The sequence below is a fragment of the Pinus tabuliformis genome, chromosome 6 (genome assembly GCF_031772625.1).
Source record: "Pinus tabuliformis cultivar Carrire ecotype Pingquan chromosome 6, CPIR1, whole genome shotgun sequence".
NCBI lineage: Eukaryota > Viridiplantae > Streptophyta > Pinopsida > Pinales > Pinaceae > Pinus > Pinus tabuliformis.
The window spans coordinates 1,461,625,511-1,461,697,599 of NC_142292.1; positions in this window are offsets into that span (position 1 = coordinate 1,461,625,511).

Below are 72,089 nucleotides of genomic sequence, written 5' to 3' on the forward strand. Positions count from 1 at the left end.
CAAAAAATACAACCATTGAAGTTTTTGACAAACACTTTGCAAGCATGCAATCCACAAACTACAACCATTGAGGCCTTTTGATAAATACTTTGCAAGCATGCAATCTACAGTGATTGAGGCCTTTTAACAAACACTTTGCAAACATGAAATCTACGTCCATTGAGGCATTTTGTCAAACACTTGGAAGCCACAATCTCTTAAGGAAATTTGACATGAACATAAAATTTTCCATCAACCTATTTATCTCATAAAATTTATATATTAATTCTTCAAATGACAAAATAATAAAAAATGATTAAATCATCTTATTCTTTCACCCAATACTTGACAACAGGCACACAAAGTTGGCAACAACAATCTGCAAAATTCCCAGATTTATGGTCTAGGTTTTCAAAAGTATTTTTCTGGATTCAAATTGGGGGTTACAAGTCCTAATGGCACCGATACCCCCTGATGTTGTCCTAAATCTGTATGAAGCCACGCTTAGATGCATTTTTAAAAACTAGAAAATATATTGACTCCAGGAATTTCATTTATAGTTTTTGTCATACATATGGCATGTAAGCTTGAATCTACATATATGAAAAACAAATAATAACCTATAGTTAAATTTAATTACTTATGTATTGTCTAAATTCCTTTCAAAATCATTTCATCCACTATAAGTGATTTGAAGGGCTTTCAGATTCATCAAACATATCTTCATTCAATCATTTTGTAGAAATTCCCACTGTAGATCAACATATTATGCAATATACTAAAGCAAAATACAAGATCTACTTCTACAACAAACTTTGCGGAAGATTAATTGAATTGAGAAAGATCAATGAGAACACATATAACTGAGAATGAGAAATCAATCACACATAACACAGAAAAAATAACCTGGGGAAAGCCTCAGCCTAAAACCCCAATCTTTGTATTATCATACAAGTGGAAATATGTTCAAGTTACAAAAAGAATCAATTCACAAGCTATCCTGCTCTCTCTGTAATCAAACAATAGAGCTCACAGACTAAGTAGACACAAGATATCCATTTCCTCAGCCCTCCAAGCTCCTATTTCCTTGCACAGTTTTTATTGGGGCCCAATGATGTCACATGTGTGAATTGGCCTCATCACACTCACGAAACTGAAGAAGTAACTACACAATCTCCAAGGAATGAATTCCTTCTGCATGAAAGAGATATTCACAATGGAATATTCCTGCAACTGATAGTACACTGTCCCTCCATTTGATCTCAATTGGGTCTCTATCTAAACTGACATGCATGAGTTATTTATGAGAGAATATTCAGTTATCTGAAGTGCAGTAGTTACATGCATGCATGCATTAACTAACTGAACTCACAATTAATTCAACAAACTATTTGAATTAATATAACTTGACTTGACTCTGTTAACTGAGCCAACTAATTACAACTCAATATTACAACTCATCCTTATCTCTTTAACTAATGGATAAATTCCTCAATCAATGGAGAAACGGTTGCATGTCCCCATGTAGACTTCATGTTTGATTTTCTACAACTAATTAACTCAAGATGAATTAATTAATTATTTTACAAACAACTGCTAAGATCAAATTCGAATTTTACTTCTCTATTTTAGTTTAGGGACTAACTAAAATAGGAAGGTATCTTGAAATGCTATTTATAGCAGTACTAAATTTAGCACTTCTATATTTAGCATTTCTTGTTGCTATCTTCAACACTCCCTGTCAACAAGAAAGGGATTATTAGTAACCCCAATCCTATCTCTGTGGAACTTGAACTTGCATTTTGACAATGCCTTAGTCAAAATATCTGTATCATTTTCCTCGGTCAAAACATATAGCAACAACATGATCCTCTTGACCACACAGTCTCGAAGATAGTGATACCGAATATCAATGTGCTTGGACCTGTCATGAAAAAATGGATTCTTAGAGAGTTTGATACAACTCTGATTATCGCGGTAGATCACAGTTGGATCCATCCTCTGACCAAACAATCCCACTAAAATCTTCCACATCCAAATGGCCTCACATGCAGCCTAACTAGCAGCCATGCATTTAGCCTCTGCTGAGTTAAGTGCAACTGATCTATGTTTCCTACTGTACCAGGAAACTGCAGCTGAACCAAGGTTGAAGATTCCTCAAGAAGTGCTCTTCTGGTCTAATGGACTCCCTACCCAATCCGCATCTGTGAAGCCTTGAAGCTTCACTCCCTCTGTCTGTTTGTACCACAATCCAAACTGAGATGTGCCTCTGAGGTATCTCAACACATGCTTCGCTGCCTTCCAAAACAGCTTGGTAGGCTGAACCATAGCTTGACTCAGCTGGTTCACCACAAAGCATAAGTCGGGTCGTGTGTTCACCAGATACATAAGTGAACCCACCAACTGCTGATAAACAGTAGTAGCTACTACCTCACTTGAAGTAGCATCCTCCTTCCTCCAGTTCCCAACTAGAGGAGTCTGCATGGGCTTGCACTTCTCCATGTGAAAGTGCCTGAGTATCTCATTGGCATACTTGCCTTGAGACACAAATACTTCACCATCTTTCTGCCACACCTCCATGCCTAGAAAGTAGTGCATAAGACCCATGTCTTTCATTTCGAACTCTCTTGCAAGGTCCTCCTTGCAAGACTGTATCAGCTGATCATCACCTATCAAAATCAGATCATCGACATAAAGAACAATGATCAATGGTTTACCTTCTACCATGATGTGGTAAAGGTTCACATTTGCTTCACTCTTGGTGAAGCCCAACCCGGTGAAATAGCTATTGATCCTGGTGTACCAAGCACGGGGTGCTTGCTTCAGCCCATACAAAGCCCTCTTGAGTCGGCACACATGCGACTCATGATCGAAGGTCTCGAAACCCTCTCGTTGCTCAATGTACACCTCCTCCTCAATATTCCCATTGAGGAATGTTGTCTTCACATCCATTTGATGGATCTTCCAACCCATCTGAGATGATAGTGCCAACATTGATCTGATAGATGAGTACCTTGCTACGGGAGAAAAGGTCTCATCGTAGTTGATCCCCTTGACCTGTGAGAAACCCCGAGCAACAAACCTTGCCTTATGTTTCTCAACACTGCCATTAGCTACCTGCTTTACCTTGTAAAGTCATCTAGAACTCACCACTGACTTGCCCTGAGGTCTTGGGACAACATCCCACACATTGTTCCAAATGATAGAGGTGTACTCCTCTATCATTACATCAACTCGGACTGGTTGCTGCGCTGCCTCCTCGAATGAAGAAGGTTCAGACTCTACACACTCCCCAACCAAGGCCATGTACCTAGTGTACCGCTCGGGGGACCTCCTCTATCTGCGTTGAGAAGATGGCTGTCCCACATTCTCCCATGCATCTAGCATCAACCTGTCAGCTTCCCTTGAGCATTTCTACTCATCTCTGGAAGTCTCAGCATGAATGGATGTCTCCACTCCCGGATCCTCTGCATGTGGCTGCTCTGCATCAATCTGAGGCTCCTCCTCCTTAGGAACTGAAAGTTCCTCCTCTGCATCCAACTTGAGCTCCCTCTGAAGTGATAATCGCATGGCTTTCTGCTCATTGAACTTCAGATCCTTGCGTACCACTATCCTCTAACTGGTAGGCAGGTACACCCGATAGTTGTGGGGTGTATTCATGTACCCCATAAGTATTCCCAACTCAACTTTTAGATCCAGCTTATTCCAGGAATATTTTGTCACATGACAGTAAATTGATGATCCAAAGATTTGGAAGTGACTCACATCTGGTCGCTTCGCAGAAAAAGGCCTCCATAGGTGTCTTCATTCCCAGTATATGGTGCGGGCTTCTGTTCTGCAAGTATAATATTGTATTGCATGCCTCAGCCCACAAATGCAGTGGTAGGCTTTGGTCATGCATCATCTCTCAAGCTACTCCCACAATTGATCTGTTCTTCCTTTCAGCCACCCCATTCTGCTATGGGTTATGGGGTGCTGTCAATTCCCGTTTAATTCCTTCTGTAGCGCAGAAGTCTTTAAACTGTTTGGAGACATACTCTCCACCATTGTCGCTATGCAAGGATTTTATTTTATTTCCAGATTCTTTCTCTGCTAAGGCTTTAAACTCACAAAACCTCAAGAAGGTCTGATCCTTCTTTTGCATAAAGTAGAACTAGCATCTACAAGAAAAATCATCAATAAAAATAACATAGTACCTTTGTTTAGTGGTGGAGGCTGTAGAGAAAGGTCCACAAACATCTGAGTGAACTTGCTCCATGATTGCTCTAGCTCTACTGTCTCGATCCGGAAAGGAAGATTTTGCATACTTACCCAAGGTACAACCTTTCCATGTATTTTTATGCTCCATTTTTCCCTTGGGAAGTCTGGTAGAAATCTGCTGCACGATCTTCAGGGCTCCCTGGTGCAAGTGGCCCAGTCTTCTATGCCATAGCTCGCCAACATCTTGTCTCTGCACCATCTCAGCTTTGGAACTCAACGCAACATAGTCATCTACCTCCAGCTTGTAGAGATTCTTTACTCAAATCCCAATTCGCTTTGTCTCTCAAGTACCAATATGCCTCAGAAATACCTTTCCTTTACTAAAGACTACATCATAGCCTTTATATTCTAGCATAGCGACAAACACAAGATTCTTCTTCAGACCTGGTACGTACTTTACATCAGTCAGGGTGAGGGGAGCTCCATGCTCCCTTTGGAACACAATTGTACCTTCACCTGAAACACGGTACTTTCCATCATTGCCCATCTCGATCTACATCTGGAGATCCTTCTCCTCCAAGGTACTGAAAAGATTCTTGTCACCTGACATGTAGAATGAAGCTCCACTATCCAAGTACCACACACATCCCACCATGGATGAAACCATGCATGTGATAAGAGAGAAATCCAACTCAATCTGTGAGGCCAACGCCTCACCATCAAATCCCTTTGAGGATCCTTTCATGGATTTCTTCTGTGGACAATTTGTAGCATAATGGCCCACTTCATGACAATGAAAGCATTGCACTTTGGATTTGTCAAACTTCTTCCCACCATGGGAAAAATTGGATTTAGGATGGGATGCCTTCCCTTTCCCTTTCCTCACCTTACTCGCTAAGGCTGGATTTCCTCATCATCTTGCTTTGATGAGGATCCATCTCTGGTGCTTTTTCTTATCTCCTCCTACATCAGATCCGACTGGAAGTTCTTCTCTTCCATTAACCAAGTCTTGATGGCTATGGCAGCTCTTAGGAAGATCGAGGAGTGTAAGACTCACCATGTCATCATTGGTTGTCATGATCCCTACACTTCCAGGTGGTGAGCTTGTTCAAATATGTAGAGATCATGTCACCCTTTTCACACTTGATTTTCCGAAGCTTTTCGTTCAGCGCCAGCTTCCTCTGATCGTTGTTGTTCTAATATAGATCTTTCAATGTTTTCCACATTGAAAATGATGTCTCCTTCCCATGGAGACTCGAGACTATGTTGTCTCGAACTCCCTCCAGAAGGATTCTCCTTGCTCTAGCCACACATTTCTTCCATTCCACCAATTCAGTAGCATCAGTCGGCTTGGGGACTTCTTGATAAATGAAGTCCTTTAGATTGTTATCCTCTAATACTGGTTCCATATGATCCTTCTAGGCTATATAATTCGATCTTCCATCAAGGGCATACTCGAGTATTAAACCGTTGAACACCATTTCTGAAATTAAGATGTGATAAGAACTCAGTTTCTATATTCATGAACCTCAAACTTCTCCCTTCTCCCTTCTTGTATACTATTTTTCTCCTTTGATCATGTTTTCTCTGATACCATGTAGAAATTCCAATTGTAGATCAACAAATTATGCAATATACTTAAGAAAAATACAAGATCTACTTCTACAACAAACTTTGCGGAAGCTTAATCGAATTGAGCAAGATCAATGAGAACACATATGACTGAGAATAAGAAATCAATCACACATAACACAGAAGAAATAACCTGGGGAAAGCCTCAGCCTAAAACCCAATCTCTGTATTATCATACAAGTGGAAATATGTTCGAGTTACAAAAAGAATCATCTCACAAGCTATACTGCTCTCTCTGCAATCAAACAATATAGCTCACAGACTGAGTAGACACAAGATATGCATTTCCTCAGCCCTCGAAGCCTCCTATTTCCTTGTGCAGATTTTCTTGGGGTCCAATGATGTCACATGTGTGAATTGGCCTCATCACACTCACTAAATTGAAGAAGTAACTACGCAATCTCCAAGGAATGAATTCCTTCTGCATGCAAGAGATATTCACAATGGAATATTCCTGCAACTGATAGTACATTGTCCCTCCATTTAATCTCAACCGGGTCTCTGTCTGAACTGACATACATGAGTTATTTATTAGAAAATATTTAGTTATCTGAAGTGCAGCAGTTACATGCATGCATGCATTAACTAACCAAACTCACAATTAATTCAACAAAATGTTTGAATTAATCTAACTAGGCTTGACTCAGTTAACTGAGCCAACTAATTACAACTCAATATTACAACTCATCCTTATCTCTTTAACTGATAGATTAATTCCTCAATGGAGAAACCATTGCATGTTCCCACATAGACTGCATGTTTCATTTTCTACAACTAATTAACTCAATATGAATTAATTAGTTATTTTACAAACAGCTGCTAAGATCAAATTCAAATTTTACTTCTCTATTTTAGTTTTGGGACTAACTAAAATAGGAAGGTATCCCGAAATGCTATTTATAGCAGTACTAAATTTAGCACTTCTATATTTAGTATTTCTTGTTGCTATTTCCGAAACATTCCTACAAACCCATGGCAAGCATCTTGAACTATTGCAATACATAATGATTGAAAATTACCTCGGATTCTCTTTAAAACTTTTGTCTTCGATCTTATTTCTTTTTACATTTTCATTTCAACAACTAATCTAGTGAATCCTCCTGGTATGCATCCATTTCCTACTTTGGTAGGCTACAAGTTAACACTTATTCATGCATAATGATAAAAATAATAATAACATTTCTCATTCACAGATTTTGTCAAACACTTTGCAAAATATCTTGAAACCCTTTCTAAAACATGTCTCTAATTACATGAAACAAAACCATAACTCATGAACTCTTACCCAAGTCCTTTGGAATTTCTTTATTTCCATTACCTTCAACAATATTTGTCTTTCCTTTCTCAAATGCTACAATACCAATGTTAGTACAATAGACTACACCAATAATAATTCCATAACATCTTGAGATCTAAACATCCATTCATATAGACCACTCTTAGTCTTCATTTTCAACTATCTAATAAGATTCCAAATAACATAAGCTTAAACAAAAAATAGATTCTTACAATAATTTAAATTTCTACTTTTTATTTTATGCTAAAGCTATACTATAATTTTAGGACAATAAAAATTATACCTGAAGAGATATTCAACTCCAATCACTGAGAATATGATCCATCTTTGATCCCTTAACCAACTCATTTGAACCATCCGATTTTCCACCCAAACATATCTAGGGAGAACTTCTTCCCCTGGAACCCCCGACCTGTAAGAGCTCATAGATAGTACCAAAATATAGCAATAGAGATATATCCAAGGCATGCTGAGGAAGATACATTTCACTTCCTCCCAACATCACTCATGGTCAGCTCCACCAGGTAGAGCTATATATTAATTTAGTTTAGGAATTTCAAAATCATGTAGAAAACAATTAGCTACTCTCCAAGTCTCTCACTCTCATAATATTTTTCAAATCTCTCCAACTCTTGGTATTGCAATGCACCTGCCTCCCCCCTAAGTGAGAATACATGAGACATATATATGAGAGGAGCAACAAATTATTTTCATAAAGGAGGAGTAATATGCATGCCTTGTATTCGATCTAGAGGAGTGTAACTCATGCCATTAAGGAGAGATATGCATGCCTTAGTTAAGGAAAATGTAACTTATGCAATGAAGAGAGCGTAAGAGGAATCTTTTATGACATTTCTTTAATGAATTTAAGAGGAATATTCCATTGTTTTATGAGTGCATAATATAGAGTGTAATGTATTATTAAAAGAGAGAGATTTACATAGAGCCATGAGATTCATCAAAGAGAGAGGTGTGAAATGATTGAGGAGATGAAGGTGACTTGTAATTCCCTTTTAATAATAATATCATAGTCTCATAAAATATAATAAGAATATTAATAATATTGAGGATTATGTCGAGATTGAACTACTAGGATTCATTAATGATAAGTTAAGTGATTTTCCTTCAACTATACTTGATTTCCAATTTATGCAAGGTGATTTACTATTTTTGGAAAGTCATGCTTGAGATGCTAGACATGACTTTCTATTTTTAGAAAGTCACTCTAGGATTGTTAGAAAAGAGGTTTTATTAAGGAAATTCATCCCTGAGCTTCCCATGAGTGGTATTTTTCTTTCGGAGAATAGGGATTCCGCACCCCTATTGCATGCATCTCCGTGCCTTAGTAGATTGAGGACTCCGCACTCTAATCTACTCTAAATATCCAAGATTCCACACCTTGATCTTTTTAAATATTCAAGACTCTATGCCCTAAACATTTTATTATAGATACAAGACTCCACGTCTTTATCTTTCATGGATTTAGGACTCTACGCCCTAATTTCCATGGCTTCTCATCTACTCTGCTTTGAAACTCCACGCTTCACCTTAAGGTACTAATTGTGAGCTCATACACATCTGATGGTTTGTTGGTAAGGCCTTGTTCCAAGACCTGCACACATCACAATATCATAGATCAAAAGGAGTCAATGAATTTCATAATTAACTTATTCACATTTTACCAAAGATTGTGCATGACTTCCACAACCATTTTGGTTCTAGAGAAATGACTTCCGCAACCATTTAAAATTTGAACATCCTTGTTTAAAAGTAACCATGTTCCATATCACATCCTCTCAATGCAAGATTAATCATATAAAATCATAAAAATCATGTATCATGACTTCCACATTCATTTATAATTTGAGCATCCTTGTTTGCAAATAACTATGTCCCCTACCACATCTTGCTTATTACAAGATTAAACATATATAATCATATAAATCATGTATCATCCATAAATCATAATTAACCATATGTTCCACATAACTATGATCATCCATGCATCTATGTGTCTCAATCATGAATCAACATCCATGTCATACACCTATTGTCAAACTAAGATACCAAAAGAGAAAACATCGATAATATGCTCTTAACCAAAATCAATTCTTATACACACAACCATAGATATTATCCTAAGCACACAACAACTAGGTGACCCAAACTAGGTCTATAGCATATAAGAATGTACATAAGTTTCTCAAGCATAGTATTATGTCATTATATCAAAATCACCATCTCTAAGTGTCATCAAAGCTATCTCACCAAGAAGGGACACTAGATACTCCCCCTCTTGGGCTAAACCTGGCCCAAAGTTTTTCCTACAGTTATAAGATACTTAGTTATTTTTTATTCTCCTATCACTAAGGTGTTAACCTTATGTATATGTATTTGATATCTTCTCTTCATGCCAAACCATAGTTTAATGTTTTCTAAATTGAAAGAAACTCCATGAAAACCGAAACATACCATTCTTAATCAGGTATAAAATATATCCATGCCATATTAGGCATATTTCTATATAAAATGCCAGATATTTCTATATCAAAACCAACCATAAAATGTATATTACCATATCAAAATACTATTTTATGTAATTAATATGGAATCTAATTAATATATCTATAATAATTTGATATTCTACATGTTGTTGTTTTTCATAGTCTACATGAATCCTACATGTGTCATCTTCTTGGTTCTATAATACGTTGATCCTGCCAAGCCATAAATAGCTCACACATTGGTTGTAAAAGAAAACAATAATGGTCCATCCCGTATCACAATCAAATTTGCATACAAGAAGCATAAAATCATCCATATACAATTGCTAGTGAAACTATGCAACAAAACATGATGTCATATATAAAACCCACTCTTACATCTCACTTAATTTATGTATTCTCAATCCAAGTTTCCCCTTTTCATTCCATAAGACATTATTGCAATCAAAATCTTTAGGATTTACCAATAGTTTTTACCAAATGCTTAATCTTTAGGAAAAATCACAATTTTAGGTTTAATACACCATTTTTTTAAAACTAACAAGCTAAGGTTCCATATAGTCCTCATTGACCCACTTTTGTATTATAGGTCATTCCTTTAATTCCCATAATCTTCATTATTGTTCACTTCTCTTACTTGAGAATCAATTATGAATGATTCAGTTAGAAGATATTCATTCCAAAAATAATTAAATATATATTTTCGAAAGTGGCTTGTAATCAAGAACAACATTTGTAATTATACAAATACAATATCTATATTATTGAATCTATCTTTATAACTATAAGTCAACTTGTTTTCCCACTATAAAATCACTCGTGATTTCTATTCAATAATTATTCAATCCATTTGGTTTCACATCTTATTCCTTACTATTAATACATACACACAAACAAACAAACAAAAACAAGTTATGAAAACCATCCATTTCTCAAATTATGAAGAATCTTGTTGAGTTTAAATATGATTTAGACTATCATAAAGACATTTCTAGCTTAAGGATAAGTTTTTTTTTTTTTTGTTACCTCTCAAAAGATTATAACCTTTTGTGGGATTACTAACTACTCATACAACTATACGTCCAAGAACAAGAGTCCTAAATCCTTAAATCTCTTCCATTCCACATATAACACAATCATCTTAGGCTTCAAAATCATGCAAGAATTCCAATTCATCAAAATTTGATCTCACTTTCCTTCAAGTTATCCCTAAAAAAATATCACTTCTTGTAAAACAAGAACTAAACTAAGATTTTCATTAATCACATACCTTTTTCTTTAGGTTCAAATAAAACAAAGTTCTCACCACATAAAATGTTTATCTTCTAAACATGTTATTCTCTTAAAAATTTACAAGTTAATCAAATTCCAAGAAATAAGATCATCAAGTTCATAAGCAATATGAATTTTGACTCAATCACCTAACTAGCAATATATTAGAACAGTTCATGAATTCAATGCTCATAATTTCTCTAATTAATTTGCTTAAATAGAATTCAACCAATATTCGACTGACAAAATAATTAAAGAGACTATTATGGCTTTCTTATACCTCATTTGTCTTGAGCCAATAGAAAGGACATTTCATCAACCTATCATTAATATTTTTCTACATTTCAATCATTTCAAAATGATTTTAATTCTACCTAAATCCAACACATACAAAATAATTAAACTGCTAGAGGATAGATACCTAGTTCACACTTGACTCCATATATCAAAATCAATTATTCCAAACATCCTAAACCACCTAATGGTGTTCGGTATACTGAACTTAGTATCTTCATTTGTAATAAAAATAAAATGATGGATTTAAATCTCAAGAAAGTTCATGTTACGAATCTCTATCCATTTAACTTTAATTACACATAATCAATCCTCCTTAATCATTTCTATGAGATTTCACCAAAATATATTTGTTCATTCTAACCAGAAGATTTACTTAGCTCATAGATATATGTTAGTATGGATTCCACACCCATACCTTATCTCATTACTTATCTCATAGATATATGCTAGTATGGATTCCACACCTATACATTTTCTCATAGATATATGCTAGTATGGATTCCACACGCATACATAACTTAGAGAAAACATAACCTTCAAGTGTTCCTTCAAATGGCTTCCACAACCCTTCATGCACCAGTCATTTAAGCCTCTTTTTTATTACGAGGGTCATACCTCAGAACTCTTTTTGCAGCAGACCAATGTCCCTCACAAGACTTTTGCATAAACCTAGAGAGGATTCCAACAACAAACAAAAAGTCTAGTCTGGTAGTAGTTAGGTAGTTGAGACTTCTTACAGGTTGTCTATACTTTGTTGCATCCTCAAATTCTTTTCCTTCAATGGATGTGAGCTTTAAGTTTTGTTTCATTGGAGTAGTCAGAGGATTGCATTCAGTCATCCCAAACCTGTTCAACAGATCTCCAATGTACTTCTTTTGAGAAAGGAAAATGGACTTTGGATGTTGAGTTACTTCAATACCAAGATAGTAATGAACATAGCCCAAAATAGTCATTTCAAAACCTTTCCTCAATTCCTTCTTTATGGAAGCAATGTAGCTCTCATTATTCCTTGTAATCAAAAGATCATCTACATATACCACAAGATATACAATTTTTTTTCCAAGCTTCTTGACAAACAAAGTTGCATCATCAAGATCGTAATGTTTGAAATTGAGTTTCAAAAGATGCTCAGTTAGTTTTTCATACCAGGCTCGCGGTGCTTGTTTGAGGCCATACAAGGATTTCACAATTTTGCATACTTTATGTTCATGTCCTTTTACAGCAAATCCTTCAGGATGGAACATAAAAACATACTCTTTTAGATCTCCATTCAAGAAAGTAGTTTTTACATCCATTTGATGGACTTTCCAACTGTTCTGAGCTGCTAGGGCAAAGAGTGTCTAGATGGTAGCCCATTTTGTTGTGGGGGCAAAAGTCTCCTCATAATCAACCCCTTCCTTTTGTGCAGAACCTTTTACCACAAGCCTGGCTTTGTGCTTGTCAAGTGAGCCATTAGATTTATACTTATTTTTGTAGACCCACTTGCAACCAATTGGTTTGGTTCCCAATGGAGGATCAACCAGCTTCCAAGTTCCATTCTTTATTAAGGCATCATACTCTCTTTGCATTGCTTCTTTCCATTCATCATGAGAAGCAACTTCTTTGCAGGAAGTTGGTTCAAAGTCTGTAGACAAATTCAATTCAAAGTCATAAGAAACATCCATATCAATAGTTGAATCAGAGTCATCTACATCACCTCCATTTTGCCTGTTTGAATTTCTAGTTCCTACCTTTCCAACTTCATCAGGATGAACACTTTCAAGTGTCTTTGTCAACCACTTTGGGGGACCTTTCTCAGATGGTCCAGGCTACTCCATTGATTGAATTGGGAGTGAATCAAGATTGAGTCTCCCTATTTTGTCAATCACATCACTCAAAGTATCATTTGTTGTTGGAGTTTCATGCGGGGGAGAGAGTGCTTCAGAAGAAGATTCCACAGGTTGATCTAGTATAGGAATCCCCCCTTCAAGATGTGAAATCTGATTATCAAATGCTTGAAATGATTTTGCATTTGTGAATCTATCCAAGCGATCAAGTTTTCGCTCAACAACATTGTCAGTTTTGGATGATTCAAGATAGATTACATCTCTAGATACAACAAACTTTTTATTTACTTCATCATAGAGACGGTATGATTTGGAGGTGTTTGAATACCCTGTGAAGATACACTTACGACTTATTGCACCAAGTTTGTTTCTATGTACCTTTGGTATTAATGCATAACATGTGGAACCAAAGACCTTGAGATGCTTTATTGAAGGAATGTGCCCATACCACATTTCAGAAGGAGTCTTGTTTCTAATAGCATTAGATGGTAATCTATTCTTTAGATATATGACACATAGAACTACATCAGCCCAGAACATCAATTTTACATTTTTGAAAAACATCATGGAGCACGCCATATTTACGATTGTCCTATTCATTCCTTTAGCCACTTTGTTCTGTTGGGGATTATAAGGCACAGTTGTTTGATGTTTGATCTCATGTTGGCAAAGATAGTTTTCAAATTCATTTGAAGTGTATTCTTTTCCATTATCAGTGCAAATAGAGCCAATATGAGATTGTGCATCATTTTCAATCCATGTATGAAGGTTTTTGAATGTTAGAAAAACATTAAATTTGTTCTTCAATAAATAAATAAACCCAACACATTCTGGTGTAGTGATCAATAAATGTCATCATATATTTATTTCCATTTGTAGAAGGAACAAGCATTGGACCACATAATTCTGAATGAATGAGTTCAAGCTTTCTATGTGCTTTCGAATGTGAATCATGAAAAGACCATTTTCTCTACTTTCCTAGAATGCAAGCATCACATTGCTTAAGTTTCCTAGGAATTTTAGGCAAACCAATAACACCATTTTTCTCTAACAAGCGGAGGTTGTCAGAGTTCAAGCGTCCAAATCTACCATGCCATAATAAACTTAATGGAAATGTACCTCTTTCATAATGAGAATTGTAGGAGAGATTTTGTGCACGAGCAGAGGTACCCTGCAACTTGAGAAGCCTTTCTTCTTCTATCCTTGTAATGACAAGCGAGTGGTCTGATGCTTTTCTCACCTCAAGCTTGCCATCAAACATATGAATGGAGTGTCCTTACTGGCGGATGTGGACCAAGGACAACATGTTTCTCCTCAGTTGTGGGAGATATAGAACATGATGCAGAAGAAAGACTCGAAGACCAGGCAATTTAAGCATGATTTTGCCAAGCCGTGGTGGCTTGAGTTTTGATTTGTCTGCAAAGTATACTGCTCCATCAACATTGTCAGTAAATTCTTCAAAAAAATCTCTTCTAAAAGTCATGTGGCAAGTTGCTCCTGAATCAAGCAACCAATCATTTTTCCAAGAAGCAAGTGAAGCATTAAATAAGTCTTCATTTACTCCAATATTATAGTGTGCCACAACATAGTGAGCGGATTCAGGTGCTTTATCTTTATCTTTGTCATTAGTTTTACCTTTGGGTTGGTTTCTTTCATGCTCAATTCTGTCCCAAGGCAACTTGCATATGGATGCATCATGTGATCCATCTCTTTTGCAGTGTATGCAGTGCAAATCTGACTTTTCTCCTTGAGAGTGTCTTCCCCCCCTGCCTCTGAAATTTCTTCCTCTTCCTCTTCGACCACCTCTTCCTCTGGAAGACTCTTGAGCAAGATTATTTTCTCTATGTGCAAAGCACACAGCCTCTTCAGAAGACTGAGGAGCTGTCTTCTTCCCAAAAGCTTTCTCTCTTTCAGCAAATTTTTTCACAAGGGAGTCAAAGGTAATATCTTTGAGGTTTCCATTTGCTTGCAATGACTCAAGATAATTTGAGTAAGTGGGATAAAGTGCCTTGAAGAAAGCTATAAGAGGAAAATCCAGTTCAACATTAGTGACTTTAATATCATGCATAATAGATTTTACTTCTGATGTAAGAGCAAGAGGATCATCATTTTGTAATTCAAGGGTGAACAATTTAATCATGAGTTGAACAACTTCAAATGTAGAGTGTGAGTCATAGAGTTCCTTAAGCTTTTGTAAGGCTTCGAAAGAATTTGAAAATGGTGAAATATGGCGACTCACCTCTTCATTTATTGACGCTGCAATCAATGCATAAGTCTTGCTGTTCTAATTTTCCCAAATGGCGAATTCCTTGTTTGAGGTAGGTTGTTCTAGCTCTTTGTCTCCGTTTCCGACACACACTCCTTTCCATATCTCATTAAAAATGAGAGTGTGTTTGATTTTCCGCAACCATTCTGGATAGTTCTCTTTCCCGGTGAGAACCACTCCCATGATAGATATCAATGAATGCATTTAAAAATAAAAAAACCTACTGCAAATATATAAGAAATGCACTTCTGGTGGTTAAAAATTGCACTTTGATATATAAAAAATTGGGAGACAGTATTATATATGAAAACATCGCTTATATATTACTGTCCATACAACTCCAGACTCCCCGCCATACAACTCTCTTACCATACTCCATTGTAAATAGATACCATTGCTCATTATCGCTGGCCCATTGAGTTGATAGCGTTAATACCACGTCGTTGACCACCATATACCACGCTGTTCTGTATATATATACAACGCTGGAATATATAACATGCTTGGAAACTCATGTGATTTTCTATGAAGCTGGAGAATAGGCCGACATACATAGAGCCACTGTGATCCCACGCAGGGATCTTTGAGATTGTATTAGGCCGAATCGTCCAGGGGCTGCGTGAAAAAAAGGGTGGCTCGATAGTTCTGAGAATCATGAAGCCCTGGTACGCTTGATGGTTGTGGAGGGTGCCAAAATTAGTAGAATGATGGAGAGTCGTAGGGTGCTCAGTTTGGTTACTCGACAGTCAGGAAAAATGGCTTGGCTTGATGGCCCTCCGTTGCACAGTCGAATAATACATGAAATTTCACAGGGGATACAAGAGAGATGTTAGTCTGCAATTGATACAGAACATAGGTAGAATAGGCAATACAATAGGAATGGGAGTTACAAAGTTTAGTTTAGGAATTTCAAAATCATGTTGAAAACAATTAGCTACTCTCCAAGTTTCTCACTCTCATAATATTTTTCAAATCTCTCCAACTCTTGGTATTGCAATGCACCTGCCTCCCCCCTAAGTGAGAATACATGAGACATATATATGAGAGGAGCAACAAATTATTTTCATAAAGGAGGAGTAATATGCATGCCTTGTATTCGATCTAGAGGAGTGTAACTCATGCCATTAAGGAGAGATATGCATGCCTTAGTTAAGGAAAATGTAACTTATGCATTGAAGAGAGCGTAAGAGGAATATTTTATGACATTTCTTTAATGAATTTAAGAGGAATATTCCATTGTTTTATGAGTGCATAATATAGAGTGTAATGTATTATTAAAAGAGAGAGATTTACATAGAGCCATGAGATTCATCAAAGAGAGAGGTGTGAAATGATTGAGGAGATGAAGGTGACTTTTAATTCCCTTTTAATAATAATATCATAGTCTCATAAAATATAATAAGAATATTAATAATATTGAGGATTATGTCGAGATTGAACTATTAGGATTCATTAATGATAAGTTAAGTGATTTTCCTTCAACTATACTTGATTTCCAATTTATGCAAGGTGATTTACTATTTTTGGAAAGTCATGCTTGAGATGATAGACATGACTTTCTATTTTTAGAAAGTCACTCTAGGATTGTTAGAAACGAGGTTTTATTAAGGAAATTCATACATGAGCTTCCCATGAGTGGTATTTTTCTTTCGGAGAATAGGGATTCCGCACCCCTATTGCATGCATCTCCGTGCCTTAGCAAATTGAGGACTCCGCACTCTATTCTACTCTAAATATCCAAGATTCCACACCTTGATCTTTTTAAATATTCAAGACTCTATGCCCTAAACATTTTATTATAGATACAAGACTCCACGTCTTTATCTTTCATGGATTTAGGACTCTACGCCCTAATTTCCATGGCTTCTCATCTACTCTGCTTTGAAACTCCACGCTTCACCTTAAGGTACTAATTGTGAGCTCATACCCATCTGATGGTTTGTTGGTAAGGCCTTGTTCCAAGACCCGCACACATCACAATATCATAGATCAAAAGGAGTCAATGAATTTCATAATTAACTTATTCACATTTTACCAAATATTGTGCATGACTTCCACAACCATTTTGGTTCTAGAGAAATGACTTCCGCAACCATTTAAAATTTGAACATCCTTGTTTAAAAGTAACCATGTTCCATATCACATCCTCTCAATGCAAGATTAATCATATAAAATCATAAAAATCATGTATCATGACTTCCACATTCATTTATAATTTGAGCATCCTTTTTTGCAAACTATGTCCCCTACCACATCTTGCTTATTACAAGATAAAACATATATAATCATATAAATCATGTATCATCCATAAATCATAATTAACCATATGTTCCACATAACCACGATCATCCATGCATCTATGTGTCTCAATCATGAATCAACATCCATGTCATACACCTATTGTCAAACTAAGATACCAAAAGAGAAAACATCGATAATATGCTCTTAACCAAAATCAATTCTTATACACACAACCATAGATATTATCCTAAGCACACAACAACTAGGTGACCCAAACTAGGTCTATAGCATATAAGAATGTACATAAGTTTCTCAAGCATAGTATTATGTCATTATATCAAAATCACCCTCTCTAAGTGTCATCAAAGCTATCTCACCAAGAAGGGACACTAGATACTCCCCCTCTTGGGCTAAACCTGGCCCGAAGTTTTTCCTACAGTTATAAGATACTTAGTTATTTTTTATTCTCCTATCACTAAGGTGTTAACCTTATGTATATGTATTTGATATCTTCTCTTCATGCCAAACCATAGTTTAATGTTTTCTAAATTGAAAGAAACTCCATGAAAACCGAAACATACCATTCTTAATCAGGTATAAAATATATCCATGCCATATTAGGCATATTTCTATATAAAATGCCAGATATTTCTATATCAAAACCAACCATACAATGTATATTACCATATCAAAATACTATTTTATGTAATTGATATGGAATCTAATTAATATATCTATAATAATTTGATATTCTACATGTTGTTGTTTTTCATAGTCTACATGAATTCTACATGTGTCATCTTCTTGGTTCTATAATACGTTGATCCTGCCAAGCCATAAATAGCTCACACATTGGTTGTAAAAGAAAACAAATAATGGTCCATCCCATATCACAATCAAATTTGCATACAAGAAGCATAAAATCATCCATATACAATTGCTAGTGAAACTATGCAACAAAACATGATGTCATATATAAAACCCACTCTTACATCTCACTTAATTTATGTATTCTCAATCCAAGTTTCCCCTTTTCATTCCATAAGACATTATTGCAATCAAAATATTTAGGATTTACCAATAGTTTTTACCAAATGCTTAATCTTTAGGAAAAATCACAATTTTAGGTTTAATACACCATTTTTTTAAAACTAACAAGCTAAGGTTCCATATAGTCCTCATTGACCCACTTTTGTATTATAGGTCATTCCTTTAATTCCCATAATCTTCATTATTGTTCACTTCTCTTACTTGAGAATCAATTATGAATGATTCAGTTAGAAGATATTCATTCCAAAAATAATTAAATATATATTTTCAAAAGTGGCTTGTAATCAAGAACAACATTTGTAATTATACAAATACAATATCTATATTATTGAATCTATCTTTATAACTATAAGTCAACTTGTTTTCCCACTATAAAATCACTCGTGATTTCTATTCAATAATTAGTCAATCCATTTGGTTTCACATCTTATTCCTTACTATTAATACATACACACAAACAAACAAACAAAAACAAGTTATGAAAACCATCCATTTCTCAAATTATGAAGAATCTTGTTGAGTTTAAATATGATTTAGACTATCATAAAGACATTTCTAGCTTAAGGATAAGTTTTTTTTTTTTGTTACCTCTCAAAAGATTATAACCTTTTGCGGGATTACTAACTACTCATACAACTATACGTCCAAGAACAAGAGTCCTAAATCCTTAAATCTCTTCCATTCCACATATAACACAGTCATCTTAGGCTTCAAAATCATGCAAGAATTCCAATTCATCAAAATTTGATCTCACTTTCCTTCAATTTATCCCTAAAAAAATATCACTTCTTGTAAAACAGGAACTAAACTAAGATTTTCATTAATCACATACCTTTTTCTTTAGGTTAAAATAAAACAAAGTTCTCACCACATAAAATGTTTATCTTCTAAACATGTTATTCTCTTAACAATTTACAAGTTAATCAAATTCCAAGAAATAAGATCATCAAGTTCATAAGCAATATGAATTTTGACTCGATCACCTAACTAGCAATATTTTAGAACAGTTCATGAATTCATTGCTCATAATTTCTCTAATTAATTTGGTTAAATAGAATTCAACCAATATTCGACTGACAAAATAATTAAAGAGACTATTATGGCTTTCTTATACCTCATTTGTCTTGAGCCAATAGAAAGGACATTTCATCAACCTATCATAATAATATTTTTCTACATTTCAATCATTTCAAAATGATTTTAATTCTACCTAAATCCAACACATACAAAATAATTAAACTGCTAGAGGATAGATACCTAGTTCACACTTGACTCCATATATCAAAATCAATTATTCCAAACATTCTAAACCACCTAATGGTGTTCGGTATACCAAACTTAGTATCTTCATTTGTAATAAAAATAAAATGATGGATTTAAATCTCAAGCAAATTCATGTTACGAATCTCTATCCATTTAACTTTAATTACACATAATCAATCCTCCTTAATCATTTCTATGAGATTTCACCAAAATATATTTGTTCATTCTAACCAGAAGATTTACTTAGCTCATAGATATATGTTAGTATGGATTCCACACCCATACCTTATCTCATTACTTATCTCATAGATATATGTTAGTATGGATTCCACACCTATCCATTTTCTCATAGATATATGCTAGTATGGATTCCACACGCATACATAACTTAGGGAAAACATAACCTTCAAGTGTTCCTTCAAATGGCTTCCACAACCCTTCATGCACCAGTCATTTAAGCCTCTTTTTTATTACGAAGGTCATACCTCAGAACTCTTTTCGCAGCAGACCAATGTCCCTCACAAGACTTTTGCATAAACCTAGAGAGGATTCCAACAACAAACAAAAAGTCTAGTCTGGTAGTAGTTAGGTAGTTGAGACTTCTTACAGGTTGTCTATACTTTGTTGCATCCTCAAATTCTTTTCCTTCAATGGATGTGAGCTTTAAGTTTTGTTTCATTGGAGTAGTCAGAGGATTGCATTCAGTCATCCCAAACCTGTTCAACAGATCTCCAATGTACTTCTTTTGAGAAAGGAATATGGACTTTGGATGTTGAGTTACTTCAATACCAAGATAGTAATGAACATAGCCCAAAATAGTCATTTCAAAACCTTTCCTCAATTCCTTCTTTATGGAAGCAATGTAGCTCTCATTGTTCCTTGTAATCAAAAGATCATCTACATATACCACAAGATATACAATTCTTTTGCCAAGCTTCTTGACAAACAAAGTTGCATCATCAAGATCATAATGTTTGAAATTGAGTTTCAAAAGATGCTCAGTTAGTTTTTCATACCAGGCTCGCGGTGCTTGTTTGAGGCCATAGAAGGATTTCACAAGTTTGCATACTTTATGTTCATTTCCTTTTACAGCAAATCCTTCAGGCTGGAACATAAAAACATACTCTTATAGATCTCCATTCAAGAAAGTAGTTTTTACATCCATTTGATGGACTTTCCAACTGTTCTGAGCTGCTAGGGAAAAGAGTGTCTAGATGGTAGCCCATTTTGTTGTGGGGGCAAAAGTCTCCTCATAATCAACCCCTTCCTTTTGTGCAGAACCTTTTACCACAAGCCTGGCTTTGTGCTTGTCAAGTGAGCCATCAGATTTATACTTATTTTTGTAGACCCACTTGCAACCAATTGGTTTGGTTCCCAATGGAGGATCAACCAGCTTCCAAGTTCCATTCTTTATTAAGGCATCATACTCTCTTTGCATTGCTTCTTTCCATTCATCATGAGAAGCAACTTCTTTGCAGGAAGTTGGTTCAAAGTCTGTAGACAAATTCAATTCAAAGTCATAAGAAACATCCATATCAATAGTTGAATCAGAGTCATCTACATCACCTCCATTTTGCCTGTTTGAATTTCTAGTTCCTACCTTTCCAACTTCATCAGGATGAACACTTTCAAGTGTCTTTGTCAACCACTTTGGGGGACCTTTCTCAGATGGTCCAAGCTACTCCATTGATTGAATTGGGAGTGAATCAAGATTGAGTCTCCCTATTTTGTCAATCACATCACTCAAAGTATCATTTGTTGTTGGAGTTTCATGCGGGGGAGAGAGTGCTTCAGAAGAAGATTCCACAGGTTGATCTAGTATAGGAATCCCCCCTTCAAGATGTGAAATCTGATTATCAAATGCTTGAAATGATTTTGCATTTGTGAATCTATCCAAGCGATCAAGTTTTCGCTCAACAACATTGTCAGTTTTGGATGATTCAAGATAGATTACATCTCTAGATACAACAAACTTTTTATTGACTTCATCATAGAGACGGTATGATTTGGAGGTGTTTGAATACCCTGTGAAGATACACTTACGACTTATTGCACCAAGTTTGTTTCTATGTACCTTTGGTATTAATGCATAACATGTGGAACCAAAGACCTTGAGATGCTTTATTGAAGGAATGTGCCCATACCACATTTCAGAAGGAGTCTTGTTTCTAATAGCATTAGATGGTAATCTATTCTTTAGATATATGACACATAGAACTACATCAGCCCAGAACATCAATTTTACATTTTTGAAAAACATCATGGAGCACGCCATATTTACGATTGTCCTATTCATTCCTTTAGCCACTTTGTTCTATTGGGGATTATAAGGCACAGTTGTTTGATGTTTGATCTCATGTTGGCAAAGATAGTTTTCAAATTCATTTGAAGTGTATTATTTTCCATTATCAGTGCGAATAGAGCCAATATGAGATTGTACATCATTTTCAATCCATGTATGAAAGTTTTTGAATGTTAGAAAAACATTAAATTTGTTCTTCAATAAATAAATAAACCCAACACATTCTGGTGTAGTGATCAATAAATGTCATCATATATTTTTTTCCATTTGTAGAAGGAACAGGCATTGGACCACATAATTCTGAATGAATGAGTTCAAGCTTTCTATGTGCTTTCGAATGTGAATCATGAAAAGACCGTTTTCTCTACTTTCCTAGAATGCAAGCATCACATTGCTTAAGTTTCCTAGGAATTTTAGGCAAACCAGTAACACCATTTTTCTCTAACAAGCGGAGGCTGTCATAGTTCAAGCGTCCAAATCTACCATGCCATAATAAACTTAATGGAAATGTACCTCTTTCATAATGAGAATTGTAGGAGAGATTTTGTGCACGAGCAGAGGTACCCTGCAACTTGAGAAGCCTTTCTTCTTCTATCCTTGTAATGACAAGCGAGTGGTCTGATGCTTTTCTCACCTCAAGCTTGCCATCAAACATATGAATGGAGTGTCCTTACTGGCGGATGTGGACCAAGGAGAACATGTTTCTCCTCAGCTGTGGGAGATATAGAACATGATGCAGAAGAAAGTCTCGAAGACCAGGCAATTTAAGCATGATTTTGCCAAGCCCTGGTGGCTTGAGTTTTGATTTGTCTGCAAAGTATACTGCTCCATCAACATTGTCAGTAAATTCTTCAAAAAAATCTCTTCTAAAAGTCATGTGGCAAGTTGATCCTGAATCAAGCAACCAATCATTTTTCCAAGAAGCAAGTGAAGCATTAAATAAGTCTTCATTTACTCCAATATTATAGTGTGCCACAACATAGTGAGCGGATTCAGGTGCTTTATCTTTATCTTTGTCATTAGTTTTACCTTTGGGTTGGTTTCTTTCATGCTCAATTCTGTCCCAAGGCAACTTGCATATGGATGCATCATGTGATCCATCTCTTTTGCAATGTATGCAGTGCAAATCTGACTTTTCTCCTTGAGAGTGTCTTCCCCCCCTGCCTCTGAAATTTCTTCCTCTTCCTCTTCGACCACCTCTTCCTCTGGAAGACTCTTGAGCAAGATTATTTTCTCTATGTGCAAAGCACACAGCCTCTTCAGAAGACCGAGGAGCTGTCTTCTTCCGAAAAGCTTTCTCTCTTTCAGCAAATTTTTTCACAAGGGAGTCAAAGGTAATATCTTTGAGGTTTCCATTTGCTTGCAATGACTCAAGATAATTTGAGTAAGTGGGATAAAGTGCCTTGAAGAAAGCTATAAGAGGAAAATCCAGTTCAACATTAGTGACTTTAATATCATGCATAATAGATTTTACTTCTGATGTAAGAGCAAGAGGATCATCATTTTGTAATTCAAGGGTGAACAATTTAATCATGAGTTGAACAACTTCAAATGTAGAGTGTGAGTCATAGAGTTCCTTAAGCTTTTGTAAGGCTTCGAAAGCATTTGAAAATGGTGAAATATGGCGACTCACCTCTTCATTTATTGACGCTGCAATCAATGCATAAGTCTTGCTGTTCTAATTTTCCCAAATGGCGAATTCCTTGTTTGAGGTAGGTTGTTCTAGCTCTTTGTCTCCATTTCTGACACACACTCCTTTCCATATCTCATTAAAAATGAGAGTGTGTTTGATTTTCCGCAACCATTCTGGATAGTTCTCTTTCCCAGTGAGAACCACTCCCATGATAGATATCAATGAATGCATTTAAAAAGAAAAAACCTACTGCAAATATATAAGAAATGCACTTCTGGTTGTTAAAAATTGCACTTTGATATATTAAAAATTGGGAGACAGTATTATATATGAAAACATCGCTTATATATTACTGTCCATACGACTCCAGACTCCCCGCCATACAACTCTCTTACCATACTCCATTGTAAATAGATACCATTGCTCATTATCGCTGGCCCATTAAGTTGATAGCGTTAATACCACGTCGTTGACCACCATATACCATGCTGTTCCGTATATATATACAACGCTGGAATATATAACATGTTTGGCAACTCATGTGATTTTCTATGAAGCTGGAGAATAGGCCGGCATACATAGAGCCATTGTGATCCCACGCAGGGAAATTTGAGATTGTATTAGGCCGAGTTTTCCAGGGGCTGCGTGAAAAGGGGCTGCGTGAAAAAAAGGGTGGCTCAATAGTTCTGAGAATCATGAAGCCCTGGTACGCTTGATGGTTGTGGAGGGTGCCAAAATTAGTAGAATGATGGAGAGTCGTAGGGTGCTCGGTGAGGTTACTCGACAGTTGGGAAAAATGGCTTGATGGCCCTCCGTTGCACATTCAAATAATGCATGAAATTTCACAGGGGATACAAGAGAGATGTTAGTCTGCAAATGATACAGAACATAAGTAGAATAGGCAACACAATAGGAATGGGAGTTACAAAGTAGAGATGGAAGCCAAAAATGGCGCTAGCTCTGATACCATGTTAGACCAAGAGGTAACTCCTCAAATGCAATTATATTCTTCATTCAGGTTGTTCATTATTATATACAAGAGGGAGTGACTCTTCAGTTCATCTCACGATGACTCTCTATTTTCTCTATTATTTATTTACACTAATTAAAGTTGTTCACCCAATCCCTATGATTAGGTGTCAACACCACTAAATGGAAAATGGAACACGTTCTCTAATCAAATTAATAATGTGGCCACAAATTGATTGTGTAGGTCCAATGGCTAGTTTTTAGCTCTGTGCCAAAATATTATGTCCAAAAAACTTTTGAAATCACTTTTGGCCCTCGCGTAAAAAAATTTCAAAATTTTTTGTACACACATTGTTTGAATCATGTTTTTGAGGGTGGAAATGGATTCAACACCATCAAAAACATCTAGGACACCTAAAATTTTAAAGTATAACAATTATAATTTGGATTTACAAAAATCCTAGCAGGATTTTGTCTAAATATAACCAGAATTTCCATAACTTTCCAGACAACTCCTCCGCCTCGTTAGACTACACCCTATATTAATGCAAAAATAAATCTACTATGTGAAGTGTGTACTTGGAATAATAAATAGCTGTGATTCGATTGTTATTACTGTGATCATGACATTTCATGATAAATAGTTGTTATAATCTTGGAAATATAAAAATTCGTATTCAGGTCAATGGAAAGATGATAACGGGATCAGGGTGTTCATAAAGGAGCTATGCGTGTGATCAGAATATAATAGGTTGGGTGATGCCTGTGATTGTCGTACCTCTATACAGCGGCTCTTATAGATATAGCCTTGTCTAACAATACCGCTTTTTTGTCCCGTGGAAATTTAGGTTATATTTTGACAAAATCTGATCAGAATTTTTTTAAATGTAAGTTATAGTTGTCAAAATATTTCTCTACCGTTAAATCTATTTTCAACATAAAAATATATGATTAAACTATACTACTATAAGATTTTTTAAATTCTTTTTAACTAAATTTATAGAGTTGTTAATTATTAATTGTCTTTATAAAAAGCATATATTAATTCAACAAATAGATTTGAGATTATTATAATAAAATTTATTTGGATAGAAAGGACAATATTATTTTTACTGTTTTGAAATAAATTTAATTATTAAAATTATCACTTAATAACGTACGGCATTATATTTTCTTAATATATATTATTGCCAAATAAAATTATAAGAAAAATAAGATGTGTGTGAGATAGTTACGAATATGGCTAATCGGGATATTTTTTTAAGAGATCGCTGAAAGGAACTATAATAAGAATGAGCTGTTCATGGGATAGTGATAGTTGGGTTTGGAGATATTCATATTTGGTGTTCAGATATTTTCATATTAAGTGATTATTGTAATTTTAAATATATTAAGGGATTATTATATTTTTATATATTATTAATTTTATTTTTATAAATTTATTTTAGAAAATAAAATATTTTTATCTAAATGAATTTCATGCATTGTGTATGTTTTTTGAGTTGCTAAATAATTTTGATAACTAATTTATTTGTAATAAATAAAATAAATATTACATTCTATATAATATAAATAAATGACATCAAATATTTTGGATAAATTTTTATAATTTAATGACATTTTAAAAAAAAATTGTTTTTAAAATATACAATTTTATAAAGAGAGAATGTCTTTAATTTTCTATATCATAATGTGATTATATTTTATTGAATATTTATAAATTTATAATAAATATTAACAAAAATAGATATAATACTGGCTAAAAATTGTTAATTAACAGGGAACATATCACCCAACTAAATGATCATTAAAAAAAATTCAAATCCCTGCCAAATTGGACATTAAAAATTTCCAGTACTCGCCAAATATACCCTACATGAGAATGTCTTTAATTTTCTATATCATAATGTGATTATATTTTATTGAATATTTATAAATTTATAATAACTATTAACAAAAATAGATATAATACTTGCTAAAAATTATTAATTAACATGGAACATATCACCCAACTAAATGATCATTAAAAAAAATTCAAATCCCTGCCAAATTGGACATTAAAACATTTCCAGTACTCGCCAAATATACCCTACATGCATGTGCTCAAAAGCAGCACAACCCAGGTCAAAAGTGTGTTTTGTTTTTGCCAAGGCCTTTTTCTATTATCACCGCACTCATTCCTGCTTTCTGAACAAACTATTATCTGAGCATTTAAACTGCTTTGTCAAGTAGACACAACTTATGAGCAAATTTAATTAATGTATTGGAGATTCCCAACGTCTATTAACGTTTGGAGTAAAAACTACGAATCATAGAAAGCGACGCACGTACTAGGATGCGATTCGACGTACGCATGCACCTACTACAATTACAAAGGAAAGGATCACCGGTGACGCAGCAGCTATAGCCGAGGGTGAGAGGCAGAGCACGGCTGCCCAGCGATGTGTGTATGACATCGAGGCTCTGTCAAACCATTTTAGACAGAAACGCCCGCCCCGTGTGATTAATCGCTCCTACCGTTTCCCAGAGCGGCTAGTGGAATTGTTTTTATTGCGATTTTTTTGAAGTTTTTTGGTTGGTTTTTCAGTTTTATTTTTTTAAAATCGGATGTGAATTTATTGATGAATAATTCTTACACAATAGAATTGTCCTAAAATTTTTATGAGAGTTAAATTCATATATAATAAAAACTAGATTAAATAATACAAATCAAAATTTCACCACAATTATTTTACCAAATCCAAAAAAATGAGACTAAAAACAATTCTATTGCTAATTCAATATACATGCTGCTGCTAACTAACGTCATAATCAGTACAACGTGTTTACAAGTGTAACAGACAGCTGGATCACTACATGTACCTTTTTAATGCATTATAGTTTGGTGGACGTGTTGCTGACAAGCAACATTATCGGGCGATCTGTTCCATGAGTACTACTGATATGGATGACTGTATGTACGAGTAATATGGATCATACGTATTTACAGCACTGAAAGAATGCATTATAGCTCGGTGAACGTCTCGCTGACAAACAGGATTTGGTGACCTGTTTCATGAGTATATATAGTCTAATGAGGTGGAGGAGTTGTCTGGAAAATTATGGAAATTCCAGTTATATTTAGAGAAGATCTGGCAAGGATTTTTGTAAATCCAATTTATAGATGTTAAACTTCAAAATTTTAAGTATCCTAGACCTTTTTGATGGTGCTGAATCCATTTCCACCATCCAAAACACGATTCAAGCACTACTTCTACAAGATCTTTTTTATTTTTTTGCCTGACTTCCAACCACTTTTGACCGTCCAAGCAATTCCTCCATCTACTTAGCCTCCATTTCATGAATACTACTAATGTGACTGGCTGCATGTACACTACAGTGATACTACAGTGATATTAGTAAATATGGTGGACATGCTGACAAACAACCATGAGTACGAGTAATGTGGATGGCTGCATGTACAGTGTACACTACAGTGATATTAGTAAATATGGTGGACGTGTTGCTGACCAACAACAGGATCGGGTGAGGTGTTTAATGAGTATTATTGATATGGATTATTCTATGTAGTATAGATCTATTTTCAATATAGATTTAATACGAGTTTAGATTTAATACGAGTTTAGTGGTGAGAGGGGTTTAATTTTTTTATTTGGAAATTATTTTATAAGGAAATTTTATTTAAAAGTTTGTATGGTTATTTAACATTTTTTTGAGATTTAAAAAAAAATTGTTTTAGTCGACATGAATAAAATTTCAATTTTACATAATGTGAAAAGATAGCAAGTAATTAATATTTGAAATTTCATTAGTTGATGTAAAATAGACTACAAGAATATCTCAATATCTTTTATTTATTATTGTGAGATATATTTTTAAATTATAAGAAAGCTAAATATGTTATTCATTTGGGGTCTGTGTAACACCCCAAGTTGCAGTGGAAAGTTTAATTATTGTTAATTACCTTAATGTGAACTTCATGATTTATAGGCTTAGTTAAAGCCTAACGAATCTTTAATGTTTACTTTAAAAAAAAATATTAACATGTGATTTGAGTATGCTTGAAAAAGAGAAAGTCATGGGAAAGACCATGAGAGGATTTTATGGTTTCCAAGGGGTTGCAGAGAGTTATTGTCTCCCACTTCCTAGGGATTAAAATATCTCAGTGGAACGAGAGGAGTGGGTTTTCATTTCTTTTTCATCTCTCGGAGAGAAGGAATGAAAGACGCCCCGAAGGGAAAAGATGAGAAATGTTGGCCTTAACAACACGAAGAAAGCAAGATACTAATTCGAATATCTTTTTTGAGCTGGTTTGAAACCAGTGGAAAGCTCTAAGTCAAGTGACTCTACGCATTTTAGGCTAAACAGACTCCTAAGGCCTCGAAGCTGATTGGAAGAGACAAATTTGCACTGTCTGCTTGAAAATCAAGAAGCTCGGGGGGAGAACTAGACGTAATAGATGTTCTCATTGGTAGGGAGTAGTGGTCTTCCTACGTGAGTTTTTGGCTGGAATACCGTGTACAGATAAGTGTCTAACTTTGGTCATTTTAATTCTTTTTGGAAATCACAGTGAAGACATAATTGCATGTATGATGTATGATTTTTTTAGGAACAAGTAGAAGGTTCATTTGTGTCTGAGGTTAGAACCACAGATCTAAGGTAAGTATATAATATTAATAATTTGTCATTTACCTGGCATGTCTATTAGATGTAAGTTGTAGGTAGATAAATATTGTTTGTACTACAATTTTTTAACATGCAATTAAGGGAGTCGAAAAAATGACAAGATTACAGAAAATTATTACATAGTTCTGCCTTGCTGCGCAATATGGAGAGCAATAGTATTAGAAGGAGACTGGGAAGTAAGAAAGCCAATAGGGAGGAATAGTTGCTAATAATTGTTCCTTTCCTTAAGAAAATTAATTATGGATGAATAGTACATGTTGGGAGAATTGGTTAACCTTAGACTAGAAAACTGGAAGCCTGCTAGAGGATAGTACAGAACTTGGAGATATATGGCAATGAGTATCACATCAGTAGGAGCAGAACCTACAAGCAACTAGGTATGTTGACCTATCAAGTACATTGTGAAATATGAAAAGAAATAAAAATTCAAAAACTACCTTGTTTAATTTTCATTTAGAAAGATAGAAAACAACATCAAGAGAGTCTATAGCTTTCATTATTCTTGAGTAATTTAAGATAGGAATAAAAAGCCACCAAAATGTTGTAGAAACAAAGAAAAACATCCATAACTGATGATTACGAACCCAATGGATGCAGAGAACTAATAGATAATATAACTGTAAAAGTTTGCATGAAAGAGAACATAAAATGTGCAAACATGAATATCACATAATAATGTTGGAATAGTTCTTAAACTTCAATGGTTGGATTGAATAATAAATCAGTCTGTCAACTGTATAGGAGTAATTAAACCTCCACTCTACCTTTTATAACTATAAATGGTAAAGTAGACAATCATTTTCGACTCTTAATAAAAGAACTAGGCTCTCATTTAACAAGTGACAATTTGGGGTGGTGTAGCCTTCACACTAAATTGAAGACTAAGAGTTGAAGGGATCGAGACCCTTGGACCAATGTTAAACAAATACAAACTCATCATATAGTCTAACCTTGACACTCAACATTAAACCCTAACTCGAACTTGTAACCACTCAGTGGTTATAATCAATTAAGTAAGAGAACTTTGGTAGTAGTTGAATTGTGCTGACTATACTAACTTTGAGGGTCATAATCGAACCAGAGATGACAAAAGTTATAGAAAGAAACATGCCAATTACATACAAGTATGGCGCAATTAAAAGATGGAATTTGGAACCCTGGAGCAAGAAGTGACACTAATTCACTAACAACGAACCCACCAATGGGAAGCAACATAGGGTTATTACCCAATCACTGTGCTGAACTTCAGGAAAAGAGGGACTAAGAACAATCACCAGGTCAGGATTCACTACTTGTGGCGTGGATGAAGGTCGTCATTGTGTGCCAGCCTATGCAATCATAAATCAAGGTTAAGCCAGATATAAAAACAAAGAACCCAACAAAAAATTCCAACTCTATATAGGCTCAAACATAGATTTACCTCTTGCAGCAATCCTTGTAATTTAGTTAGTTGAACAATTGACCTATAGGAATGAGAGATGGGAAACTCTCAAGATCAGTAACCCTAATGTTGTTGAGGAGATACATTCGATCAGAAAGGATTATAGCACATAACCATTAAGTTCCAAACCTATATGTGAAGCAGATGGCAAGTGATTTCTGACAAAATAATACAACCCTAATCTCAGAATTACAGAGGCCCTTTGGCGGAGGAGGAAAAAACAAATGAGGAATATAATTACACCAACGAGAAAGCACTAGGGGTTACTCAAACTACCCTGTACACCTTCAGTCACCGGATCGTACCTTAACGGTTGGGGGTCCCCAATCACAATCTCCACAATCTCAAGACTGAATTCCTGCCACATGGAAATGGATTAGAGAGGTTAAAGAACCCTCTACTGGCGACATGTAACACACTTGGGAACTATGGGTAGAGGTTAATTCCTGTGAAGTTGAATTACTAAGGTTAAGTGCTAGTGCTAACTGTCGATACAAATGCAACCATGGATCTTTGTTCAAACATGTGTTTTAATGTTAATACAAATGTAATCAATTTAAGAGTTACATAATAATAATAATAATAAAATTATTACAAGTGGCATGCTAATTTTTCTGTTCTGTATGCATTATGTGTGTTTTTTTTTTACCTTATGTGGTGATGAATGTTACAAGTGGTATCAGAGTGCCATGGTTTCGACATTATGGCCTGAATGGGAATTTTGGAACTAAAAAAAATTATGCTACATTGAGAGTGGAAGTTGGAGCATGAGGAGAGGAGTTGGAAACACTTTGCTCACGAGAATACTAGAAGGGTCTGGATTTGCACCTATTACAGGGGCCAACCCCAAGATGTGGGTGCAGATCAGCAAGGAGACCGACAAGAATGTAAATGTGATGTTACTGAAAAATGTTTAATAGTTGCGGGCTGAGATGGCTAATCTACAGGCTGGTAATGAGAGGATAAGGTTAGAACAAGAAAGGATTATGAAAATTCTCTCCGAATGGCAGAACCATAGAAACCCAAGTCCTAGTCCAGATGATGGGGATCAAGCAGAGGAACATCCATAATATGAGGGAGGTCGTATGTATAATGAAGAAGGTTCGAAAAATGTTTCCGATGGAAAGGGAGATATGAGGTAGAAAACATAACTACAGGGAGAATTCAAAAAACTTAAACCTCCCACCTTCAATGGTGAGAAGGAAGAAGTAGCTGAGACCTAGTTGATGAATATGAATAAATATTTTCAAATATATGAGTATGATGAAAACCTGAAGGCGATATTGGAAATTTTTCAGCTGTAGGGAAAAGCCACCCTATGGTGGGAAGAAGTTAAGATTGTGTGAGGAGTTGATGAATAGGAGGTAACCTAGGACAATTTCGAAAATCACTTCAAATATAAGTATTTAACAGAGCAATTTTATAATGAGAAGGTGATGGAGTTCCATTATCTGAAATTGGGAACAATCAATGAACGAGTTTGTGACTAAGTTTACATCTCTATTAAGATAAATACCCTACATTCATGAAGAGAAAGTTAAAGTCCAATGATTTATTAGTAGTTTTCTAGGTTTTATGAAGGAAAGGATAGAATAGGATAACAAAAAGACCATGGATGAGGCCATAAGGAAAGCCCGAATTTGTTATCAATAAATGAGACAGAAAGGGGAAGGCAACAAGAAAGGGCAGAATTTTTTTCTAAAAGTTAAAAATGTAAAGGTTGCTAATATTAAAATCAGGAAAAGGAAGGAACAAAATGGGTTTCCATGGAAAGGTCAGCATAAATCTAGGTTGCAAGGTGAAAATAGGCTAACTGAGCCATCTAGTAAACCTAAGGCTAGCAAACAATAGAAGCCACTTCTCCAACGATGGGGTTGTGGGGAGCCTCACTAGTATGAAAATTTCCCTCACCACATCAGAACAGAGCAAGTTGGAAATGTACACGAAGCCTCCACAGTTGGGGATCTAGCAAGAAGTATATCACGAATAAATTCATCCTTAGAGGATAACTAGGCCGATTACCAACCAACAAATGTAGAATTTGAAGGTAAACTAGCTAACCATCATGTATCTATTTTAATAGACCCAAGCACAATTTTAAGTTATATTAGTATGAAAATAGGCGAGTTGTGTCACCTGTCAATTGTAAAATTAAAAAAACCTTGGTTAGTACAATTGGTTATTGGGTCTAAACGAAGGGTGATAGTGAAGGTGGAAAGTTATCTAGTCTAAATAGCATGAAAATAGGTAAAAATGAACTTAAACATGTTACCTCTAGGGTCTTACGATGTGCTTATTAGAATGGATCGGATTGAGAAGAACTGATCCTTTGTAAATTTTAAGGAAAAAACTATTAGTTACCTCACTGAAAAAGGCACATGGAAAGAGATTGAGAGGATTAAAAGAGTCATTAAGCTATGACCTATCACTGCCAATCAATTAAGTAAATGAATTTGAAAAGGCTACCAAATATACATAGTCCAAGTAGGTTACACCAATTCCAAGAAAAAAGAAAACTACCCTCGAAGATATACCTATCATTCTGGAATTTGTTGATATATTTCTGGAGGAAATTCCTAGGCTACCACCTAAAAGGGATATTGACTTTACTATAGAGTTAATTCCGGATGCAGCTGGAGTATCCAAAGCCCCTTACCGGATGAGTATATGAGAGTTAATTGAACTCAATACACAATTGTAAGAATTGTTGGACAAACGATACACATGCCCAAGTGTGTCACCTTGGGACTACCAACTTGATTTTTCATTATATTCCTTTCAATGTTACAATACATATTTATACATGCCGAAGCATCCAATACCATGGACCGAAAACCATCGCATCCAAAACCAATGATCGAAAACTATAGGTAGGTCCACCCAACCTAATATAGGGTACAAAAAAAAATTTCTCAGGGCGCTGCCCTAGACCCCATAGAGGGGGGCTATCCATTCCCCTAAAACTCCATGTGACTCCCCCGCTCCGCAATCAGTGCAATGAAGGGGGGGCTTCGTCCCCCCTCTAACCCCCGGTTAACTACGTGGGCTAGTCATGGAAAGAATATAACACAACCCAACATTCTCCCACTTGTTCTTCTTTTTTCCACAGGGGGCCACAAGAGAGCTTAGTCATTTTTCCAGCACTGAAATGCCCATTGTTTCTCTACACCAGTACAACTTCTCAAAGCTCACATATTTTGTCAATGCATCTGCAGTATTCTTCAAAATGTCCACCTTTACCAGCAAAACCTTTTTGTCTTCTATCATATCCCTCACAAAGAGATGCTAAACATCAATGTGCTTTGTCTTTGAATGATAAGCAGGGTTCTTTTCCAAGAAAATTTCACTTTGGCTATCATAGTCTATCGTTATAGCTCCATGTACTAACCCCATACTAGAACACAATCTCTGCAACCAAACCGGTTCCTTGCTTGCACGAGTGGCTGCCATGTATTCTGCCTCTGTAGTTGATAGTGCCACTACATATTATTTCTTACTCATCCAACTGACTGCACCTCCAAATAGGTAAAACACATACCCACTTGTAGATCTTCTTTGATCAAAATATCCAGCCCAGTCTACATAAAAAAAGCCATGGATATCTAAAAATCTGTCCAATCCTTATCTTCCCTGGTAGCACAAACCATAATCACTAGTGCCACGCAAATACCTTAAAACCCGCTTCACTGTTGTCCAATGCTCCTTCCCTATTTTTGACATAAACCTGCTTAATACTCCCACTGCATGTGTAATGTTTGGTCTAGTAGAGACCATTGCATACATCAGGCTACCGACCTCACTTGCATATGGAACACGGGACATATCCTCTTCCTCTTCTTCTGTCTTGGGACACTGTTCTGTAGATAACTTTACACCTACAGGAATAGGAACCTTCATCGGTTTACTATCCTGCATATTAAACCTCTGCAGTATTGTCTCGACATACTTCCTCTGGTTTAACGAGAGCTTCCTCTTTGCCCGATCTCTTTTAATTTCCATGCCCAAAGTATAGTTTGCAGCACCAAGATCTTTCATGTCAAATTTGGAGGACAGTTGGGTCTTCAAATCCTAGATAATTTCTTTGCCATTTCCAACCAGCAACATATCATCCACATATAAGACCAGATAAATAACATGGTCACCAATTAATTTAAAATACACACAGTGATATGCTTTTCTTCTGGTGAAGCCAAGTCCCCGTATAAATGTATCAAATTTTTGATACCACATCCTTGGTGACTATTTTAACCCATACATAGACTTCTTTAACTTGCATACCAGTTCTTTCGTACCCTTCACGGAAAAGCCTTCAGGTTGCTTCATGTAGATCTCCTCTTCCAGATCCCCATGAAGAAATGTTGTCCTCACATCCATCTGTTCTACCTCAAAATCAAGTGCAGCAACAATAGATAAAAGTAATCTAAGAGAAGTTACCTTGGCAATGTTCACACCTAATCTTCAACGGTTGGGTAACCTGGAACGTGAACAATCATCAAGAAGATGAACTGATCCGTCCATTTTATGTATATAAACAATAGCTGTCTAATGAAATAATCAATCAATTTCTTCTGCCCATTCTGGAGTTACCCTGGCATGACATGGTATTAGAGCACAGGTACCAGGTCCCTTTTTCTAGCGTGCCTTGTAACTCCTCTGCCTCTGCTAGCGCTCTCTCCTCTAGTGTAATTGCATTCATTGGTTAACGCCTCTGCCTCTGCCAGCGCTCTGTCCTCAAATGGCTATGTCAATCTGCCACACCCGCTCTGTCCAAAATCGTTCCAACGTTCCTCTGCCTGACAACACTTGTCTCTGACCTGCATTTGCCACACCTGCTCTGTCCAAAATCGTTCCAGCATTCCTCTGCGTGACAACGCTTGTCTCTGACCTGCATCTGCCACACCTGCTCTGTCCAAAATCGTTCCAGCGTTCCTCTCCGTGACAATGCTTGTCTCTGACTTGCATCTGACATTTGAAATTGAACCGTCAAGGTACCTGAAGCGCTCCACATCAAGCCTTGAACACATGCGGCTAAAGACTGGGTTTCAATGTGTTTGTGAGGTGCTGGGTATTAGATGTGTCTGTGAGGGTCTGGATGTATATTCCCGGTTCATTGAAAGCCGCTCGAGCAAGTTCTTGTTGTTGAACGTGTCCCCTGCCCACACAGTGAAGACAATGAAGTCCATTCCCAAGTTGGAGAATTCATGGCGCCCATCGTGGGGCACAAGTAGAGCTCTGAGGCTGGACTATATTTTTCGGCATTTGTAGCTCCGCTTGCATTGCTGGAGAGCCGGAGTTTGTAGCAGATTGACTATCTGTGCGTATAACATCAGAGAAGCAGCTTCCATTGGAGGGCTTGGACAAGGTGTGAATGGAAAGTTGAGTGCAGCGATTGCAGACATTTTGGAGTCCAAACTACCAGTGGACAAGTCACACTTTTATATCAATTTTTATTACGTGGAGGGATCCTACTTTGGTTTCAGAGGCTCCACATTTTAGAAATTTGTGTGGCGAAAGGTTCCGGCTCTAGAGAATTTCATATAATCATAGATGGTTGATGCAAAATAGCTCACATGGACTGGACATGGAAAGCATTTATAAGTTTCATAACATTTTTAGCATAGCTTATTTAGTCCACGTTGCATCTTGTTATAAATAATGTTTAATATACTCGGAAACTTTTGCACCAGATTCATATTGCAAGACTTGTGAAATGAATAGAAGTGGCATTTGTAGATGGTTTTCGAAAGGCTCAGTAGTAAATGTCTTATTAGATAGCCAATTTAAAAATATGGCGACATGAGAGCACTGTAATTTATTTGAGAGCAGTTTTGTCATCATTTATTATTTGAGAGCAGTTTGGATTCTGCTTGTCATCACTCACGACCGCAAGGATATGAGTGTGAATTCTGAATGGTAATGCTGTGAGTCAAGTATTGCATAGTTTATGTAAGCAGTCTTTCAAAGCAGTCAAAGTATTGTGCAGTTTTCAAAGGGTTTATTTATCATTCTGAGTATTGCATTGTTCTTCAAAGTATTTATATATATCAATCAAAGTGTTTGATATTACGCAATTTATTACACAGTTTTCTTTTAAATGATAATGCTGCATTGAAAAGTTATCATTTCAATGCTGATGCTTCTAGCAAACATTAGAGGGATTTGAAGGCTGTAACGTAAGGAAAGTTTTTTTTTTATCAGCAGAGACATTTTTTTACAGAATGCATTCAATCATCTCTATGGTCGGAATAGTTCTCACTGGCAAGGAGAACTATTCTGAATGGTCTCGGATGGTAAAACACACCCTCATCTACAATGAGTTGTGGAAGGGAGTGTGTGTCGGAGAAGAAGACAAAGACCCTGTGCAACCTACATCAGATAAAGAACTTGTCATTTGGGAAAACAAGAACAGTAAAGCCTATGCATTGATCGCAGCATCTGTAAATGAAGAAGTAAGTCGTCATATTTCATCCTATTCCACTGCCTTTGAAGCTTTACAAAAGCTGAAAGAACTCTATGATACACATTCTGCACTTGAATTTGTTCAGCTCATGATTAAACTCTTCACTCTTGAACTGAAAAATAATGATCCTCTTGCTCTTGCATCTGAAATAAAGTCTATAATGCATGATATTAAATCCACTAAGGTTGAGCTGGATATCTCTCTTATTGCCTTTCTCAAAGCACTCTATCCTACCTACTCCAATTATCTTGAGTCATTACAAGCAAATGGAAATCTTAAAGATATAACCTTTGACTCTCTTGTGAAAAAGTTTGCTGAAAGAGAGAAAGCCTTTGGAAAGAAGACAGTCCCTGAATCTTCTGAAGAGACTGTTTGCCTTGCTCATAAAGAAAAGCATCCTGCTCAAGATTCTACAAGAGGAAGAGGTGGACGAAGAGGAAGAGGAATATACTTCAGAGGCAGGGGGGGCAGTCATTCTCAAGCAGAAAAGGCAGATCTGCATTGCATTCGCTGCAAACGAAATGGATCACATGATGCTTCTACATGCAATCTACCATGGGACAAAATTGAGCAGAGAAGAAATCAGCAGAAAGGTAAAACTGATGATACAGACAAAGGTAAAGCACCTGAATCCGCTCACTATATTGAGGCACAATGTAACATTGGAGTAAATGAAGATTTGTTTAATGCTTCACTTGCTTCTTCGAAAAATGATTGGTTTCTTGATTCAGGAGCAACCTGTCATATTACTCATAGGAAAGATTTCTTTTAATATTTCACTGACAATGTTGATGGAGCAGTATACTTTGCAGATCACTCAAAAATCAAGCCATCAGGGCTTGGCACAATCAGGCTTAAACTGCCTGGTCTTCCAGACTTTCTTCTGGATCATGTTCTATATCTCCCACAGCTCAAGAGAAACTTGCTGTCCTTGGTCCACATCCGCCAGCAAGGTCACTCCATTGATATGTTTGATGGAAAGCTTGAGGTAAGAAAGGCATCTGACCACTCACTGGTCATGAGGGGAATAGAAGAAGAAAGACTCCTTAAACTGCAAGGAACCTCTGCTCATGCACAACATTTCCCATATATTTCTCATCATGAAGAAGGTACACTTCCATCAAGTTTATTATGGCATGCTAGATTTGGACATTTAAACTATGACGGTCTCCGCTTATTAAAGAAAAATGGTGTTGCTGGTTTGCCTACAATTCCTAGAAAACATAAGCAATGTGATGCTTGCATTCTAGGAAAGCATAGCAAACAGTCTTTTCATGATTCACATTCAAGAGCACATAGGAAGCTTGAACTCATTCATTCAGATTTATTTGGTCCAATGCCTGTTCCTTCTGCAAATGGAAATAAATATATCATGACATTTATTGATGATTACACCAAAATGTGTTGGGTTTATTTATTGAAGAACAAATCTGATGTTTTTCAAACATTCAAGAATTTTCATAAGTGGATTGAAAATGATGCACAATCTCATATTGGGTCTATTCGCACTGATAATGGAAAAGAATATACATCAAATGAATTTGAAAACTATCTTCGCCAACATGGGATCAAACATCAAACAACTGTACCTTATAATCCCCAACAGAATGGTGTAGCAGAAAGAATGAATAGAACAATCTTGAATATGGTATGATCCATGCTTTTCTTCAAAAAATTAAAGATAATGTTTTGGGCTGATGTTGTTCTATGTGCTGCATATATAAAGAATAGATGTCCATCTAGTGCTATAAGAAACAAGACTCTTTATGAATTGTGGTATGGACATGTTCCTTCGGTAAAACATCTCAGGATTTTTGGTTCCACCTGTTATGCTTTAATACCAAAGGTACATAGAAACAAACTTGGTGCTAGAAGTCGTAAGTGTATCTTCCTGGGGTATTCAAACACCTCTAAAGCATACCGTCTCTATGATGAAGTAAATAAAAAGTTTGTTGTATCTAGAGATGTCATTTTTCTTGAATCATCCAAATCTGACAGTGTTGTTGAGCGACAACTTGATCGCTTGGATAGATTCGCAAAAACGAAATCATTTCAAGAATTTGATAATCAGATTCCACATCTTGAAGGGGGGATTCCTATACTAGAACAACATGTGGAATCTTCTTCTGAAGAACAATCTCCCCTGCATGAAACTCCAACAACGGATGATGCTTTAAGTGATGTAATTGATAGAATTGGGAGACTCAATCTTGATTCAGTCCCAACTCAATCAACAGAGCAGCCTGGACCATCTCAGAAAGGTCCCCCAAAGTGGCTGACAAAGACACTTGAAAGTGTTCATCCTGATGAAATTGGAAAAACAGGAACCAGAAATACAAACCGACAAGATGGAGGTGATGTAGATAACTCTAATTCACCTGTTGATATGGATGTTACTTATGATTGTGAATTGAACTTGTCTATAGATTTTGAACCAACTTCCTTCAAAGAAGCTGCTTCTCATGATGAATGGAAAGAAGCGATGCAGAAGGAGTATGATGCCCTCATAAAGAATGGCACTTGGAAGCTGGTTGATCCTCCATTTGGAACCAAACCAATTGGCTGCAAGTGGGTCTACAAGAACAAGTACAAAGCTGTTGGCTCACTTGACAAGCACAAAGCTAGGCTTGTGGCAAAAGGTTTTGCACAGAAGGAAGGGGTCGATTATGAGGAAACTTTTGCCCCCACAGCAAAATGGGCCACCATCCGGACACTCTTTGCACTAGCTGCTCAGAACGGTTGGAAAGTCCATCAAATGGATGTAAAAACTGCATTCTTGAATGGAGATCTAAAAGAGAATGTTTTTATGTCCCAGCCTGAAGGATTTGCTGTGAAAGGACATGAACACAAAGTATGCAAACTTTTGAAGTCCTTGTATGGCCTCAAACAAGCACCACGAGCCTGGTATGAAAAACTAACTGAGCATCTTCTGAAACTCAACTTCAAACATTTTGATCTTGATGATGCAACTTTATTTGTCAAGAAAGTTGGCAAAACAGTTGTATATCTTATGGTATATGTAGATGATCTTTTAATGACAGGGAACAATGAAAGCTATATTGCATCCATAAAGAAAGAATTAGGAAAAAGTTTTGAAATGACTGATTTGGGCTATGTTTATTACTATCTTGTCATTGAAGTAACCCAACATCCAAAATCCATATTTCTTTCTCAAAAGAAATACATTGGAGATTTGTTAAATAGATTTGGCATGACAGAGTGCAATCCTCTTTCTACTCCAATGGAACAAAACTTGAAGCTCACATCTATTGAAGGAAAGGAATTTGAGGATGCAACAAGGTATAGACAGCTTCTAGGAAGTCTCATCTACCTCACTACTACCAGACCAGACATTTCATTTGCTGTTGGAATCCTCTCCAGGTTTATGCAAAAGCCTTGTGAGGGACACTGGTCTACTGCAAAAAGAGTTCTAAGGTACTTGAAGGGAACTCAAGACCTTGGAATCAAGTATACACAGGTGGACGACTTCAGCTTGATTGGATACTCTGATTCAGACTTCGATGTAGACAAAGAAACTGGGGTATCTACTTCAGGATATGCTATGAGTCTTGGATCAGGAGCTGTCTCCTGGAGATCACGCAAGAAATCAGTTCCAGCAGATTCCACAACAGAAGCAGAATACGTGGCAGCAGCTGAAGCAACGAAAGAAATTGTGTGGCTCAAGAAAATTCTTGAAGATTTGCAGGTAAAACAAGTACAATCAACTTCACTCATGATTGATAACACCTCTGCAATAAAGTTGGCCAAGAACCCAAAGTTCCATGATCGTACTAAGCACATCAATACTAAATATCATCTGATCCGACATCATGTCGAGGCCAAACAATCCATCTCCGTCATTGCTCCACAAATGAGCAAATTGCAGACATCTTCACCAAAGCGCTTGGAAGAGAAAAGCTTGAAAGATTCAGAACGATGCTTGGACTCACCAACATCCCTTCAAATTAAGGGGGGGAATGTTCACACCTAATCTTCAACGGTTGGGTAACCTGGAACCTGAACAGTCATCAAGAAGATGAACTGATCCATCCATTTTATGTATATAAACAATAGTTGTCTAATGAAATAATCAATCAATTTCTTCTGCCCATTCTGGAGTTACCCTGGCCTGACAGGCAACACGAGAAAAAATATCACCAAAATCAATTCCCGACACCTGGGAATAACCTTTTACTACCAACCCAGCTTTGTATTTCTCCACCTTTCTTTCTGCATTTTCCTTCTTCTTGAACACCCATTTGCTGCCAATGGGTTCCTTCTAGCCGACAACTCCACTAGATCCCAAGCCTCATTTTTGTGCAAAGATGCCATTTCATGAACCATGGCCTCTTTCCATAGTTTTCCATCCTCTGAATCTATTGCTTCCTTCACAGTTCTGGGATCATCATCAGTAATAGATAAATCAAAATTTGAACAGAAAGAACATGGACTATACCTTTCTGGTTGCCTTCTTTCTCAAACTGATGTTCTTACACCCGGAGTTTGTGCCTCTTCATCTTCTGATTCCTCCTCTGCTATAGAGTCTGATTCTTCCTCCTTTAGCTCAAACTCTATCTTCTCAGGTTCCTTTGGTTGGACTTCATGTTTAATAACATCTTTCACCTCTCTAAACAACGTAACTTTGTTGCAGACAACCTTCCTTGTTGATGGGTTCCAAATCTTATAACCCTTTAAACCGTCCTTATACCCAATAAAGATGCACTTTTCAGATTTACTATCCAACTTGGTTCATTTCTCCTTTGGAACATGTACATATGCATCACATCCAAATACCCTCAGATGTGAAAGAGAGGGTTTCTTACCAGTCCATACCTCTTGTGGAGTCTTATCCTCCAAAACTGATGAAGGTGATCTGTTGACCAGGTAACATGATGTCTCCATCGCCTCTGTCCAGAATTCCTATCCTAACCTAGCACCACTGAGCATGCTTCTTGCCCTTTCCATCAATGTCTTGTTCATTCTTTCTGTAACTCTATTTTGCTGAGGTGTATATGGAGTAGTCTTCTACCGTGTTATACCACACATTCTTATAGAATTCTTCAAATTCCTTACTTCAAAACTCTCCACTGTTATCTGTCCTCAGCATCTTTACCTTCTTCCTTTTCTGGTTTTCCACCAAAGCCTTAAATTCTTTAAACTTGTCAAAGACTTCAGATTTCTTCTTAAGGAAATATTTCCATGTATTCCTTGAGAAGTCATTTATAAATGACACATAGTACACAGAATTACCTAGTAATGGAACCTTAACAAGTCCAAACACATCACTGTGCACAAGCTCTAATATATGTTTCGCCCTCTCACTGCCAGAGGGGAAACTCACCCGATTCTGCTTCCCATATACACAATTTTCATAGAAATCAAAATCCAGAGAGCTATTGCTTATACCTTCTACCATACCTTTACCATGAAGTATTCGAAGGCCCTTCTCTCCAATATGTCCAAGCCTTTGATGCCACAGTATGGTCTTCTCTCCAGAGACCACTAGATTTTCTGCTCCACCTTCAGGAACCACAGAACTATTGCACCCATCAACAGTAGTGCTACCTTGCAGCTTGTACAGAGTTCGAGTCCGAACTCCCCGCATCAATACCAGTGCTCCTCAAACCATCTTGCAGGTGTCCTTCTCGAACACTGTTTTTACACCTGCATCATCTAGCTTGCTTACAGAAATCACATTTCTGGCTAATGTAGGAATATGTTGAACATACGGAAGTCTTCTAACCCTTCCACCTTGCAACTTCAACTTTACTTTTCTGCGACCAATGATTCTAGCCTTCCTATCATCCCCTAAGAAGACATCACCACCATCATATTTATCATACTCACAGAACCACTCTCTATGGGGAGTGAAGTGAAAGGATGCAACTGAGTCAATCAACCATGCCTCATGATCTACATGTGTACTTAAAGAAGCCAAGTACACATCCCCACCTTCATCTGAGGTGGTTTTCACCTCTACAGAAGAAGCATCATCAAATCCCCTTCCTTTGTCAGGAGCTTTAGATTTGCAGTCACTTTTGTAGTGCCCTTCCTTTCCGCATTTCCAGCACACCACCTTTATAGGTTTTCCTGAAGATTTAGATCTCCCTCTAGATTTAGATCTCCCACTCGATGACTTATTTTTGTTTATGTTCTGGGACTGTCCTCGTACAAACAAGGAATCACCATTCTGGCTCTCCATATTTCTCTGTCTCATCTCCTCCGTCAGCAAGGATGAGACTATTTCATCAATCTGCAAGGAAGTTGCATTGTTGCCTATTGCAATAACCAGAATATCACACGAATCTGGTAGAGAACACAACAAACTGATGCACTTATCTTCATTTGAAATTTTAATATCAATAGATAATAACTAACTTACCATAGTTTTAAATGCATTTAGATGCTCTGTCACCGAGTCTCCATCTTTCATCCTCAGGTTATACAACTTTTTCCGTAGGAACAATTTATTCACCAGAGACTTAGATTAGTACAAAGTCCCTAACTTGTCTCACAAAGCCTTCGTTGTAGCTTCCCCTGATAAATTCAGCAATACTGAATCTGAGACACACAATCGTATTGTGCTCTTTGCCTTATGATCCAACTTATTCCATTCTTCATTGTACACTCCCATTGGTTTCGTACCTAGATCTACCACGATCCACTAATCTTTATCCACCAACTGATCCTTCATCTTGAGTTTCCATAACTCAAAGCTTTGACCATTAAATTTATTGATCTCTATCTTTCCACTACTTGCCATCTTCTTTCACCACCAGAATTGATCCCACAGATCTCCCATTGAACAGGGTCTACCACAGGCCTGAGTGAAACCCCTCAGCAACAAAGGCATCCCCTTGAAGCCAAAATAGCTTTGATACCAAATGTAGATTTTAACCCCGTACAGAAATTACCTCCATACGAATTCTAAAACAGAAAAAATAAACAATGCGAGAGCATAACACATAAAATACATATACACATAGATTTTCCCATAGATCCCAAAACCGTGACTACCAGCTTGAGTTTTCATTCTATTCCTTTCAATGCTACAATACATATTTATACATGCCGAAACATCCAATACCATGGACTAAAAACCATCGCGTCAAAAACCATGGACCGAAAACTATAGGTATGTCCACCCAACCTAATACAGGGTCCTACCTATAGTTTAGTATAGGTAGGTCCGGCCAAACTATGTAGGTTAGTCGTGGAAAGAATATAACACAACCCAACACATGGCTCATCATTACAGGACCTGGAACAAGATTTGTAACATAAGAGTCAAACAAATGAAGGCAAGGCTAAAACAAGCACTCCAAGGCAAAAAGGGGGGTGATAGGCTTACTGTGCTTGTTGAAGCTTCCTTGGCTAATCCATACACTTGATGGGGGTGTTCTCCACAAATTTTGAGTAAGTTTTGAGAATTTTTTCCTTTTTGAAGATTTTTCTAATTTTTTACTCAGAAAAATTGGCTCTATGCGCAGCGCCACTGGCATTGTGCTTTTCCTAGGGTAATCCAAATAGTAAACGGTCAGAATTTTTGGATTCACAATGGTGAGCACATGCACCTTATGCATTTTCTAAGATTTTGGAGCAAAACTAGTCAACCAAAAGGTCAAAAAACACCCAAAAAATGACCTTTTCCCCATGGCGCTATGCACAGAAGTAGTCTTGGGAGAATCCATTTTTAAGGGGTCAAATAAACTCCAAATGGGCAACTAAAGAAAGATTTGGAAGATGGAGAGGACAGGCTTTCCAATGAGCTATCATGAGCTCAATTTGGACAACGAGAAGACCTCCAAAATGGCCATGCAAAACTTGTTGCACATAGAGCTTGAGCGCTGCGCACAGGACAATTTTGTGCTGAATTTTCACTTCACTGTGCCATGATTGTAATTTTGGGTTTTCTCTCATGGATGATGTTTTACTAATGTAAATGGTGACTAGGCATGTAAATAGGATGGATAGTAGTTACTAGAAGGTAGATTCATTAGATCAAAAGTTATCTTGAGGACAAATGAATAAGTTTCCTCCCTTTTAGAGGCAAGTTGTTAGGTTGCATAGATTCCAGTTTCTCATTCAGTTTTTGATGGATTAGTTCCTCATCTTAGGGATTCGACCCCTGAAGATGGGAGGAGGTTCAATTAATGTCTATATATTCCTTTTCTTTCTCATTGTAAAGGGTTGGACTCAGCTGGAGGCTCATGCTTTGAGTAGACATCATTTTGTATTAGTTTTAGAAGGAGATTAATGAAAAGTTGCAGCTATTTCTTTGGGATTCACGTGATATGATGTTCAATTCAGTTTTCTCTATTGTGATAATATGTTAAAATGTTTTTTGTGCTTCATCAATCATTTCATTGCTTTTAAGTGGATGTTTTCAAGTTGATAGGATAAACCCATAATATTTATGCTCTATTTTGGGAAAATATTCACAGCCTATGTTTTCTTCAGTTTAGGAAGGATCCATGTTGCTTACATGCTCTTTATAGCTTCTCACCTGTCTTGAATCACCTCGCCCATCAAACCCTAAAGTTCTGAACCTTGTGCCTACTTTCCCCCATCGAACACCCTGCAATTTTGACCTAATTTCCTTGCCCTAACTGTTTGGCTCCTCCTAATCGAGAAAAACCCTTCAAAATCAAATCAAACCTTGTGCTACTATACCTAGCCTAATATCATTTTCTTGATCTAGTCATCTCGGCTGAGATCCTTGTGGAGAGAGCCCTCTCCTGGACTAGTAGGGCTAGCTACTTGGCTAAGTGTAGTTTGTGGTTATCCTGGCATTGGCTTCCTTCAGCCTCAGGTTCAATCCAGGTGATACCACGAAGTTGAATTACTAAGCTTAAGTGTTAGTGATAATCTTGGATACAAATATAACCATGGATCTTTGTTCAAGAATGTGTTTTAATGTTAATACAAATGTAATCAATTTAAGACTTAGATAATAATAAAAAAAGTTATTATGGGTGGCATGTTAATTTCCTTGTTCTTTATGCATTATATTTGCTTTTTTTTTTGTCTAATGTGGTGATGCATGTTACAGTGTGGTAATGAGTGGCCAACTATTTATAATCATATAGATCCACCTTCACCATGGATCTAGAAACTATCGAGAGGGATCAAATCCATTTAGGGATCAACTCCTGAAATTACCTCTTAAATTTGTAGTTCCAGCAAATCTTTAAGAGAAAAAATTATAAAATGATAATAGTATTTAAAATTTTTTAGCCATAATAATTTCCCTTCAATTACTTTACATAATATATATCCATAATTTTTTTAACAATATATAAGACAATTTACGTTGAAATATTTTAATTAATATGAATATTTAAATATTTTTTTATGATCCACATTCAATTTTTATTATTAATAATATTTTCTAAATGTCACATCTCAATTTTATATTAATAATTGAATGAATTAATTGTCTTTCAGTTTTATTATTAATTGAAAATTTTTAATTATTTCTTCTTTTTGAATATTAAAATAATGTGTGCGTCCATATCAAAAAAATATATATAAAGTGCGCGCACACACACACACATATAAAGAGAGATAAAAGGAGCACATCATCTTTATAATATGTTATAATATCAACACCAATCCTAGTGAGCATAGTGAAAATCTGATTATTGTTGTTCTATAATTCTTTAATTAAGACTAACCACATGTGTATTCATTCAGTAGACATTGCTTTCTATTTAAACAATATTTTATTTTTCTTTTAAAAATGACACGTGTTAACTTGACGTTGAACATGGAAGGAATTATACATCTCCTTCATATTGGATTGTCAAATACCCTTCTCGATATATATATATATATCTATATATATATATATATATATATATATATATATATATATCCAAATACCCTTCTCGATATATATATATATATATATATATATATATATATATATATATATATATATATATATATATATATTTTAGGCACATATAATATTGTTAAACAATATTATTGATTAGGAGCTAAAACAATATTGAAAAGGTTTTTCCTGAGGTGAAACAATAGTTGAATTTTTTTCCATTAGTTATATTTCTTGTTTTTAAAAGTATTTTTTATTTTTAATTTTAATTTTGATTATTTATTTTATTTTTTCTATTTATTATCATTAAATAATAATATTTTGTATTTATATAAATATTTAAAATTTAAATATAAATAACATAAAATTAACTATTAACTAATATTAACTATTATATCTTAAAAAAAATGTATTTTTTATAAATTTGAAACTAAATTTATTTATATAGTGATGATGATGAACATCCACTGAGACCAATAAGGTCTATTTGACTTTAAGAAAGAAAAAGGTTAATTGAAACTTTTTAATATTTTATTCCTATGATCAAAGTGCACGAAAGAAGAAGCATTCCTAGATCATTATAGTTGTGTTGACCAAACAACTGAAGAAGGTTGGTAGTGTGGCATATGTTTTGGAAATGAGAACGAATGTTAGTAAGAGATAGGAAATCCAAGCTAAAGTGTTTTCCATATTGAGCCATCTTAGTACATATTCTTTCATCTCAAGGTAGTTTGAGAATAGACCAACTTCTGGTTTCACTTCGAAGCTCATGGGCGTTAGTTCTTATCCTTGTAATGTTCATTTTCTTCTTAATTGTGCTCAAGACATAGAGATAATTCTGGATAGAAAAAGTGGGGTTGATCACTTCATTATAATATATGAGCTTCATTTTCCCCTCTAGCTCCTTATCATCCCACAATTTGTCCTTAAATTTAGAAGTGTTAGTATTTTTAATATTACATTTGTTCTCCAAGATGATCTCCTCATTTAACCCTGAATAGTTGAGCCAAGACTAGGCATCCTTGTGCCAACCACACTTGAGCTAGAGGTGTGGCTTTTCGATAGAGCTAGAAGCAATCTTGGGGAACCTCTTGGTTTCTATGTTTTAAAGATTCCTCTTATACATCATATAATGAAACATAACCATTCTTTTAATGGGGGGAGGGTCATCTAATTAGTTGTATATTTAAATTATGGGTTGTTACACATGGACTGGGACAAAGTGAGAATCGAGGTCAAGCAAAATGTTTGGAATGTGGATATCACATTATAAAAGAGGCAGTCTGAGGTATCAAGAAGGGATTAAACAACAGGGACACAAATCTAAAAGAGGAAGAATAGAGAAGCCACATCGAATCATGCTGCCATAAATCTTTGCCAGGTCGAGCACCAAGCCACATTTGTCGAGTCGGTAGGTATGATAAATAACATTCCACTATTTGTGTTAATTGATCTAGGTGCCACTAATAGTTTTATTTCTCCTTCAACAGTCCTTAAATGTGGATTGGAATTTCATGAGCAAAGTAACTTTAGAATGTTAGAAATGGCATCAAGCTCTAAGTAATCAGTAGAATCACTAGTAAGGGATTGCATTGTTAACATTGGGAGACGTGACACCAAGATGAACCTATATAGCACGTATCCAAGGACTTATGACTTAATTATAGGAATTTATTGGCATGAATCTCATTGAGCTATAGTGGATTGCTATAATAAGACAATTCTCTTCAAAAATGAGTACAGAGGACCCACAGTAATCGAGGGAATTAAACGTGATGCTACATTGCACCTCATATCAACCAAGAAGGTTAGTGAGTGTATGAGAAAAGGATGCAATATTTATGCAGTAGAGATGGTTTAGTACGATGTAAAGTCCTTTGATAAGTTGGCCCTGCTACTTTATGAATTTACAGATGTATTTCCTCAAGAGCTACCCGGCTTTCCTCCCATTCGAGAAATTGATTTTTCCATTTCCTTGAAACCAGGAATAGAACCCATATCCAAAGCACCTTATCGAATGATTTTCCTAGAGCTTAATGAGTTGATTATACAACTTAAAGAATTGCTTGATCAAGGATTCATCAGACCTAGTGTATCCCCTTGGGGTGCATAAATGATATTTGTGAAGAAAAATGATGGAACTCTTAGGTTATGTATTGATTACCGAGATCTAAATAAGGCCATCATTCGAAAATAGTACTCCATGCCTCGCATATATGACCTCTTTGACCAACTAAAAGGAGCTTTAGTAATTTACAAGATAGACCTATGATCAAGTCACCATCAACTAAGAATCAAAGAGGAGGAAAGACGTAAGACAACATTTAGAACATGATATGGACACTATTCGTTTATTGTTGTATAATTTGGTTGACTAATTCCCTGACAACCTTCATAAGATCGATGAATAGTGTTTTTCATGGATATCTGGACTGTTTTATTCAAGTGTTCTTGGATGACATCCTCATTTATTCCTGCAATGAGAAGGAGCATCAACAACACTTGAGATTGATACTTCAATGCCTTAGAGAACATAAGCTATATGAGAAACTTACTAAGCATTCTTTATTTAAGAAGGAAATTCAATATCTAGGCCATACCATTAGTGGGAAAGGCATTGCAGTGGATCGCAACAAGATTGAAACTATAATGGATTGGACTACTCACAGGAATGCCAAAGGATTACACAACTTTATGGGGTTGACAGACTATTATAGAATATTTGTATAAGGATTCTCATAGATATCCAGTCCCATCAAAACCCGCCAAAGGAAAGGAGTTAAGTTTGGATTGATAAGTGAGTGTGAGAGAGAATTTAATGAGATAAAATGGTGATTAACAATTGCATCAATATTAAAGTTGCCCAGCATGGACAAGGACTTTTGTGTGTGCAAAGATGCATCAACAGAAGGATTAGGTGTAGCCTTCATGCGGGATGGAGGAGTTATCGATTATGCTACACGTAATCTCAATACACGTGAAATCAATTATGCTACACATGATCTAGAATTCGATGCAGTTGTAGTGGACTTGAGAGTATGGAGACATTATCTGATGGGGAGTCAATTTGAATTAAGAATGGATCATAAAAGTCTTGAGCATATATTCACCTAAAAGGACCTTAATGCTCAACAACAACGTTGGTGTGAGCTATTTAGTGAATATGATTTTAGGATATCCTACGTCAAGAGGAAGGAAAATAAGGTTGTAGATTCTTTAAGCAAGAGACCCAAAGTTCATTCAATACTTTCATTGAAGGTACACTTCAGAAATTGGATTCTAAACGACCTAATAGGGGACCCGCAATACCAACAAATAAAATTTTCCTTACAAGAAGAAGTACGAGTGGCATCTAAGTGGGAATAATACACCCTAGATAATGATGGATTGCTATGATATAAGGCTAATATGTATGTGTCGAATGATGATGAACTTTGGAAATTAATAATGAAGGAAGTCCACCAAGATCCATATGCTGCACATCCCAGAGTCCAGAAAATGTATGTAGATTTAAAACAATTATTTTCTGGACAAGAATGAAAAAATATATAACACAACTTGTGGCTCGATGTTTAGAATGTCAACAGGTTAAATATGAACATCGTCACCCTCCAGGTGTTTTACAACTCCATGATATACCAGAAACTATGTGGGAAGTTGTTTCGATGGATTTTGTTGGAGGCTTACCTATGAATTCCAAAAGACATGACTACATTATTTTCATTGTTGATAAATTAACTAAGAGTTCTCACTTCATTCCAGTTAAGAGCACCTTTGAGGCACAAACTATTGCTCATGTTTTCCTCAAAAGAAATAATTTACCTTCATGGAGTGCTGTGGAAAATAATATCCGACATAGATGCACATTATAGTTCCATATTTTAGAAAATCCTTTTACAATCTATGGGAACACAACTAAACTTCAGTACTACATATCATCTAGATTTAGATGGGAAAAAAGAAAGAGTAAACCAAGTATTAGAGGACATGCTAAGAGTGTATGTCATGGATCAACAAAATCAACAGGAGAAATACCTTCCCTTAGTTGCATTTGTATACAACAATAGTTATCATAGTTCAATTCAGGCAGCTCCCTTCGAAGTCTTATATGGAATACCATGTTGTACTCCATTAAGCTAGGATTTGTTAGAGGATCGAGTCACATTGGAACCTGAAATGCTCCAAGAAATGGAAGAACAAATGGCTAAGAATAAGCAGAGGATAAAAGAAGCTAGGGATCACCATAAAAGTTATGTTTATGCAAAGAGAATTGATAGAAGCTTTGAGGAAGGAAGAAAAGTTTTTGTTATAGTCAAACCCTCTAAGAGTTCCTTTAGATTTAGAAAGGGAACAATGTTATCCCCTAGATTTGTTATACCATTTAAGATCCTAGAGAGGATCAGACCAGTTTCTTATAAACTTGATCTTCCATTCCATCTAAGAAGGATGCATAAGGTGTTTCATGTTTCTATTCTCATAAAATATGTACCCGACCCATCCCATGTGCTAAAATTTGAGAAATTATAGATTTCCAAGGAGGGAGTTCTTCAGGTCGAACCATTTTGTATACTATAATTTCGGGTTTGCTAGCTCAGGAATCTTGATTTTGAGGAAATTGAGGTCTAGTGGGACCAATATAGCCCAGGGTCAGTGACCTAGGAAGATGCATATGCTAATTTTCCTTATCTCTTTGATTAAATTTTCTGGTGAACTAGATAAGAGTGCATACCTTAACTAAGGTAGATACTTCTATGGAGCATCTAGATCATGTATTATTATTTAAATTTTATTGATACATCTAAATCATACACTATGACTTTAGTGTTGGTTTTAGTTATTATATATCAAAATAGGGTCATTGAGTATAATGTTGGGATGAGGTTCATGATATGATGGTAATGATGCACATGTGGTTCTTATTTATATAGTTGTTATGATAATGATGTTGTATGCTTATAACAAATATGATATGCATACCGATTATGATGTTATATTGAGGTATATTGACATGTGGTTCATTTATTATGTGGTGATATATCTTTGATGTTGAATGTTGATGTTATAACTTAGGAGGATATTATGACGTGAGGCATGTGGTAATTGTATGTAGATTTATGACATGTAGAATTTTGTGATAAAAATGATGTTATGTTCTCATGATGACATGCAAGGCTTGGCATGTGGATTATTTTCTATGATACTATGATGTTATACTTAATGCATCGGATCTATGTTGAGATGTGGTGATTGACAGGAAATCCACAAATGGGCCGAGAGGGCCGGTTTATTTGATGATCTTGTCGGAGCTCATACCTGTGAAGGATAATATGTAACACCATAGGGGATGGGGACAAACTCGATCAACACTACATATGCGACTGGTTCCTTTGTCTTGTATAACTCTTGATGGGTACCTCCTGAGGGGCTATGGAACCATCTTGAAGAGGCCAAGTGCCTGATATTGGATTGGGATGCCAAAGTCTGGTGGGGATGTAAGGACTTCGATGCCTAGGGTTGTGCACCTTAGTGAGTGTGGAGGGAGTAACCCATCCTTGCGAGATGCTCGGAGTCATTGAGTACTAGGAATGGATGTCTGCCTTGGGGCAGATGAGGTCTTACACAAGTGCAAGCCTTGTGATATGGTACAAACTAATGAGGCTTATGCCTGGTTCCAAAAGTGGGAAAAAGGACAAAGATTCCTTGGGATTTCCCTAGTGTTGTGGAAACTTTCGATGCTTGCTAGTTATACTAGTTCAACAGAGGGTGTAGGGCAAACGTGAAGTAATAAATAATTAAATAAATAAATGTTAAATGATTCAACTTAACTTTAGGAAAAAGTTCCTTAAAGAGGGGGAGTGTATAATGTCCCATAATAATAATAATAATAATAATAAATAATATAATATAATAAATGATAAAAAAAAACTAAGAAAAATTAATAATTAATAATAAATAATAAAAAATGAAGAGAATATAATAATAATAAATAAATAAAATAGTAAATAATAATACTGGAGTTCTTAATAAATATGTATCAAATTAAACTTACAAAATAATAAGAATAAGAAAAGTTAACAAAAACTATAATAAAATAAGAAAGCATTAAATTAAGAGAACTGTAAAAATAGAGAAAATAAGTAAATTTATCAAAAAGTAAAAAGGAATAAAATAAGAAAGAGTTAAATTAAGATAAATATTAAATTAAGTAAAACTTAAAATAAAGAAACAAAAGTTGCATGTTGACACATGGAATGTGTGCATGCAGATATTTTCCATTGTTTGATCTATTTAGTGGACGATGAGGAAGATGAGAGACATGATTCCTACATCCATTCTCTTGGGACAAAAGTATTGTTAGACAAAGGACTCCCTTGCAGTAATACGTTGATTGAGAGCTCAGGGGTGGATAGCTATAGAAAGATTATGTACAACTGAGCCTACAGTTGCGATGAGAGTCGTCCCCAAAAATTTGATGTGGTTAACGGGATTCAAATAACATTCAACTCTGAAATTACAAGGAATATCATCGCTACAGCTAAGTTGTCTTTGCTCATATTTCTCAAAAATTCTATGCTAATTAGTTGTATAGAGGGGTGTTAATTATAAATCACATAATTGATCTAATTAGTTGTATATTTAAATTGTGGGTTGTTACACTATCTTTAGTTAACAGGATACGATAATTGATAGGATATGGAGTAATACCTTTAATATTGAGGTTGTATGTTATAATTTATTTTTGGATCAACCCGATTTTCCTTCATGATTCTCTATATATACTGTAACCCCAAACCTCACATGCATATAAAATAATAGGGGTGACGAGAGTCCCAAAATGGAACTTTTTTTACTCCAAACCTAGAGATCAATCGTCTTGCAATTTTTTTCAAGCTCATAATACCTATAATTTTAGCTATGGGGAGTTAAGCAGAAATTATGCATGAAAGAGATCGTTTATTGTATTCTCAAGTCATGGTTGTTATTTTCGATTGGGTTCTTGATACTTAGCACACATGTGGCTATTTGAAAAAAACTGTTATATACTATCAATATTTATTAACAACTGAAATACTTATTTTGGAATGTATGACTTGAACAAAATAATGTCATAGATGGAATTCTATTGATGCTAAGTGACCTCCAAGTGTAATTTAATTATATCGAGAGATCATGTGATAGGCTCTCTTTTAATGTTTAATGACCTCCAAATATAATTAAATGGTACAGAGAGGAGGTTGGATTTTAGGAAGTAGGTTTAACTCCAAGTTCAAGACTAGGGACCGACCAACAACCTAACAGAACTAGTAGCCTTTGAGATAGATGTTTCGAATTATTCTATTTATATATTTAGTTACTCTTTGATATTTTAGTTTTTAAGTTTTTATAAACTTGTACACTCTTTCTAAAAATATATATTACAAACTTTAATCTTGTGATACCTTTAGTAATATTTTAAACTTAAAAAAATATTGTATAAAAAGGCTTTTATTTACTTAAGAATATGTTTTCTAATTACACACTAAAACCTAACAAAGATCCATAATATACACAATATTTTATTATTATAATAATATAAGGATTTACCTCATCATTAAAAAAACTAAACTCAACCTATAAAATATTTATAACAATGTGACAATAATAGTCACCTCATATTTTGTACAATGTTCTTTTTTTGAATTTCTTGAAGGTCCATTGTTGGTAAATGCAAGTATGAAATTTATGTATATGATTTCATAATATACAATATTTAGTGAGACAAGACATTTTATTGACTTACAATATCATAAGTAGGTCAAATGTAAGATCCCCAAACATTACAAATTTCAACAGGTTTAGCACACTTTATTGTCAGGATTAAAAATAAACTTTCTTAATTAATAAATGCAAATAATACATGCTAGAATGATTAACATAGAAATGTAACAACCCTGGTGAAAATTCCATGTAATAAAAGTAAAAAAAACAATAAGCATGATTGATGGGACACTTATTCCAAGCTGAACGTTTGGAAAGACATCCTAGGGAGTGTTCATTTGGTTGTTTATGGCTAACGAAATTGACAAAGGCAATGATTAAGGCTTTGGAAAGGCAAAATGGAATTTTTGGCACAATTATTTATGAAAATAATGGAAATTAAGAGAAAAAGGAGGTGAAAGGTCACAGGTTGCATGTGAGGAAGAAAATGAAGGAAAATAATGTAAAATGAAGAAATTAGAGGCCTCATTCATAAAAAGGCTTCTAAGGATCAATTGGTAACCTTTTGCTAGTTTATCTTTGGAGCTATCTAATTATTCTCTCTCTCTCTCACACTCTTCGACACTTAGAGTTTCTTGGAGCACTTTGGCATTGGAGAAAGAATGGAAAAGAAGGCAAGAGGAACAAAAGATCAGGCAAGGAAAGGCAGGATCAAATAGTTACAACAGGCTTCATTACAGGTATAAACTTTCATGTGTGTTTTCCTTGTTAGATTTGGCATGCATGGAATTGCATGTGGTTCTTTTCTATCATAGCATAGGTTTTTCCATGTGTGACAGTGTTCTTCAACCTAGTCTTACCATTTCTTGATAGCTTTAATGACATGGGTTCTCACATTCGGTTAATGTGGAATTGTTGGATTGGATTCAAAGTTGAGCTGACATGGGTTCTCTGAACTAACAAACACATGGACTAATGGAACTTAAATTGGACTATGGATCATGATAAATCCACTGACCTAGTAACCCCTAAACCAGACTGTGGGTTGTGGTAAAGCCATATTGTGTGCCTTGGTGGGCCAAAGAATCTTTTCCAATAAATGGTGGGATATATGGTAAAGCCAAGAGGTGGATTTCTCTCCATTGGGCCTAGTAGTCCCAGGATAGGATGTACAATAATCATGGAGTGTATGTCTCTGTGTAGGGCCTAGTGCTCCCTAGATCGGAATGTAAATTACGGTAAATCCTGAGAGACAAGGAGGCACTCAAATTCGTCACAGTGTAGGTGGAGAATTATGGTGGAATCCATGCTGGTTGGTGTTTATTTGGTGTGTTCTATGAGTCCCGCATTCATGCTTGGAATATGGCACATAGGTGATTGGCTTAAGAGAGATTTGGCTCAGCCAATCTATGGTCAGGTGGAACGTGGTAGTCCCATCTGTGATTGGTTTATTTCATTCATTAATGAGAAATTTATTCACATGATTTTCATGTAAAAATGTATTGATGTAGATGTGGATTTCATGGCTGATATGCTTATGATATTTTTGTCCATATTATTCTGGTTATATGTACATTTTATGACAATAGTTATGTATGGATATCAGCATGTTTTTACTTGTAAATGAATGAATAATGTATCTATGGCCTAATAGATGATAATGCAGCAAATGACATGAGGGAACAATGGTTCATAGAAATTCTCTGATACATATGAGATCCATACACTTAATTCTATTGTTTACACCTATAGGTTACATGTTGATGATATGTTTGATGAAATGCATCTCATGGCTAGTAGGGGTCTGGTTAAGGTCTTGTTCAACTCATTACTTTGGATTCATTGTTTCCCTATCCTTTTACTAATTTTAAGCTATCACTCCACTTTGGGTAGTGACCTCGGCTTTGGGCCTGAAAATGTGGCCTAAATCCTGGGGTCGCTGGCACAAAAATGGAAATTTTAGTCTCTATTCGTTGGCAGGAAAGCCTATGAGAGAAACTTTAAGTTTCTCGACACTGTCTTGCTCATAGCATGGGAGTGACTGAGGCCAAAGATGTCTAGAACATTAGTCGGACCCAAGGACAAGTTGTTTGAGTGGTTTACTTATCTCCTGAGGATTCTGAAGCTCATGTGGGATGACTATGTGTGATGTTTCTGTTGATTCCACTTCCTTAAGGTCACATAGGAGGTTTAATATAATCATAGTAGCCTCTCATCTCATGTTTACCTTGGTTGGCTAGTTACTTGGGTAGATGTGGTGGGAGGATGTTACAAGAAACCCTTGCCAATGACATGCAAGACTACTCATCAACAAAATCAACCAACTAAACTCTGAATCAAACTTGTGGACCTTGTATGGATCCGCGAGACAAATTCACCTATGGGGTTTTCATCCATAGGATTAGACTAGAGCTGGCCTCGCCAAGTTCTAAACATAGAAAAAATAGATAGATAACTCAGGATGATCCGAAGGCATAACTTCTATCCCCTTTAATAGGCTTGATGGACTCTCTAGAAATCTTATTTTGTTATTCTCCCTTGAGAAAATGAAGGCAAATACCATGGGAAAAACCCATGGGAAAATACCATGGGTAAATTCAGTCCATGACCATGTCAAGAAAAGGGAATATTACAAATCCTCCCGCCCAAAGATTACTTGCCCTCAAGAAATCTACTTCTATCCACAAAAAAGTATATGTATAATTATATGAGGACCCCATACAAACCAATGTATTATTCCATGCCTCCATGCTAAATGATCCTAAATGGATCGTTTGATACCTGGATGCCAAACAATCCTCCAGCCAATCCTACCCTCAATAGGTTCACCTAAATCACAGTGCCACCTAAGTCCTGGGACCTATGGGTTATGATACCATCTCAATCCTCCGTCACTACCCATGCCTAAGGGCCCAAGCTACAATATTCCCTTGGGTAAAGGTATCCTCCTAGGAATCATACCATTAATAGAAATCCAACTCATAATCTCTCACCAGTCCATACCATTGGAAGGATCTAATGCATGAATGCATGCATATGGGATAAGTCTATTATGTTGATGTTGCCTCATGCTAAAATCATGCTGCTCTACTCGATCACCCAGCATGATCCATTTAGAGAACTTTGCCTTGCTCTCCCCAATGTATAAGGGCGGGTTGGTAGTGTTGAAAGCCTTATCTATGTGCTCCTATAGAGGGCTACTATGGAACTCCCAACTGTACTCCTCTTTCTTCCTTGTGAGGGACTTGAGTTGTTCCTCCACACTAAACAACTTGGACATTGATTCAACACATACCCCTACGAGCTCCTCAATTTTCCTATTCTCTTGTAAGATAGTGTCTCAGACTATCCAGACTCTTGACTTCAACATCATAAGATCTGTCTTGAAATTCATGATTTTTTCTCAAAAGTCCTCTGCTAGCATTTCTGGTGCTCTGCTGAATTCCTTTGTATATGTCTTCATCGAATGCTCAACTATCATAGCTCCAGCTTGAACCTTTAACCGACTCTCTAGAAATGGCTCATCCTACATACTATATTTGTCATGTTTCACCTCATGATCATGATCATAATGCTAGTTTATTAATATCGTCTCCTCACTTGAGGCTCCTTGAATTTCTTCTGATATGAAATGTTGGGAAAAATCGTTAATTCTATGCAAGCTCCCTCATTAGTATTAAAAATGTGCTTAGGATTGTCTCAATTTAACCAAATTGTGACGAAGTATGTGTCAGGTATTGAGTGTCTTTTATGAGAAATTAATGAGGCTAATTAGCTATTTAAAAACACATATGTAGCAAGTAAATTGCAAAGAAGTAAAATGCGACAAACTAATAACACAAAGTTGATAAACGAGTTCACCCCTCGTGGGCTACATCTCCTTGGACCCGCTTGAATGGTTAGGCCCTCTTTGGATTAATGGTCAATTCTCTTATTACAAGCACCTACGATGCTCCATTGGCCTTGAAACCTACTCCATTGGTTTCATAAGGCCCCAAAACCCCAAAAATGACTCTCCAAGCTCTACAGTTGGACTCCAGCTGATCTAGGCTTGACCTCCTCTCCTGGTGGCCCTAGGCTTTCTTAAACTTCAACGTAGAAAAATCACATACATAAGTGCCTTTTTGCCTCTACAACATATTCCATTGTGTTCATAGCATCCAAATCATCTAGGAATGACTCTTTATGAGCCAAAATTGGTTGAAAACTGCCAAAGTTATGGCTTCTTCAATTTTTCCTAGGAAATCTCCACTAAATCTGGAAAAGCTCTAGTCAACTTTGGAAAATTTGGAGTTAGCTCTAGATTTATCAGCTCCACCAAAAGATCCACCAAACTAATATGAAATTAATTAACGATAACCATGGTTTAAGTAGCACTAAACTCACTTAGCGCTTAATCCGTAGTTAGCATAAAATACAACGGTTAAGCATGGTTTGCATTCACGTGCGAAGGTTAACCATTAAAGTTAATGCTAATGGTTTGGTTGCATGGCGGTTAATGTTAATTCTTGTGGTTAGCATCATGTTTGTCACATACGACGGGTTACCGCTAGTGGTTAATCACCAAACTTTAATACATTAACCTTTAAATAGAAATTGCACCCTTCACATGTTAACACATAAGGTTGTGGTATGGTGGTAAGACATGGCGCTTGTTCAGGTGAGGTCACGGGTTCGACTCCTTGGCTTGCCATATAAACTTTTAACCAGCCTTTGAGAGGGCATGTGGTGGCCTCTGGGCTTGCCACATGTCACCCTCTCATTGGTCCACCAAAATTGCTTTAACCAATTATGTACCGCAACTTGTCATAATCTAGTTGGTCCACCTATGGGAATATTCCTAGAATATCCCAAGTAATATTCCTTGGAATATTATTTTTTCTTACCGGGCTATACAGATGCCTAGTCATCATCCCAGTCAGCTTGTACCAAAATTCATTTATTTGACCAAACAATTAGAACATGATATCGCTGAGACGGACGCTTTCATTCATGTTTTGATCAATTCTTAGCACTTTGACATTTGAGCAAATTTTTTCCCGTAATCGAGATTTTGATCACTCGTTCCTACTAACAAGCTTTTGGACCCACAAAAGTTGGTTATCTGATTAGAGCTTAATACTCTTCTCCTTCCCAAGTTCTATCAATTTATTCTACTTGGAAAGATCTCCCTTACAACCACTTCGATTCACTGACATGCCTTTCCTTGCAAATGGATTGGAACTTCAACAAATGTTATCATTTTTCTGCTGACCTAATCCAACAATTATTGTCTGCTTCTTGATTAAACACCTTGTTCTACCAAAGGGATCCTTCAGAGCTTGGAAAGCTAACTTATGGCTTTCCCACTAAGACTCGTGATCCTCCTTTGCAACAAATGATTTCGATGCAAGCTTCTCCTTGGAAACCACTTTTCCAAGTTAAGCCCATCTGAGTGAACTACAATAATGAGTTCCAATATTAGTAATAACAAGAAAATAAATTACCATTCTTTTACCTCCATGATTCCAAATTCCACATCTGGAAGAATGCATTCTCCATCTCTTTCACTTCTTGGCATCAACACATGAAATCACATTGTAGACCATTTGATATTTTACAAGGGCTGCAATGTTTTTTGGAATTTTTGTTCACTTTCACTTCCTGATTCCATCATCGAAGAATATTAACATGATGCTCATTTCATTATTTGAGAATGAAGGCTAATCATGAGCCTCTTTTTCAAGTGTGAACCTTCCAAAATCCTGTGACATTTTGTTAGAGGAAACACCATTAACCTTGAAAAAAATGCATGCAAGAATATAACTTGATGACCTCTTCCTTTTGCTTCTTCAAAGCAACAAATGTCACATCATGTGAACATCACCATTTACTCTTACATTTTGGTGTATAAACAATCTTGGTGTTTAGTCGTTGGTTAACTAAACATAAGTCGACAAAACATGCTTCTTCAAACAACTAACTTTCAAGTCAAGCAGAAGCATGAAAAACAACTTGATGAATTACAACAAGAATTCTAGATTCTCATGAAACAATTCTTCACGTCTCCCTTCCATCTTTGGAGACAAAATCAACTATTCCAAGTCAATATAACATACATGTAACAATCAATCGACTAGGCAAGCCGACACTCATGCATGTGAAAATGATCAACATTCTCAAGTTGACAACATACATGTTAACAAAGCAATTAACCAACACAATTCCATCACTCATGCATGTTGAAACACAATGAAACTATTAAAAATTCCACTATTCATACACACAAACTCTCATGCATGTATAAAAATTCTCCACTCTCTCACAAGTACAGCAATCCCATTGGTATGCACGAGTACTTAAAGCACTGAAATGATCAAATTTATTGCAATAAAGTGAGTCAACATACTCCACTTTCAAACACCTTCCTGGTGTAAACATGCAAGTTCGAGGATGGATGCAAATTTGTAGTTGCAAATTTCCATCTTTGCTGCATCTAAGTGAGTCAACATAAGTCTACTTTTCCAACATCTTACTTCAGGCAATATGCAGCATACTTTCAAGAGAAAAGAAATGCATCCAAATAACAAGGAAATGCATTGATAAGGCAAGATTTGCATCAATTATCAAAAGAAATGCAAGGTGTAATTTTTTAAGAAATCTAACCATCTGTTTCCAAACCATTTCAATGGCGCTTCCTTCACATGCACTTCATCATGTGTATTATCCTAAACCACATCAATTATGGAATCTTGTTTTCCATTCTTTCCAAAATCTCTCTCCACCTTCTTCAAATGTCGTGGATGACTTGTTGGATGCAAATTCCAACACTTGTCTACAAGATGGCACTGCTTATGGCAATGAGTGCAAAATAATTGCATCCCCTTTTCAGAATGGTTTCCAATATCCAATGGACCTTTGTCTTTTTTTCTCTTTTGTTTTGAAATTTTCCTATGTATGGCTATCCTCTTCCAACACCTCGAAATAGTAAATGGTTATTCAAACCACAAAAGAAACATGTAAATTTTCTCCAAATCTTATGTGAAGATTTACCATGTTTATCATAATCAAAAGAAACTTGATTAAAGGAAGATTTATACCTTGCACATTCCCCTTTGTCACCTTCTTGAGGAGGTGAATTTGATGAGGTAGTGGCTCTCTTCATAATACCGACAATGGTTTCAATGGTTTCCACTAGTTGCATGCTTATGAGTATCTTCTTGCAAAGTGGGTATAAAACTTTTGCATTCATCGTGAACACAAACCTTACAAGCTTGAGGTGATGAAAATGTAATGAAAGTCCTTCTTGGAAAACCTCCATGTGCCTCCTTGGATTTGGAGCATTCTCCATCATGTTGTCCATAACCAAGACCCAAATACCTAGGCCTTTCCTCAACAACAGTTGGCTCAACTATGTATTGTGCACGTTTGCCTAACCCTTTACCTTCATAACCCATCTTCATCAATAATTTGGACCCTATTCCTCTAGTGTGTCTTTCAAAAGCACCATAACATTCGTTTTGAGAGGAGATTGAAGATAAAATTGAATTTCATACCTCATTTTCATGCACATACTTGGCTAGGGAGTCCTTGGCATCATGGAGTTGAATCTCCATCTAATGCATCTTTTCAAGAAGCTCTTGCTTCTCCTCCTTCATTGCCATCAACTCCTCTTGAATTATAGTGTTCTCCCTCTTATCTCTCATGATCATAAGCTCTTGCAACATGTCTTCATCAAAGAGTCTTTCTAAGGAATATGGAATAGAAACATCACTTGTTGAAGCTACCATCACATAAACTTGCACACAGTTAAATTCTCCTTGCATAAATACAAAATCAATTGCTAATTTTCTAGCTAACCTTGACAAACCATCTCAGGGTTAAAATGGGCTAACAATGCTTTGATACCAACTTGATTTGAAATGTTGGGAAAACTTGTTAACGCTATGCAAGCTCCCTCATCAATATTAAAAATATGTTTAGGATCATCTCAATTTAACCAAATTGTGAAGGATTATGTGTCAAGTATTAAGTTTCTTTTACGAGCAATTTATGAGGTTAATTAGTTGTTTAAAAACGCATATGAAACAAGTAAATTTTATAGAAGTAAAACATAGGAAACACATAACAAAAAGCTGATAAAGGAGTTCACCCCGCCTGGGCTACATCTCCTTGGACCTGCTTCAATGGCTAGGACCTCTTTGGATTAGTGGTCAATTATCTGATTACATGAACCTACAATACTCCAATGGGTTTGCAACATACTCCATTGGATTTAGAGGACCCAAAAACCCCAAAAATGACTCTCCAACCTTTGCAATTAAACTCCAGTTGATCTAGGCTTGACCTCCTCTCTTGGTGGCCCTAGGCTTTCGTAAACTTCAACGTAGAAAAAACACATACAAAAGTTCCTTTCTACCTCTATAACCTATTCCATTATGTTCAGAGCATCCAAATCATCTAGGAATGATTCTTTTTGAGCCAAAATTGGTCAAAAAGTGCCAAAGTTATGGCTTCTTCAGTTTTTCCTACGAAATCTCCACTAAATCTGGAGAAACAGCAATTAACTCTACCAAATTTGGAGTTAGCTCCAGATTTTTCAGCTCTGCCAAAATAATCCAAAATTAATTAACGATAACCACAGGTTAATTAGCACTAGACCAACTTAGCGCTTAATATGCAGTTAGCAGAAAATGGTAGCAGTTAAGCATGGTTTGAGTTCACATGTGAAGGTTAACCATTAAGATTAATGCTAACAATTTGGTTGCCTGGAAGTTAAAGTTAATGCTGTCGGTTAGCATTGTGTTGGTCACATGCGAAGGGTTATTGCTAGTGGTTAATCCCCAAACTTCAATGCATTAACCTTTAAATAGCAATTGCGCCCTTTACATGTTAAGACATAAGGTTGTGCTATGGCGGTAAGACATGTGGCTTGTTCAAGTGAGGACACGGGTTTGATTCATTGGCCTATCATATAAACTTTTAACCGACATTTAAGTGGGCATGTGCATTGTGGTGGCCTCCAAGCTTGCCACGTGTCACCCTCTCATTAGTCCACCAAAACTACTTTAACCAATTACGTGCTGCCACTTGTGACGATCTGATTGGTCCACCTATGGGAATATTCTAGGAATATTCCCTTGAATATCCTTTTTGCTGATTGGGTTGTATGGATGCCTAGTCGGCATTCCAGTTAGCCTGTACAAAAATTTTCCTATTTGACCAAACAATAAAAACATGATATCTTTCTCATACGAACTTCGTTTTAAGTGAAATGAGTTGCATTCGGATTGTATCACCGAGACGGATGCTATCATTTAGGTTTTGATTGATTCTGAGCACTTTAATATTTTGAGAAAATTTTTGCCCCTAATCCAGATTTTGATCATCTTCTTCCTAGCCTTTTCCATGTGTGGAAACAATATGTTGTGTACCCTCTTTGGCTTTCAAACATGGATGTATTGGTGGACTATTATCTACACCTGATTTCTCATACTCTTCATGGACATCCTCTTGGATATCTATGGACTCAATTGTATAAGATTCTACAACATCATTAGTTGGAATCACCTCCTTCCTTTCCCCATGTCCTTTTTTTGACTGATTATTACCGACTTGTCCTGTAAATCTCTCTAAATGATGTTGTTTTGTTGCTCACCATTTGTACTTCACTGCTCAGATCCTTCATGGGTGGTCTCCTAAAAGCCGATGAACCCAACTATGGATAAATCTCAATTATCTGAAGGAGTCTCCAACTGTTCTGCCCTTGCTATCTCCTTATCACCTAGACATGAATGGTTAAGTTCCTAAGGTCCCTTGCAGATAAAACATAACTTCTCTCCTTCTTAGTTCATTCTTGTTGCAGGTTTTACTACCTTTTTGCTTTCTTCCTCCATTAATCCTTTTAAGCTCCTTCTTATTCAGCACCTTCTGAGCAATTTTTATGTTTTGCATGACCAAATTCTCCACTAGATCATAGGTAGTTAGTCACACAGTTAGTTCCTTCCTAAAAAAGGTTAATAATTTAGATCTTAATATCTTGCAGATGTCGGCATATCCTTATAGGACCAATGACACAATATTTTTCATGCTTTTTTTACATGGTCTGGATGAGTTTATGTAATGCTGGTGTAAAAGTTCTAGAACACCCAAAAGATTAAGTCGTCACATTGGAGATTGAACATGAATGTGCCAAAGCTAAATTCGTCCATGAGTTCTAATATTTTGCACCACTTTGAAAGGTAGGAAGCATGATGTTTTTCAACCCCTGAAGGGCTTCTACTATAAACTCCAATATCTCTCTGATGATATCATTATTGTAAGGTAGCAGTGGTGCTGTTAAAGCTATGATCTTGTTGGAACAAGAAGCAACTGTGAGTCTGACCTCTTCACAAGGTTGCTCCTAGAGTTTGGGTTGTATTAATGCAATCATGGATGGCTTGAGAGCCCAACTAAGCTTCTTCCATTCTGGCCACCCCACCCTAGAAAGACATATGTCTAATTCCTCCAATTTATGAAGGTCTATGTCTGACTTTGCTTCTTACAATTTAGATCTAAGTGTGAAGATCTACTGCCTCTAACCTGTCCTTCCTTCACTTCCCATGGGTGCTTCGGTGGTAGAATGGCATTGACTCTTTTCGAGAATGGTCTGCTACTTTGAAAATCATTTTAGTCTAAGGAGGTATTTCTCCGTAAAGGACCATATATTTTCACTTGTTCATCAAGAAGTTTTTTGGTGTTTTCTAGGGTCTCTTCAAGATGACCCATCTTCTCACATACAAAAGCAGGAAAGTATGCAAGAATATACTAATTCTTGATAGAGAGTTTACATCAACATTCCTTCCAAAATATGCAGGTAAAAGATTATGTTTTTCTTTAAAGAAATTTGGTCTAGAGATGCCTACAGTAGCCACAAAATTGAAACATAATCATTGAAGCTTCAATAAAAGTGATTTCTCCCCCATATATATATATATATATATATATATATATATATATATATATATATATATATATATATATATATATATATATATATATATACATATATTGTTAATTATATAAACCTCTTTAATTCATAGTTTCATCACGAGCCATAAATTTTAAGTAAGAACATTTAGGAATAAATGGTCGAAAAATGAAAAATTGGGTGATGAGGGAAGAGTTTTGACACCTCCTGATCTTTGGTGCTTCACATGAAAGGATCAAAGATGTTGTGTTGATCACTTTCCCTACTCCTGATAGATCTAGTTGGTTAAATGAATGAAATTTTTAAATGATTCAAGGAATACATTGAGTTGCTTCTACCTTAAGTATTGTGTTCATCTTTGTATACATCAAGAGGTCAACCAAATATATAGGTTACTACTTCATGTCCTCACGTAGTCCCTTGTCACTCCACATGATCTTTTATCTCCAAAATCTTTTCGTGGACTTAAAGTTTTACCATATAACAGATTCCCTCAGCAATATGATAAACGCAAGTGCTGAAACTTAATTCTTTGACCATCCCGCATCCCTAGTTTCTCCATGATTATGGAGGATGAGTGACCGAAAACTTGCTCCTTAGCTCCAGATGGTGCACAGTCAACCTTCATATTTTGGCATAGCCTTTCCACTCAATAACATGTCATTTTCTTGAGGGACACATCTATTGCAGGGGCTCGCGGTCTCACTGAAGGCCTCCTTGTGAATATGACATGGAATTTCAACCTTATCACATCTACCAATCGACCGCTCAAACTCCTAACGACCTCGACTACTCCGAATAAAAGATGAGGGGCATCTTTGGCCCGTGTGCTATTGGAAAAATTCAACTCTAGGTCTTGGATTCTCTACAACTGGTGCAAACATTCGGTCCACACTAAGTCTTCTTTGTTCACAAACTGGTCATGAATTTTCCATGGTTGATGAATTATGCAACACTTTCAGCCATTCTCATGCCCAACAGGTCATGTGATCTGCATTAACACAAGACCCTTCACAAATATGTGTTGAACTTTCATATTCCACAGATGTTCAAATGTTGTTGACCCACTACTTGGTTCACATTGTGTGGTTCCAATATGACCACCGTCCATAGTTCAATGCTAGCCCTTGTGATTAGTGCTAGCCCAAACAATGATCCCACGACCTTGCTTAGCCTTTTATGCCCTTCTCTTGCACCTGTGGCCTTCCAATGGCCTCATAGCTTGACCGTAGAAATACTCCACTCATTGTTTTAATCAACATCTGTTGGAAATATTAATCCCAACCACCACCTTAAAAACACTGACAAACACCATGCTTTCCTAGTCAACTATTGTAGGGTTGCAATTTTGTTTGTAGGAGGAAGGATTGAAGTCTGGGTAGAAGTACATCATTGAACATTCCGTAACACAACAGAGAAGTTAAGGCACTTAATGAAGTTTGGTAAATAGGTATGGGAAAAACATCACTCCGTGATTGTTGCCCACACCCCACAACACCTGCAAGTTCAAAAAACCAATTATTTTGTATAATTACCCATCCTATCTATTAAATATTTTTTTGTGTCATGTATTAATGTCAAATTTTTATGTTGAGGCAAATATGAAGGTAAAATTCATTTTCATTGTTGAGAAATTTAGAGAGTGAGAGAGAGTGAAAGTCTATGAGGTAGTGAGGAGAAAATCGTGGAGGAAATATTGGTGGGCACATGAAAACCAATTTTACGGAGTTTTACAGACATTTACTCTGCAACCCAGTGATGCGTAAATCGCAGTAAGTCTTTTGTGTTTTCACTTGGAGCTGCAACCTCCATTTATCACGAATGTATTTCGCTATGCTTTGACATATAATATAAAGTGTGTTTTGTTGCGTTATGGTATTAATATTTCACAAGTAGATTTACCGAAACTTTTTGTGTTTTACTCTGTTTTTCCGTGAATGGATTCGATGTTTTATTAAGCCTCTGTGTAGTTGTGATTTCCTTTCCACAACTGAATTCTAAGAAAGACTCCTCTCCTTTTCCCCTTGCAAAATTTATTTTTCTAACATTGTATCAGAGCAAGTTAAGCTTTGTTAGTGTAAAAACAAGTTTTTTTACTAGAAGTTAAAATTGTTTTGAGGGAAAAATGTTTTTTGGCATATTTACCACCAAGTAGAAAGGATTTTTTCTCACTTAGAAATGGAAACATCGAGCATAAGCTTGACTAATCCTCAGATACCTCAGTTTAATGGAAAAATTTATGATTATTAGGTCATTACAAGGAAGACCCTATTTTCTTCTCAAGACATTTGGGAATTGGTGGAGAATGGTTTTCAAGAACCCACAGGTGCAACATCATACAATGCCTTGTCTCAAGCAAAAAGAGATTTGTTAAGGGACAACAGGAAGAAGGATTCAAAAGCCTATATCTATATTTTTCAAGTAGTTCATGAAAGTATTTTCCCAAGGGTTGCAGTAGCAAATAAGTCTAAGAAAGCATGGGACGCCCTCTAGAGAGCCTACCAAGGCATGGAAAATGTCAAGATAGCAAAGTTGCAAATGTTGAGAAGAGACTTTGAAACACTTTGTATGAAAGAGTCTAAGAATGTGGACTCGTTTTTTATACATGTAATTGGGTTGGTTACTTAAATCAGGTCTCATAGTGAGACACTTAAGAAAAGAGAATAGTTGAGAAAGTTTTGAGAAGTTTGCCAGCAAGGTTTGATGCCATTGTTGTGGTCATAGAAGAGACAAAGGATCTTTCATAGTTCTCAGTGGATGAGCTTCATGCATCAGTGGTTTCTCATGAACATAGACTAAAATGTGCAACAAGCTCCTCATTGGAGCATGCCTTCAAGACACAAGTTTCATTTGGTCAAGGTAGAGGTAGAGGAAGATCATATGCTAGAGGAAGAGGAAGAAGCCCACACAGAGGTGGAAGAAGAAACCCTTCAAGCTCAAACAGAAGGGGCAGCAATGATAATCCAAGTCAAGGCCCAATCCAAAATCAAGCACAAGGTCAGAGGTATGATAAATCTCAAGTTCAATGGCATCACTGTAAGAAGTATGGTCATTATGAAAATGAATGTAGAAAGAAGCAATATGGCATTAGTAACAAACCAAGTGTAAATATCATAAAAGAAAATCAGAACCATGATAACATGTTTTTAGCTTGAAATTTAGCACAAGAAAAACAAAGGGATATATGGTATCTAGATTCAAGTTGTGGCAACCACATGTCAGGGAATATAGAAATGTTTTCCAATCTAGATGAAAGTGTGAAATCTGAAGTGACATTAGGAAATGATAGCAAAGTCTCTGTCATGGGAAAAGGAAGAGTCAATATCCTAACAAAGAAGGGGGAGAAGAAGTACATCTGAGATGTTTACTTTGTCCCTGGTTTGAAGCACAACCTCATAAGCATTGGACAACTCATGCAAAAGGGATACAATTTCTTTTTCAAAAATGATGAGTGCGCAATTTTGGATAGGCCTCCAAGTAGAAAACTAATTGGAAAGGTTCAGATGACAAACAATAGAATGTTTCCCTTAAATATAATATCATATTTGAAGGAAGAAGGTGCACAAGCACAACTATCAATGAACTCACAAGAGGATGGAAGAAAAGATGCAGTGGTCACACAAATAAAATATCAAGCAGAGGTCAAAAATGAAAATTGGTTATGGCATTCGAGATTTGTTCATCTCAAATTTGGAGGTTTGAATTTGCCGCATAAGAAAGGCATGGTGAAGGGATTTCCGCTTATAGAAAAACCAAGTAGGCTATGTGAAGGATGTATCTTGGGCAAGAAACATAGAGATACATTTCGAGCAGGAAAGTCAGTAAGGGTAAAGGCACCTTTGGAAATTGTCCATTCAGATTTATGTGGACCAATGCAGACACCATCAATTGGTGGCAGCCACTATTTATTGACTTTCATAGATGACTACAGAAGGAAGACACTGGTCTATCTCCTAAAATAGAAAAGTGAAGTGCTTGAGTGCTTTCACCAATACAAGGCTCTTGTTGAGAAGCAAAGCGAACACTACATCAAAGTCCTTGGGACTGACAGAGGTGGTGAATACATCTCAAATGACTTCCTTCTATTTTACACAAAGTGTGGAATTCACAAGAAATTTACAACAAGATGTACACCTCAGCAAAATGGTGTAGCAGAAAGGAAGAATAGGACCATTATGGAAATGGCAAGGAGTGTGTTGAAGGCAAAGCATTTGCCAAATGATTATTGGGTTGAAGTTGTCACTTGTGCAACATATATCTTGAATAGGTGTCCAACAAAATGTGTCTAGAACATAGTTCCTGAAGAGGCATGGGGTGGAAGAAAGCATAGTGTCACTCACATGAGAGTCTTTGGATGTGTGGCGTATACACATGTCCTACTTGAGTTGAGGAAGAAGTTGGATAGCAAGGTGGAGAGATGCATATTTGTTGGATACAATGATGAATCCAAGGCATACAAGCTCTACAATCCATCAACCAAGAAGGTCATAATCAGTAGATATGTGAAGTTCATAGAACAAGAAGCATGGGATGGAAGTTTAGAGAAGACACTCAATGTCAAAGCATGTATACCACATGAGGCAAAAGAGGAATTTACAGCGGCAAGAAATTCCTCAACGGTGACTCCATCTACTCCTATTCAAGCACAACAAATCAGGCAACAAGCAGCACCATCAACAAATATTAGGACAACCTCGCGCATTCAAATGAGTGCTTCTCCAAGCACGTCACAAAGAGAATCACCAAGTGACATGTCAAGCCCATCTTCAGCAAGTATAAGAAGACCAAAATTCAGAAATTTAAATGAAATTTATGAGAAAGATGAAGTTGATAGTAGCGCTAGTCTAAATTCCTTATTTGCATCATTTTGTGATGTGAATTACCTAATCCATTTTGAAGATGCAGTCAAAGAAGAAAAATGGGTTGCAACAATGGAGAAAGGAATAGAAGCAATAGAAAACAATGACACATGGGAGTTAGTGAACCTTCCACAAGGAAAATAAGTCATTGGAGTGCAGTGGGTCTATAAGACCAAGAGAAATGTCGACGTAAAGATTGAAAGGCACAAAGCAAGGCTAGTTGTCAAAGGATACAAGCAGCAGCATGGAAGAGATTGCGCGGAGATGTTCGCGCCAATCGCGAGGATGGAGATAGTGCGTATAGTTGTGGCGATTTCCACGCAATATAAATGGAAAGTGTATCAAATGGACATAAAATCAGTTTTCTTAAATGGATCACTAAAACAGGAAGTGTATGTTGCACAACTGTCTGGTTATGAGGTAGAAGGCCAAGAACAAAAAGTGTATCGTTAAAGAAAGCTCTTTATCGGCTGAGGCAAGCACCACATGCATGGTCCATCAGGATTGATGCTTACTTGTTGGAAAATGGTTTCAACAAATGTGATAGTGAGCTTACTCTCTACATCAAAGAGAGTGATGGTAAGATTAATATTTTTGTCTTATATGTAGATGATTGAATTTTTACAGGAAATGATGATTTCCTCATCGCTGGTTTCAAAGAAGTCATGAGGAGTGAATTTGAATTGACTAACTTGGGTTTGTTAAGATATATTTTTGGCATAGAAGTGAAGCAAGCCAAAAATGGCATTTTTATGTCTCAAGCAAAGTATGTGGCAAACATTTTGGAGAGGTTTAAGATGCAGAACAACAAGCCCGCACCAAATCCAACTGTCATGGGGTTGAAGTTGAGCAAAGAAGATTGCAGCAGCAATGTCAATTTGACATTATACAAAATCATGATAGGCAGCATGATGTATTTGACCACCACTAGGCTGGATATAATGTATGCAGTAAGTTTTGTGTTGAATTTCATGGAGACACCCAAGGAGACACATTGGCAAGCAACGAAAAGGATTCTAAGGTATGTTAATGGGACAAAATAGTATGGCATTTTGTACACCACAACAAGTGATTTTATGTTGGTAAGTTGCACTGATAGTGATTGGGTAGGAAGTGTCGATGACAGAAAGAGCACGTCAAAATATGCTTTTCATTTGGGTTCTGGAGCCATTTCATGGGCCTTCAAGAAGTAGCTAATATTTTCATTTTTAACTGTAGAAGATAAATGTGTCGTCGCAATAGCAGCAACATCTCAGGCAGTTTGGATGAGAAGGATGTTGAGGGATCTTCGTCTCGACCAAGGGGGAACGACAACTATTTTTTGTGACAACACTTCACCAATTACATTTTCAAATAATTTTGTCTTTCACAAAGAACCAAACATATTCATGCTAAATATCAATTTATCAGAGAGTTGATTAATAATGA